Source organism: Engystomops pustulosus, chromosome 7 (assembly GCF_040894005.1).
Source record: "Engystomops pustulosus chromosome 7, aEngPut4.maternal, whole genome shotgun sequence".
NCBI classification, from domain to species: Eukaryota; Metazoa; Chordata; class Amphibia; order Anura; family Leptodactylidae; genus Engystomops; species Engystomops pustulosus.
In genome coordinates this window covers 25,860,803-25,932,891 of record NC_092417.1, presented here as the reverse complement: position 1 = coordinate 25,932,891, position 72,089 = coordinate 25,860,803, and the positions used below count along the sequence as shown (strand labels likewise).

At 41.2% G+C, this 72,089-nt stretch overlaps 3 protein-coding genes across 3 annotated transcripts; 1 reads left to right on the top strand and 2 right to left on the bottom strand.

The window, feature by feature from the left end:
• Positions 1-6,194: 6,194 nt before the first annotated feature.
• Positions 6,195-7,124, bottom strand: LOC140070138 (olfactory receptor 12D1-like). Its single transcript, XM_072116472.1, has one exon. It carries the CDS (start codon positions 7,122-7,124, stop codon positions 6,195-6,197), a length of 930 nt encoding a protein of 309 aa, XP_071972573.1.
• Positions 7,125-16,835: 9,711 nt separating this feature from the next.
• Positions 16,836-17,765, bottom strand: LOC140070137 (olfactory receptor 12D1-like). The gene has a single exon (XM_072116470.1). The coding sequence runs from the start codon at positions 17,763-17,765 to the stop codon at positions 16,836-16,838; it is 930 nt and encodes a 309-aa protein (XP_071972571.1).
• Positions 17,766-25,443: 7,678 nt separating this feature from the next.
• Positions 25,444-63,414, top strand: LOC140068710 (butyrophilin subfamily 2 member A2-like). The gene is made up of 10 exons (XM_072114105.1): positions 25,444-25,737; positions 31,383-31,456; positions 33,106-33,453; positions 35,176-35,451; positions 39,994-40,089; positions 41,201-41,224; positions 43,390-43,416; positions 44,026-44,137; positions 59,627-59,685; positions 62,314-63,414. Exons 1-10 carry the CDS (start codon positions 25,727-25,729, stop codon positions 62,958-62,960), a joined length of 1,674 nt encoding a protein of 557 aa, XP_071970206.1. The 5' UTR covers positions 25,444-25,726; the 3' UTR covers positions 62,961-63,414.
• Positions 63,415-72,089: the final 8,675 nt, after the last annotated feature.

Below are 72,089 nucleotides of genomic sequence, written 5' to 3'. Positions count from 1 at the left end.
AGCGCCCGAAGTCGAAAATAGCACTTTTTTGCCATTTTGAAAACATTAAAAATTATCAAAATGATACCACCCACAGCTCCATACACTGAAGTTCGCAAAAGTTATTGGCGCCAGAAGATGGCAAAAAAAAAAAAAAATGTACAGGAGGTTTTAATTTTTGTAAATGAAAACATTATAAAGCCTTTATAAATTTAGTATCACAGTGATCGTACCGACCCAAAGAATAAAATAAACATGTAATTTGTGGAGCACAAGGAAAGCCGTAAAATCCAAGCCCACAAGAAAACTGTGCAAATGCGTTTTTTTCCCCATTATCACTGTATTTGGATTTTTTTGGATCACTATGTAGTGCAATTTGTTACACAGAAAACAAGCTGCCCAAGAGCTCTTTAGGTGTAAAAATAAAAAAGTTATAGATTTTTGATGGTGAGGAGTGAGAAATGGAAATGAAAAAAGCAAAAAAGAGCCAGGATGTTAAGGGGTTAATATTATATTATATTTATTATTCTCAAATACTGGTGTTCTCTCTCCTCTTTCTCCATGCTCCATGGTAAATTTGGATAGAGCCACCAGTGAAGACACCAGCTCCCTTTCCAGTAATGGCTGCAGCCACAGTTGTCTATTCTCTGTCTTAGGCTTATAGCTGTAGAGAGAGCAGAAACCATTGAAGAATTGAGGACTTAGTTATTCAGTATCATCATAATTAGAGTGGCACCTTGCTAAAGAGCCAGCATGACCTCTTTATCGTCATCATTCTAATCTATTTGTCAATTCAGCTATTCTTTCTAGCTGTATGATTCATTTTTAATTACCAAGATACAGGATCTTAGCTACTTTTCAAATCGGTGGGGAACTGTTACCCATGGTCTTACCTATTGGGGGTCATTTACTAAGGGCCCAATTCGCGTTTTCCCGACGTGTTACCCGAATATTTCCGATTTGCGCCGATTTTCCCTGAATTGCCCCGGGATTTTGGCGCACGCGATCGGATTGTGGCGCATCGGCGCTGGTATGCACGCGACGGAAATCGGGGGGCGTGGCCGAATGGTAACCCGACGGATTCGGAAAAACCGCCGCATTAAAAAAAAAAAATTGGTCGCACGGGCCATACTCACATGCACCACGATGAAGATGATGAACTCCGGGGCATCTCGGTGGACCTCGGCGCAGCAGCGCCACCTGGTGGACATCGGGCACAGGACCTTCATGAATCGCCGGAAGACCCAAACGCTCTTCAGAGAAGCAGCCGCTTGAACGCGAATGGACCGGGTAAGTAAATGTGCCCCAATGTCTTTATCACAACCTTTCTTCTAAAAGTTAGAACAAAAAGCAAATAAAAAGAAGTTGTGCAAAATATTGTTTTATAAAATAAGAGAAAATATTTTAACACCATAAGAAATCTTCCTTTCCCCAAAAGTAATAATATAATGGACACATTTATTAAAGTGTTTGCGCCAGTTTTCTGTTTGACTTTGCACTGAAAAGAACATGCAAACTGCTTGTGCATGTATCTATGAAGTGTTTGCACAAGTTTTGTGGTGTGGCTACACTGGGGCTCATTTACTAAGGGTCCGAATCGGGTTTTCCAAATGTTACCGTTTTGCGCCGAATTGCCCCAGGTTTTTGGCGCACGTGATCGGATTGTTTCGCATCGGCGCCGGCTTGCATGCAAGGGAAATCGGGGGGCGTGGCCATCGAAAAACCCGACAGATTCGGAAAAATTGCGCTATTTAAAGAAAAGAGTCGCTTGCTTACATGCACCAGAAAGAGGAAGGTGAACTGCGGCGGACCTCGGCGCAGCAGCAACACCTGGTGGATATCGGGCGCACGACCTTAGTGATTCGCCGGTAGACATGAATCCTCGTCGGAGAACGCGCCGCTGGATCACGACAGGACCGAGTAAGTAAATGTGCCCCACTGTGTCTGATAAGACCCAAAAGTCTTCACACAAAGGGCGTTTTGGTGCTGATTCGGACTGGACGCCACATTTATTACTGCGACTCAACAGAATTGTATTGTACACTCAATCCGAAAGGTGGAGATAGTGAAAGAAGATAGTCCACATGTCCAGAGCCATGCAAGGGGCGCCAGATTCATGGAGAACGTGCACCACTATTCAATAATCTGCTGCACCCTACACATTAGTGAGGCAAACTGCACTACTGTAAAAAATGATGAAGAGGATATTGTGATGTTATACCCAAAATGTAAAGGGCAAAAAATGTTAGATATACATTTGTTTAAAAAGTTAGATCTACCCCCACAATAGTACTAGTTTTGTAATTTGATTTTTTCAGCTTTATTCAACATTTGTTAGATGTTCTACCGGGGGACTTGCAATAAGTTCATCTCTTTACCATACGTTGATATACATGTGCAGTGTATTATTACTGTGATATTTACACTGACGTCAGGCTTATTAGATGCAGCAGGAGCCAGGTTATTTTTAACAGCCATCTTCCTAGTGCTGATTCCCTGGTAAGTGGGTAAAAAAATATTCCCAATTTTAAGTGAATGACATAAAATAAATTCTAAAAAAAAAAAAAATGCAAAAATTGATTCTGAGAATTTATTTCATTCCTCTATCTAAAATCTTGCAGGGAGCAGTTGGTCATGGTCTGTCTATGGGGAAATTATATTTTTCCAACTTCTGGATTATGGTCCCAACAGTAGTTTTGAAATTCTTCTCTAACAAATGTCATCAGTATATTTTGAATCAATAAGGTATCAAAGGTCTTGTGCCAATTTAGTAATCATGAAATGTTTCTTTTGTGGCACCTTGGTAATGAGAAACCTTTTTATAGGCCATCAGTTGAACCAACTAATAATTATTTTCACAAATTGCTTTCTAATAATTGATTGATTTTAGCAGGTGTCATAACTTTCAATGTCTTTTTGCAACTCTCTTTCTTCACATTGTCAATACTTTTGTGCATCTAATCAATCAAGTTTCATTAGATGCCACAACGTGTCATGCACAAAATGACACCATACATAAATACAATAAAGAAAACGTAGAATACAATGGTTAATACAATGGTTAACTCTTGGAACTTGAAATAGTTAGTGTATCTTTACCACTTTTGCCATCGGGAGAAACGACTGCCAAAACAGCTCCTACTTGATTTTAAATTGTCTAAATTTACCACTAAAGGTGCTTATTTGACCACATATAAATGCAGAAAGGGGATGATTTCAGTTGCACATGATATGCCTTATATTTCTGAAACATTGCACGACCTGAAAACTGTTCCAAGCCATGTCCTTATTTTCAACCCACCTTTTTCATTAGTTTCTTATATAATTCTCTTTTTTTTATTAGGCCCATTCCAAAACAGATATCCCAAAAGAAAATTGCACTGGCTACCACAGTTTCATAAAACATCATCATCTAGCTACAACATAAAGACTATGGGGCTTGTTAAGGAGATTGCACTGGTTTCGGACGCCATCTTGACTACTGTCCGCCATCTTAGATACAGCAGACATGTTCGCTGACCACTGTCCAGTTAAATTCATAATTCAACCTTCAGGTTTTTTTATTTAAAGTCTGACTGTAAGGATTTCTCCTTGACACTTGCTCCTCCTTGTTCCCTAGCATTGTTTATGGTTCTGGAGTCCGCTTATCTCCTTCTCAGGAAATTAATATAAACAATATCTGTGTACAAGGTCTCTGAGAACTGAGCACAATTAATTAATTTTTTTTCCCAAAATGTGCTGATGACTAATAATAATAAGAGATTGACGTGTCTTGGTTTTATGTTAAAGTTTTATGAAAGGGTTAATTAGGACTCACCTTACAAAAGTCAAGAGGGCTGTTGGGGAACTGCATAAAAATCCCTATCAGGCTCGTTTACTAAGAGTCCGTGGACCAAACTATCGTCGGAATATCTGACGACTTCTGATGTGTGCCACATTTAGAAGGTTTTTGTGGAACACGTGATCAGATTTTTGCACCGGTGCCGGCTTTCATGCGACAGAAATCGGGGGGCGGCCGTTGGATTCAGACTAAAAGCGGGATTTAACATTCAAATTTGTGTTGCAAGTCAAGAACTTACATGCACCGGGAAGAAGAAGGTAAATTCCAGCGGACCTGATCGGGGAAGCGACCCATGCTGGATATCGGGCGCACGATCTTAGTGAATTGCGGTACAGTGCAGGATCATCAGGGAATGCATCTCAGGGATCACTACTAAAACAGGTAAGTAAATGTGCCCCTATATCTTCTCATAGAACACAACAAAAACAGACCTTTTACCTATTTTTTTTTTTATACCTTCTGTTTGTAGACATCTGTTGCTGATTTCTTTACCATCATGGAAAGATTGGGTTGTCACCAACATCTGGTGAAAATTTCGTGTTGATATCAACTTTAAAGGAAATCTACCATGAGGATGAAGGATTGTAAACCAAGCACACTGCCAAGCAGGTATGTGTCCCCTCTGGTAAGATCTTCTCTTTTAGATTATTATGTGCTTGTTTTATCATAAAGGCTTTAAAAATTATGCAAATGAGCCTGTGAGGCTCTGGGCACAATTATTAGCTATGTGGCCTGGAGCTTCTTGGGCCAATTTGCAAGATTTTAAAATCCTTTAAAAAAATTAAAAATAGGGTATACGAAGTTTAAAGAAGAGGGAATCCTGCAAGAGGGGGCACACGCATGACTGTAAGTGTGCTTGGTTTACAATCCTTCATCCTGGTGTTATATTTCCTTTAAAAATGAATTTATTTTGGAAATTGTAAGCACTTATTTAATAAAATAATTAGAAATGACTATTAATTTAAAATCATTTATTTATATAGTATATAAATATTATAATACTATAAAAAACCAAATTAGCACGTGTAATGCTTAGTTTATACATCAATAGTTTTATAGTTCTGCTTTACTTTTTTGAAATAAAAATAACAGAAAAAAAATTCTGGTAGCAAAATGAATAAGTTCCCATATACCTGGATGTATGGAAGGGTCTCATCAGTTATGCTTCAATTTTTATTTCAGGAAAAATATAACGTAGGCTGCAATATTTTACTAGACCTAAGAAACTTTGCATGAGGGGGTTTTGCAGCTAAAAGTATGATTTTTATAAAAATTCTGTTCTGATAAACATGACTGAAGGGCCAAAGCCGTAAACGACAATCTATTTGAGCAAAAGTAATGCTTTCATCTTATATCAGGATTTTTATCAACAATGAAGGAACATAATCGAAATCTATAGTTGAAATATAAACCTCACCAAAGCATTACATTCATTTTTTGAATTATAAAATAAAAATTAGGGATGAACGATCCTGCTTAGGTTGTGGTTCATCAAGTTCTGGCGAACCCAAACAATCAGTTCAGGCATAGGTACCCAAATCCAAAACCCTCACTGTTAGCACCAGCTATGGTGGGTGTTACTCTTTCAATGCCACCAGCAAGGTGCCAGCCAGTGACATTTAAATGCCGGCAAGATGTGTTTGCTAGGATCGTCCCTTTCTGTGAGGTCATTGGGAATCAATGATCCCATGGAAATATAAAAGGTTAGTGCCCGCAAATGTTGCCAGCATCATTACTGGCTAAAGTCCGGTTTTGGGAACCTGAACCTGCAATGTTCGGTGTAGCCCTGTTAGGGGCTACTCATCCCTAATAAAAATATGTACAAGAAATATAAAAAAGAGATTGCCCTCCCATAGAATAGTAATCCCACAGTAAATATAAGATGACCCACTAGTACCTGTCACCTGAGATAAGTAGGTAATTAATTAATTAAAGCCTGTAGTAATGGAAGCAGCACAGCATCCTAGTTTCTGGAACACAGAATGTCCAGTGTAGCAGATCATCAATGAGGAGAAAAACCGGACTGGATGCGCCAATCCAGTAGGTAGATTTTGGATTATTATTGGAAAAAAACCAAGGGTAGTGTAAAAGCCAAGAGTAACACATCTCTACATTTTTTTGCACACTTAAGTGTTATATTTTATACTATTTGGCTTATTTATATAATTTTTCCTAATCTTTTCTCAACTATTTGATGTGTGAATCTTTAGGGTCGAAGAAGAGGGAGGTACTCCCTCGAAATGTGTTACCTTTGACTTTTACACTACTCCAGGTTTTTACCAATAAAAATCCTAAATCTACCTATTGAATTGGGATCTAATAAAAACTTGAGTATTTTGTGGATTTTAATTTTCTTTTATATTTATTTATTTGCCTAATGAGAAATTTTAAGCAACTTCTTCAGAGCTTTGCTCATGTCTTTGTTTCTTAATGTATAAATGATTGGGTTAAATGCCGGGGTTATAGCTGAGAACATAATGGCCGCTGCTCTGTCTTGGTCTAAAGAATCTTTTGTAGAAGGACGCATGTAGATAAAAAGTGCCGTTCCATACTGGAGAGTAACCACGGTAAAATGACCGCTACATGTGGACAGTGCCCGTCGTCTTCCTTGTGAGGTTTTTATTTTAAGAAGATATTTGCTAATAAAGATGTAGGAAAGAATAATTAACATTAATGTTACAGAAGTTAGCGTTCCGGTAACTCGAACAAGCAACTTTAAATTAAAGGATACGTCTGTACAGGCCAAATTAACCACAGGTTTAACATCACAGTAAAAATGTTGCACTACATTTGGCCCACAGTATGGAAGCTTTGCAGTCATTATAGAATGTATCAATGCATGAAAAAACCCAACCACCCAAGAACATGCGGCTAAACCACAACAGACGTCGAAGCTCATGATGGTCGTGTATCTTAAAGGTTGTGCAATGGCAACAAATCTATCATAGGACATGACTGTAAACAGTATTGCTTCTGTACTACCAAAGAAATGGAAGCAATGGATTTGTAGAATGCAGCCATAAAAAGAGATCATCTTATTTTGGGACATCAGATCTGTAAGCATCTTCGGAACAACCACGGAGGAGTAACAAATGTCAAGGAAAGCCACGTTGTACAAGAAGAAATACATGGGTGTGTGGAGAGAGGCATCAGTAACAGAAATGATCATGATAGTCAGATTTGCTACCAAGGTTATAATATATAATATCAGAAAGATGAAGAAAATTAGAAGCTGTAGATCATCTTTATTTCCCAGACCAGACAAGACAAAGTCAGTCACTGAGGTGGAATTGTCTTTGTTCATTATACGTATTTTATCAGTAAGCCAGCAGGATTGTATATTTAATATAACAATTGTAGAATTAAAAGGCTATTCAAGTAACATTATAATATTTCTACTGCACAAGGAATATCTGCTAGATTGGGTTCTGAGATATGCTGTCTGAGTGTTGTAGAACGTCTACTCTGCATTTCATTATCTTTGTGTCACTAGGGAAGAAAAGAAAAGGGACCACGTTTATCTCCACCAATATTATATAGTTAAATAAGCATTTGCTTAATGTAGAGTTGACTATTGTTCTATTCAATGAAAATGGGTTACGTCCAATTGGTTAGGCTGAACCCAACGAAAAAACTACTGGTCCGCTCAACTCTATTCCTGGGTTTTGTGAAGGACATGACCTGTCCACTTGCTGACATCATAGTGTGTGCGCTGCCATCACGCAGGGACCCATCGCTGCTGATTCACACACTTTGATGTCAGCAAACAGCTGATATCATAATGTGTGTGCGCTGCCATCACGCATTGACATATCGCTGCTGGTGCACACAGTATGATGTCAGCAAGCAGCTGAAGTCATAATGTGTGTGCGGGCTGCGCTCAAGGACCTGTGCTCGGCCGCCAACAGCAATCAAGAGTATATACAGCATATTTATTTTATAATTTTTACATATTTTAGGAAGGTTAGTAAAAGCTAAAATTGGACTTTATTTCCCATTCTAAACTGAAAATATGAAATGACAGAAAAAAAAGATGCAAATGTAGTCTATGTTGGCAGATCGGTTTCTGTAGCATTCTGACGGACATGAACATGAGATGTTTGAACAAAAGGAGCACATTTTAAATGATTCTATATACTAAGAGTGTATGTGATTTTTTTTTTATTAATAGGATTGTCTGGAGGTTGGGAAGCATTGGCTGCTTTTTACCAAATACAGTGCCACACCTAACCATAGTTTTGCTGCTTTTGCTGCTCAGCTTTCAAGATATAAACGGTACATGAATGCAATACTACCCATGATCAGGAGAATAGCTGTTTTTGGAAGATATCAGCCATGTTTTTTACTCTCTGGACAATCTAATTAAGACCTTTGTAGGTTCCATCTTTGAAAATTGTTTGTGCTTAGTACTTAAGATCAAGTTTTTTAAGACATCCTCTAAAAATAAAATGGTTCTAATTGGGGGCTAGATCCTGAAAACCATGAACCCTAATTCTGAAACCACTAACCTTGCACTTCCTACTTACTCAAAAAATGAACAATCTAGTTGGTGGCCAGTAGCTGGTTGAAAATCCCTTCCTGCACCAAAGTACAAATCACAGAGACATAGACAAAAGAGCACAGATCAGAATAGTTATCAGAGCCACGTCACAGCAAAGAGGAAAAACAAAGTACAAAATCACAAAACTGTAGAGAGGTCTAAACAAGAGCAACAAACTGGGATTTCAGGAACAAGTAAAGTATAGAGCAGTGGTTCTTAACCTTGTTTGAGGTACCGAACCAACCAGTTTCATATGCACATTCACCGAACCCTACTTTACTGTGTGTGTCTTGACCTCCATGGCAGAGGCTCCGCCGTACCCCTTAGACCAACTCACCGAACCCCTAGGGTTCAATAGAATCCCAGTTAAGGACCACAGGAATAGAGCCTGCTAAGAAGAACTCTATAACCAGCAACCTTAGGAAAAGTGAACTTAGAACCCCGGCTTGAATATTGATTAGGCCAGAACTCAGATATCAAGGAAAAAAAGGGCGCAGGTGAGATGCTTTCAACCACAGCAGGTTCACAAATGATGAGCCAGAGCTAAAGATGCAGGAAAGTGAGTGTGGTGTTTACTTAATCCGAACAGCATAACCAGCTAAACCTGTCTTTATACTAAAGTAATTATGAAAGGCAGAAAGGTACAATCAGCGCCTCCTCAGCCACATTCCATGGACAGCGGATGAGGCCAACAAGGATGTTACAATGGTATTATACATGTGTATAGGACAGAAGTTTAACCCTAAAGTTCTGCAAAAGAAAACAAATCATGTTATGTTCCTTTTAGAGTTACTGTACTGTAATAACACAGAATTTCTACTGTACTTCTTCATTATATGAAGCAGCAGGTTGAGCTTATGTTCTATATGATTTTGCTTCATTCTCTAAATTTACAGAGTTGGTACAGTAAATAATATTCTAGTACAAAAATATTTTGTTTAGAGAAAATTCTACCCAGGATTCCAATAGCAAGGAAGGTTAATAGTACATTGGAGCTGTTTTAAGGGTGAATTGGAGGTGTGCATGGGTGGTGAGTCTGGAATTGAATAGTAGATGGAACAAAGATCAGGTTGGGATAATTTTTCAAAGTGAGAAACAATCACATCTACTTGACTTGCACACAGTACTTACCCATCTCACCCTGTAAACCGAAGGAAATTTTGATAATTTTTACACTAACTTCATATTTAAATGTACAAAAAATCCTGACAAATAAACAAATGCAACATAAAAGATGCTAAACTTCCCATAATGCAAACATGCAAAGAAAAGTGTACGTGATGGACCCTCACAGATTGACATTGCACCTGGTTATGTCAGATAAATGTGTAATGAATTAACATTTCTATCCCTTCTTATTCTGCACTGTGTGTCTTAGAGTATTTGGAGTCTGAGTTTAACATACAGGTTGGAATGACAGAGTTTTACATTATTGTATTTGCCATTATTATGTATTGTAATGATGTGCATTAATAAAGACTCACATTTTTTAGGTAAAGTTTGGTATCAGAATTTTGGAGAATACACAAATCCTTTGAATGTTTAGTATTTTTAGTGAAAAAATGGTGTATCTTGCTTTTATCTATTTATCCATAAGTTCATTCTTAACCAAAATAAATAAATCGTGACTGCAAACCTTTGTATAATCCTTGTGTTTTCTAGTTACAATATTGATATTTTAATCTTCTTGTTAAATTATCAGTCTTAGGACACTAAAATTCGGTACATCTTAAAATAATCTGACTGGGAAAGAATACTCATCCCTTCCAGATTGCAATATATATTGGGTTCAAAGATTTGTTTTTCTATGTAGTAATTACCATTAAGTGCCCTTGTGAATATGGTCCACAAAGGAATTCTGCAATTGAACCAGCAATGGGGGGGGGGGGGGAAATAAATAAATAAATGATTTAATAGTAATGTCACACCAAAAATATTATATAAACGATACAAAAATATAGATACCGTATTTTCCGGACTATAAGGCGCACATAAAAGCCTTCGATTTCCTTGGAAATCCAAAGTGCGCCTTATAGTCCGGTGCGCCCTATAGGAGGACAGCGGACATAGGTCCCCGCTACCGGAGACAGCAGATCTCCAGCGGGAACCGCAGACCATGCGGCACGAACAACTTCTGCCGCGTCGGTCTGCAGTTCTCGCTGGAGATCTGCTGTCTCCGGTAGCGGGGACCTATGTAAGTATGGTCCGCTGCCCACCTCCACCTCCCCCTCACCTTCCCCGCTCACCTTCCCCGCGTCACCGCGTTTCGTCGGGTCTCGTCTTCGGGTCGCGACGCTTCTGTTCTCGTCGGGTATCCGCTCCGCCCCCGGACCTCCTTAACGCCCCCGGACCCTGCGCCTTATAGTCCGATGCGCCTTATATATGGAATCATTACATATATAAGGCGCATCGGACTGATGCGCCTTATATTCCGGTGCGCCTAATGGCCCGGAAAATACGGTATGTGATCTGAAACTAGTTACTAGTTATGAAATCAGATTTGACCCAAACTTTCCAAAAGTTTGAAGTTAGTTTATCCAAACTTTATGGAATTTGTTTCGAGGAAATTGCAAAAATGCCAGCCATCTTTTTAGACCACAGCGAAGTATCATGAATGGTGATGAGTGGGTCAGAACCATGGAATTTATGTTCATGTTCCTGTTCAGGGAAAACATGGCAAGCTGTTTGGTTGATCACAGCCTCTTAGTAACCACAGTCTTTTGTGGGCGTTAGTGTGATTGGCCAAACGAGACATGTGCTGTATAAGAGCAATTATTTTAGATTTCCATCTGTCCCTATTTACAGCAGCCTCCTCTCCCTATCTAAGTGCCCTAAAAAGGGCAATCATTGGTATTTGAGAAGTTTCTGATTGTATGACTGACCCTATGAGGAGCAACATCTCTCTAGCTCTATCTCCTGTCTGTAATGGCATCCTCCTGTCTGTAATGGCATCCTTGATCTGTGATGCAGCAGAGTAGATGTTAACTGTTTCATGATGTTTTAATAAACACTGTAGTGTGAATACTAATTAAAGCTTGAAAGCTTTTTGGCTTTCCTGCAGCTTAGTTTCAGTTCATTGAGAGTAAACGTGCTGTGACTAACATCTTTTAGCACTAATCACATTGCTCTCTGTGTTGTTCAGTTCTCTTATTTGTGGCCCATTAATTGTCAGTGCCATGGCTCTGAGATCAAATAAATACCCTGCTCAAGTTTCTTTGGGAGCTGGCTATAGAGTTTTTTTCTTAGCTCCATACCATTCCTGTGATTCTGATCTTTGTTTTCCCGGCTTGTGTTCAGACTACTCTTCTGTCTTACCCTCTTTGTTGTGACCTGGTGACTATTGTTGTCTGTTGTTGTTGTCTTGCACTCCTTGCTTTGCACTTTGTCCCAGGGAGGGGTCATCTTCTAATTGTCTATTCACTGCCTAGTGTGGGCCAGGCAACAGATGTGTCCCACTGTCTCACTCTGTGTATTTAGCCTATTCACAGACCCTGCGTGACATTTGCTAGTTGCATTAGTTGAGTAAGTTCAATTGTTCTAATGCAAACTTTTAGTATACCCCACTATTAGAAACTGTGGTAAGTGTATAGTGTTTAATACTATTTCCTCTGTGAATGTTGGAGCTCTTTATGGTACTGAAGGCAAAAGATCAGAAAAGCAGATGTTTCTGAAAAAAATTGTATAATGGCAAAGAATGGCCCAATTTTAAAAACCTTACGGAATTCAGCAAGTAGTATTGTGGGCATTTAAACCCAACAGGTTAAATGGCTGGTACACAGTAAAAATTGCATACTATAAAAAGTCATCTCTCCAGTTACTATTACATGGAAATATGAGCATTTTTGCCACACTGGTGTTTTTAAAAATGAATGCAAAATGTCTGGTAAAAAATGAAAATTGCAATTCTTCTTTTACACATACCGAAATGTTTTCAAAATGTCATGCCCATTTCATTAAAATGTAAGAAAGCTGCTCTAAATTTATACATGGGGCAGATTTACTTATCCGTCCTTGTGCGATCCCAGAGGTGCGCTCCCTGACTCCAATGCACGGCTGTCGCGATTCACTATGAGCGTGCACCCGATTTCCTGCATGTGTCGCTTCCCTGGTCAGGTCCACTGGAGTTCACCATCTTCCTCCTGGTGCATGTAATTGCATGGCTTGCGAGACAAATTTAAATGTTAAATCCCGCGCTTAGTCCAAATCCGTTAGATCGTCTGCCGGCCCGCCCCTCGATTTCTTTCACGTGAAAGCCGGCAAGATTGCGACACAATCTGATCACGTGTGACACAATCCCCAGCGCGATTCCTGAAAAGTTGGGAAACCCGATGAAATGCGGCCGCAGGACCCTTGGTAAATAAGCCCCAATGGGATTCTCAATTTTAAAAACACACAGGACACACATTGATTTATTTTTAGTGATGAGCGAACCTGAACATTAGAACCCCCGCCAATTTTCACCTGCGGTAGTAGCTGATACTGGTTGTGGGTGTTAGCTCTTTAAATGTAGCCAGCAAAGTCCCGGGTGGCAATTTAATAAATAGCCGCAAAGGCAGTATCAATTTTCAGAAAAATGTGGTGTGCATGCGCCATATGCCTTTAAAAGCTGCCTTCGGATTTTTTTCCAGGAGGATTTAAAGAATTAATGTCCAGAAATGTTATTGGGAAACTAGGAGAGTTGAGCCAAATATGGACCCAAGCGTCCGGACTGATGTTTGGGGCCAGATTGTTGACCCAAAATCACAAAGTTCAGGACAAACCTGGGCTTTGCAGTTCAGGTCCACTAAACACTTCTTTTATATTTGCTTAAAGGGCACCTGTCATCAGGTGTCTGCCACTAGTCCTGTCACCTGTTGGAGCAGCTCACATGGATCCCATCCCTGCCTTTATCTAGTTATTTCATACATTAATCATGATAAAATCATCTATTCTTTATCATGTAAATGAGGCTGGTCGGTCACATGATCAGAGGCAGTGATGTCACACCTGTTACCCCTCCCCTCTCCTCCCCCTGCTCATGTCTGTGTGTAATGTATAGTAAAGCATGGCTAGTATCTGCTGACATGCTGCATCCTCCTAATATACAGGTGAGAGACACAGACATCAGCTACACATGAATCTGACATGTTCTGCTATAACATGGCTGCCTGGAGCTGCTGTATCTCTCCTATACACACACACATGCACACACAGGCTGCAGGGGACGTGGCCACCAGCACCAGGAAGCACATCATTATACAGCCTCACACCATTGTACAGGCTGTCAGTCATGCACTGGGGGTGTGGCTGTGCCTCCCACTCATGAATAAGGTGGACAGCTTGAATATGCTAATGCTTCATTGGACATTTCACAGGGCATTTGCATACAGCTTTAGGACCTCATTGCTTAGGTTTACAGGCATGTAGAGGGACAATGAAGGGATAGAGGCAATGCTCTCTAATGGCAGTTTATGAAAATATATTTAGTTTAGGGGGGTTATTTTGCATGACGGGCTCTCTTTAAAGCAGACCTGTCACTAGATTTTTACTCTCACAAGTGCTCCCCATTTCACCTGAAATTGTCTGCCACAGAGGCACTGTGACTGTTTTTCCGATGCAAATGACTAGCCAAAAAGTCAATTCTGAAGAGAAAATCCATGCTTTCTCCAGGCTGCCAGTGAGCCAAGCCTTCTTTTATTGTTGACACCTCAGTATTTCTTCAGATCTCAGCATGAGTATATAGAAAGTCCACTTCCTGTCCTTACCAGGATGCTGTCCCTCTTAGTGCATGGTCATTTTCTTTCTGCACACTATTACATATCCTTCCCAAAGTCACATACAGACTCCAGGCTTCCATGGGGATGGATCTTGATCGACACTCCTAGTGATGTCAGGGAGCGACAATACAACCCAAGATGGTGGTGCCACCAGCACTTACCACCCAGCAGTGGCTAAGCCGGAGGCAAGTCAATGGTTAAAAAACGATTGCCTGTGTCAGCAGTAAACACCCACCATTTATAAAGAGGGCTCAGCCTGTACATCCTTAGCATATTACAGCATACATGTATGTCGTCATGCAATAAGATGTTAAGGTCTATGAAGAATTTTTTTAGGCATATTCTGCTTGTGGAATGGATAAGCTGTGACATCATCTATTGTCAGTAGTGATGTAATTATAGGTCAGTGTTATCTATATAGAGGTCATTCTACAGGGAGGGGGTGGAGATAAGCTGTGACATCATCTATTGTCAGTAGTGATGTAATGATGGGTCAGTGTTATCTATAAAGATGTCATTGTACAGGGAGGAGGAGATAAGCTGTGACATCATCTATTGTCAGTAGTGATGTAATGATGGGTCAGAGTTATCTATATAGAGGTCATTGTACAGGGAGGGAGAGGAGATAAGCTGTGACATCATCTATTGTCAGTAGTGATGTAATTATAGGTCAGTGTTATCTATATAGAGGTCATTCTACAGGGAGGGGGATGAGATAATCTGTGACATTATCTATTGTCAGAAGTGATGTAATGATTGGTCAGTGTTATCTATATAGCGGTCATTGTACAGGGAGGGGGAGGAGATAAGCTGTGATATCATCTATTGTCAGTAGTGATGTAATGATGGGTCAGTGTTATCTATATAGAGGTCATTGTACGGGGAGGGGGGAGGAGATAAGCTGTGACATAATCTATTGTCAGTAGTGTTGTAATGCTGCGTCAGTATTATCTATATAGAGATCCTTGTGTAGAGGCAAGATAAGCTGTGACATTATCAACTGTCTTTTTTGATGTATTGATGGGTCAGTAATTTTTTTTTTCATCTTTTAAAAACTACAAGTAAGTATGGGTGTAAATTACTAAGCAAAGACTGAAGTTATAAAGGGCCACTGGACAGTCAAGCTATTAAAATATCCTCTCTGGAGTTATCAACACAGTTCATAATCCAGTTGGGAAATTTAGCATTGTAAAAAAAATAATTAAAATATTTTTTGAGGTAACTAGAGTTTGTCACCTGATTCTGGGTATTTTTGAGCTGGTGGTTCTGAAAATACCATCCATTTCTCTCAAGCAGCTCTACTTTATGGGATGTTGAGCATTTCTATCAAGATGTAAGTACACAGTAAGAACGGTACCATGGACGATGGGATACACATATGTGTATTACTGTTGAAACATCCAGCTCGAATGTTCAAGAACACCTCATTGTAGGGAATCCAAGAACCAAGGTTTCAGCACCCTGATGGAAAATATCGAGTTCACAGTTACAAAATATGACATTCGAAGGGGTATACCTGCGCTGGCTGAAAAGCGTATCCAGCGCAGGTATACCCCTTTGATTCTCCTTCTTTTAGTAAATAGCGGTGGAGAGGCACACCGCTGATACCAGCGACGGCAACCGTTCCAACTATACCTGTAGCGTGTGCCAGTGTGATCCCCAACACACTCCCTGTATCAAAATATGACATTCATCTTCAAAATTTCTTTAGCACAATAATGAGTGACCACTAGTTTGAGCAGTTTATACTTTGTGAGGTGGCAATACCAGATCTCTTAAAGTAGAGCTGATAGGGGAAAACATGTTATTTTTAAAATACGGGCCTCAAACATACTTAAAAACAGTTGCAAACTTTTAATGCACCAAAATGAGTGTTCTCCAGTGCAATCTTTTTGGATATTTTTATCCTTTGAACTAGACTCCTTTACCCAGTAAGGTGTAATATTAAGTGAACAGCATAAAATATACACACTGTAACATTGTTACCTCCAATCTCCAAATTTAGGAATAGTCCCTTTCTGTTATGTCTCTACGGAAGGTCAATCAACATCAAAGCATGACCATATACAACCTCCTAAGATAAATGGGAAAAACTAGTGTTGTGAACAGCCTTTAAGAAGTATTACATCTAAAAAGGGGAGTCACAACTCAATATAAGCCTACATGTTTTTAAGTGATGTATGAAATTCAGAATTTTGTGTGGCCAACCAATTAAGCAATGTGGTAGAAGAATCTGAGAAATCTGTAAGTTCTCTGTGGTGCTTCCCCAATGCGAAAGGATAATCACAAGATAAATAAAGTGTCTCAAAAAAAGCACATACTTTCACATCGGAATCATGGGTTGTACCTTCCAAAAGGCTAGCAGGGCCTCAGGGTGGCCCATCTATAGGAAAGATGAAACATAATCAGAAGTATAGTAAGCCACTATAAATAATGCATATGGAGAGACCACCCAGTTGGGCCTATGGTATACCACATCAAACACTGGTTCTAGGGGTCGTCCAAGCCCCAGTCATAGAGGCAAGCCAACCGGTCCGGTTCAATAGTAGAGATATACGTAAAAAGTTTTGGGTTATCATTTTCTCAAGTGGCTGTCCCTGTCAACAAAAAAATTTGCCAATACCATTTTACATCTGCAACAAATATGGCACAAGGAAATCCGCTGATATGTTGTTGGTGGCGATGATCATGTGTTTCTTATGCTATTTTGCAATTTGTTTCAGTTAGATCTTTTAAACAAATTCTTGAAAGCTTTCTTCATATCTTTATTTCTTAATGTATATATAATTGGGTTTAAAGCTGGAGTTATGACGGTGAAGATAATGGCAGCTGCTCGGTCTTGATCCAAAGAGTCTTTTCTGGTGGGCAGAGCGTAGGTGAAAATAGATGTTCCATATTGGAGAGTCACCACGGCAAAATGAGCGCTACATGTAGACAGTGCACGTCTTCTTCCCTGTGATGTTTTTATTTTGAAAAGATATCTACTAATAAAAATGTAGGAGAGGATAGTCAACAATAAGGTTGTTGTAGCTAGTGTTCCAGCAACCCTAAGAAGAAGCTTCGAATTAAGAGATACATCGGTACAGGCCAAGGCAAGCAAAGGTTTAACATCACAAAAGAAATGTCTGACTATATTCGGTCCACAAAACGGAAGTCTTGCAGTCATTATGGTGTGTAACGAGGCATGGGAAAATCCAATAATCCAGGATACTGAGGATAAACTAACATAGGCTTTTGTATTCATGATGGCTGTGTATCTCAAAGGATGTGCAATGGCCACATATCTATCATAGGACATGACTGAAAACAATGTGACTTCAGTAGTACCAAAGAAATGGAAGAAAAGTACTTGCAACATACAACCATAATATGAAATGATCTTCTTCTGTGACACAAGATCAACAAGCATTTTGGGCACAACCACTGATGAGAAACAGATGTCAAGGAAAGCCAGGTTCCTCAAGAAGAAATACATGGGTGTTTGGAGAGAAGCATCACAAGTAGTGATCGTCAAAATAAACAAATTTGCTGTCAGGTTTATTATATATAATAACAAAAAACATAAGAAAATGACTACTTGAAGATCTACTTGAACTTTTAGGCCAGTCAAGACAAAGTTAGTAACTGGGGTGGAATTTTTAGAGTTCATGGTATCTGTTATATCTGGAAGCTAACATAGTTAAACAAACACAGTCAATATGTTTTATAGACAGAGTTTATTTATAAAACAAATTCTATGTTATAAAAAAATAATCAGAAAATTATTGAAAGAATAAAAATTATATGAGTCAATAAATGGGCACTAAGGATTCTGCTGCGGCTTAGTAAAAGCCAGCAGGAGATATTTCTAAAAAAAAAAACCTTCAGGAGATGTTCTTATTCGGAGTGAATATTCTTGTGATTTATCAGAAATAAAAAATAAAAAAATATTACATTTTTGTTGTTCTTTTAACATAATATTCATATTTTGAGGAGAATTCATCAGTGTGTCACTGGTTCCTTTACTCGAGACCATGTCCCTTAATTTGAGGCCCCCTTTGTCAGACAGGCCAGTAAAGTAAAAAAAAAACTAATGGTCAAAATGCCTTCATAAATATGTACCAAGTACAACCATATATACTCATGTATAAGCTGAGATTTTCAGCACAATTTTTGTGCTGATAAAGCCCCACTTGGCTTATACTCGGTGTTTAAAAACAAAAATGTAGTACTCACCCTCCGGCTCTGACTCCCGGCGTCCTCTTCTCCCCCAGCAGCCCTTAAGGTTCCTGACCGGGCCGGCAGATGCATATCTATGCCATCTGCCAGCACAGAAACCATGACGTAGCAGTGTAGCTGCCTGCTGACGTCATAGTTCTGTGCCGGCAGATCGCATAGACGTGCATCTGCCAGCCTGGCTGGGAAACCGAGGACATGTTGTGGGGAGAAGAGGACACCAGGGGACAACGCCGGAGGATGACTATTAACTTTATTTTATTTTAGGGAGTACTCATCTGGCCATTACATGAAGGGGGGCGCTCGGCTCGTCATTACATGAATGGGGGCACTTGACTGACCATTGGCCATTACATGAATGGGGCACTTTGATGGGTATTATACTAATATACCAATGGGGGTATTCTGCTGCTCATTTTATTAACTGGAGGGGCTGCTGTGCACATTTCATTTATAAGGGGACACTACTGGACAGTTTATTGATGAAGAGAGACTACAGGACATTTTATTAGAGAATAAGGGCTGCATATTTCACCATAGGCTTATACTCGAGTCAATACATTTATCCAGTTTTCTATGGTAAAATTAGGGGCTTATACTCAGGTAGGCTTATACTTAAATATATACGGTAAACGCTTTTTCAGACCCACCACTACAAAAAAATAATAAAACTTGACCGAAATTGTAAACTTTATAAAAAATACAGGTGAAAAAACAGAACTATCTTTGAAAAAACAAAAAGTCTTTTTAGACTTACCTTGTGAATGATTTGGCAGGTATTTAATGTATTTCTTAAAATTTTGCAGCCAATTCAATTTGTTTCCTATCTTCTCTTTTTTGAGTTTATTAATAGGAGATAACAATGAGTTATCCAGGGTCAGTTTTGAGTCTAGAAATCATATAGTTTATACCTTTAGACATTTCTACATCCAGGCATTCCTAAAGATAAGAAATAAATGATAGCACAGTTACTATTCCAGTAATATTAGATATAAATAACATCAGAGTGAACTTTGGATGAATGATAAAAGCGATGAGTAAATGATTGATCACGGGATGTGACCTTTGGTTATCAGGAGTTACAGTAAGTGTAGTTTCACTTTTGTAATCTGCTTAGATCTTTGCATTAGTGGAATTTATCTCTATTGCTCAGGTTTATAATAATAATAATAATAATAATAATAATAAATCTTTATTTATACAGGAGGTCCCCTACTTAAGAACACTCAGCTTACAGTTACAAATGGACCTCTGGATCTTGGTAAGTTACTGCACTTTCGCCCTAGGCTACAATAATCAGCTATAACAGTTATCACAGGTGTCTGTAATGAAGCTTTATTGTTACTTCGGGTTCTTATGAAAACCCAACATTTGAAAATCCAATAGTCACAGAGACTGAGATTACAATTATAAAATATACAGTTCTGACTTAAATACAAATTCAACTTAAGAACAAACCTGCAGAACCTTTCTTGTATGTAACCCGGGGACTGCCTGTATAGTGCAATCAAATTCTGCAGCACTTTACAAATCCGGTTCGGCCCAGACACATAAGTACTTTGAATTGACTCTGATTCTACAAACATACTGTACATGTAAAAAATAAACGGGTTGTCAGAGAGTTTGAAATATTTAATTTCCTGAAATAAATCACATGAAATAATTCACATTTTTAATGGTGGATATGGTGACGCTACGTGGGTCCTTACTTGGGTTTGGTAACATAAGCTGCAACAATGAAATTCTGTACACTCATGTGGATGCTGAAAATACAAAAAAAAATCTGGGGTATTTAGTATCTAGTGCTGGTACAGTGGAAATTGAAGTTCAATATTTAATTTTATTATTATTATTATTATTATTATTATTATTATTATTATTTTTACTGCAGATCATTATGATAAACTTTTGGAGCTCTCTATAAGATTAGGCACTTCTAAGGCCTCTTGCACATGTCTATGATCTTGCCTGGACTGGATGTATAGCACACAGTCGGATTTAGAAGGGAGGGGGAGTGAGCACTCTTCACCACTCCCCTCTCCATTGCAAGCCAAATAGCCAGGTCATGGTTATTGAAACATTTTGTGATCATCCCAACGTGACTGGGTTTGATAGACCTCTATGGGAGTCATGATATGGCCACAATTTATGAGGCTGTATCATGGGGCCCCATATGGTGTTGAGCATGAGGCCTTACCCTGCGATATACCTGTGGCTAAGGCCATGCCTGCAGCCAATAAACCATCCTACTAAGGGCAAACCCAGTATCTTTAACCTGTTAGCAGACCTTGAGTGAGCCGGCAAGGGGAAAACAATGCCTGATTTTGCCTGCAACTGCTGGATGGTCAAGAGGACGGGTGAAGATAATAGAACAAGGTGCCACAGTCATTCAGTCCAAAGTCAGAAAAGAATATCAAAGGAAGTACCAAATTAGAAACTCAAGAGAATGGTCAGCGCTCTTGTTAGCTCCTGCCTACCATGCTCACAGGGATGGACACTGACTCTGTAATATAATATAAAAAATGTAAGAGATTCCCTTCAATTTTTAATCATTTCTAGATCTTCCAAGATCTGTAGATACAAAGCTGCAGACAGTAATAGGAATTGGCTCTGGAGAGCTGTGTAGTCATATATATGTGTATGTCATTAGTAGCCACCTAGCTGTGATTTATATTCTTAGGATTGCAGCTGGACTGGGGGCAAGTCCACAAGCTGCTGTGCTCTTCGATCTCTGCTTTCAAGCTAGTCACCAATCCATACTCTACTGTAATGTATAAACAAAAGCCATCTACTGATCTGAGGTTGGGCTGTGTTCATTGAAGACTTGAGTGTGCCAGAGTGCTTCAGGTCCAGCTACAATCCTGAAATATAAATGTAGTCCTGCTGCTACTAACAAATCTGTATCATACCACAATTCACCAAGGCCAATACCTAACACTGCCTGCAGCTTTGTATGGTCAAGACTGCTGACATATTTCATTTAAACACTTATAGAACATGTTCCCAACGAAAGGATAATATGCGCATGAAAAAGTAGGTAAACAGTTTTTGATCTGAAAAATATCTATGTTCCAATACATAACTTTGTACAACCTACATTAAAATTCCATGTAAACAGGGTCAAAATTCAAATGCCATTTCTAATAAATCCATTACAGAATAGTATAATAAGGTTATTCTTATATGTTTTGGTTAAAAACAAAGGACTGTTTAATTTTACCCCACCCTTGAGGCTATTTTTCTTACATGCATGAAATCTGGAAAATATTACCTTCTTTATTATAAAGCATTTGGTGAGCAATATTTATACAGTAGTCAGTAGAATATTGTCCACGGGGTAATTATAATTTTGAACCCCAATGGATACGCTCAACTTGGGTGTTCAGCAATTACTTCTATTAGATAAAATTATCTTCATTAGATAATATTATCTAGATAAAAGTATCTGCAAGAACATTTTATAAGTAGAAAAAAATTGAAAATAAAAAAGCCCCCGCACTGTCAAGAATGTGCCCTGTCAGAGAAAATAAAAAAATGACAAACTGCATAAAAAAGTATTTATTGCAAACACAGAAACACCAAAAAACAGCATTTGCCAATTTTTTTTTTCCAGATTTTCTACATCAAAAGGGTTTTTTAGTTATACTAGAAAGCCCATGGGAGACAAATATCTTCTATTCCAGATGTGCTAAATGGTGCAAATGGTTATCTTTTCAAATTGTCTAAAATTTGCAACATTTTTCGGTGCAAGAAAACTCCATCCTCCATACAAGAAAATACTGTATATACTTGAGTATAAGCCGACCCGAGTATTAGCCGAGACCCCTAATTTTACCACAAAAAACTGGGAAAACCTATTGACTCGAGTATAAGCCGAGGGTGGGAAAAGCATTGGTCACAGACCCCCCAGTATATAGCCAGCCAGCCCCCAGTAGTATACAGCCCAGCCTGCCCCCAGTAGTATACAGCCCAGCCTGCCCCCAGTAGTATACAGCCCAGCCTGCCCCCAGTAGTATACAGCCCAGCCTGCCCCCAGTAGTATACAGCCCAGCCTGCCCCTAGTAGTATACAGCCCAGCCTGCCCCCAGTAGTATACAGCCCAGCCTGCCCCCAGTAGTATACAGCACAGCCTGCCCCCAGTAGTATACAACACAGCCTTCCCCCAGTAGTATACAGCACAGCCTGCCCCAGTAGTATACAGCACAGTCTGCCCCCAGTAGTATACAGCACAGCCTGCCCACAGTAGTATACAGCACAGCCTGCCCCCAGTAGTATACAGCACAGCCTGCCCCCAGTAGTATACAGCACAGCCTGCCCCCAGTAGTATAGAGCCGTGCACCCAGTAGTATACAGCCGTGCCCCCAGTAGTATACAGCCGTGCCCCCAGTAGTATACAGCCGTGCCCCCAGCAGAATAAAAAAATAAAGTTTTATACTCCCTGACGCGCCGCTGCTGACGTCATACTAGGCGCCGCCCGCGAGAAGAGCATGGCGGCGCCCAGCACGCTGAAGGAAGAAGAACAGCCGGGAAGCCAGAAGAGGAGCCCCGATGACATGGGGGGAGCAGCGCTGCGCATCGGGACCACCGGAGGGTGAGTATATAAGTTTATTATTTTTTTAGTCAATTTTAGTCAGTATTGACTCGTGTATAAGCCGAGGGGACGTTTTTCAGCACATTTTTTGTGCTGAAAAACTCGGCTTATACACGAGTATATACGGTAGTAGGATTGATAAATTACCAAAGAAGCAGAAGGAAAAAAGACAAAGAGAAGATAAATGACCCCCAATGTGTAGCAGAAGCTAGGACAAGGTAAAAAATAAATAAAAGCTACTTACCGTATATACTCAAGTATAATTTTTGGGCTGAAAATTCGTCACTCGGATTATATTCGGATATTTAAAAAATAAAAAATATACTGAGTACTCACCACTCCAATGCCGCGGCAGCGCCTTTTCATTCTGCATGTGTACCGGCGCCAGGTCCATAACAGCTCTGTGGGCAGCGCCTCTTCTTTCTTCATGTCAGCTGCAGGTCCGCAACAGCTGTCACGGACCTCGTCCTGGAGCACGTGAGGAAAGAGGAGGCACTGACCACGGAGCTGTCGTGGACGTGGACCCGGCGCCTGCGCACATGAAGATAGAAGGTGAGCAGCTCAGGGCATCGGAATGGTGAGTGTTATTTTTTTACGGGCAAACTATACCCTACATGGGGCTGGCTATATACTTTAAGGGGCTGGCAAGCTATATACTTCAAGTATCTGGCAGGCTATATACTTCAAGGGGCTGGCAGGCTATATACTAATGGGGGGCTGGCTATATACTACAAGGGGCTGTCAGGTTGTATACTACAGGGGGCTGGCAGGCTATATATTGACTTATACAATAGGTTTTACCAGTTTTTGGTGGTAAAATTAGGTACCTCAGCTAATACTTGGGGCGGCTTATACTTGAGTATATACAGTACCTTTGTGGTATCTTATCTCCTACAGCATGACTCTATGATATGTTATTTACAACCATAACTTGGGTTTCGGTGATCATGTGACTACAGAGGCCAATCACATGATCCAGTGACTGCAGATGATGTGTCCTTGGATTGAGCTTGTTCTCATTCCTTATCTTTATCTTTCTTCCCATTAGGCCCAGACCTTCAAGACTTTTATTCTGGCCACATCTGTCTTTGTGGGGTTTGCCACAACGATATCTTGTGTTCCTTAGTTTCCTTCCTTGTTCCCTGCATCCCTATCCACTAACAGTGTCATTTTTCTGCTGCTTCTTCTATTTTTCCCTGCTCTGTATTATGCCCCCATTCTGGCCCCACATGGTAAACAGTAAACCTCCAAACGTTATATAATTATCACCCAAATATGCCTGCTACATGGTATAATGCTATATATTCTGGCTCCAGAACAGTATATTTCCCCCATTGTGCCCCCACCACATATAATATTGCCCTATCCCTCTCTCCTTTGCCCCCATTGATGGATTGGACAATTTTTCCTCATTATAGAATATCTGAAAGGAACACTCCAGTCAAAGCTAACTCACTAAATTATACATGAAACTGAAGGACTCATTCTCATTGTATTCCTAGAACATTGCCAAGAGTCCTGCTCTTCCGTCCAGGCCCTGCACAGGGTATAATTAAATGAATCAGCTACAACTGGAGTGTTCCTTTAAGCTATGCGTCTATAACATCTCAGTGTAAGCACTAATTGAAATTAAAAGTAATTAGCATAAAAACCACATTTTCACAAATACAGCTTCAGACAGGTTCCCCTAGAACCGTATTAACTAACTGACACCTTTCCATTAGCTTAAAAAAGTTTTCTTCACATTACCATAAATCAACTTTATTTTATATTACCTGGCATCAGAGGGTATGTGGCCTACTCAGCTTCCCCTCACACCTACTCCTCCCCATGTCCCATGTCTCCTGTTAGCATGTCTAGTGACTAGGGTGACATCATCATATCATGCATATATATGATCACATAGCAGTATCATGGCATGATCACAGCATTTCATGTGATCAGATACATACATGGGGTAGACTGTGCAAATGCTGCAACTAGCAGCAGTTCTATAACACTCAGGAAATAGAAGGCAGGATAATGCAAGTAAATCATGAATATGCAGGGCTTGGAGGTGAGTTGCGTATACGTTTACAAATAGATTTTGAAACATTGCATTGCAGTAAAGGAACCATTTAGGGATAGGGAAATATATAGACAACACATGTTATGTAGCATAAAAATCCATAAATCTTTATTCAAATATGCAATTTCCTTTTTTTCCTTGTTGTATATTTGAATAAAGATTTATTGATTTTTATGCTACATAACACGCGTTGTCTATATATTTCTCATGAATTTTTTCATGTTTGTAGCATCATTTTGGATCTCCCTGATGGGATAGGATTCCATTTTCTAGTTCTCCATTTAGGGATAAGGGCTACACTTTTTAATGATTGCTTTGAAAGAAGCATTTATTTTGGTTGGGTTCATTTGCATGACAGGATCAATAAAGTTGCATTGTATTGTATCTCTTTAATATACTCAATAACTGACACGGGACGACCAAAGTCTAACTTAACTCCACACCTTCCTTTCAGATAAACATGTTTACTGAGTTTTCTTCCCTCGCTTGGTTACTTGATGCTGATCTTTGGACTATTGCTTGGATTCTTCACTTTGCTTCTTTTCCTGTCTCATGCATCTATTATGTACATTTCATCGTTATACCTCTCTATTGGGACACTTGTCCACTATGGATTGCATATGAAAAAGATTTTTGCTATTTCTAGATAACATGGGCAACTGGAATTCTAATCTTCGACTCTTCTAAACAGAAAAGACCAATCAGTATTTTAGTTTCTTTTTTCCCAAAACAGACAATGAACTACAAGTAAGTATAAAAACATCTACGACTTCTGGGTGTCTATTTATACATATTGTAATACTGTATGTGACTCATTTTAAAGCTTTAAAATGTGGACAATTAGCCATCAATTATATAATGCCCTGGTTTATTTATGTATAAGACCACGTCTGATAAAAGACAATTGCTGAATGTAAAATAATAACTTGGGGGTGGAGACACATCATTTTTCTTGTTTTGTTTTACCCCTTTTTTCACCAGTTATTTATAATATAATGTAGTATAATAAAACAACCATATAGTACATATATAGACAAAGATGCAAACGAAGTCCAGCTTCAAACAGGGTCCACGTTTAGGTAAAATCGTAGAGTTTTATTCGACAACTTTAAAACAGGTCATGGCACAATATGTGAACATGGACATACTTTCAGGGTAGAGAGGAGACCAAGTTATAGCCTACGCATTTCCAGAAACACTTTCCTTATTCATGAGCCATGGACCCTGTTTGAAGCTGGACTTCGTTTGCATCTTTGTCTACTTACACTTGGAGCTGAGGTCAGTCAGTGCTCACTTCATCCACGGAAAGAAATTATGTCCTAAAAAGTCCAGGTGACTATTTTTTCTCTATTTTTTATACTACATAGTACAATATGTTTTTCTAGCAACAGGGCATTTAGCCCAGTTACAGGTTTTTGTTGTAACTTTAACATAACCTGCACCATACGTTAACATAAACCTACTTATCCGGTTTTTATTTATTTATCTTCTATTCCAGATGTGTTGAAAGTCGCAAATGCCATTAATGAATTCCAATCCCCAAAAACTCCAGATGAAACTATACTTAAGGAAAACTTAGACAAGGGATATAAGTGACTTGAGACATTTGTGCAACATTTTTGAGACATTTAGATCTGAAGAAAAGAACATTTAACACAAAATAAAAGTGAGATTGATAAATTACCTAAGTAGCAGACTGAAAAAAGACTGGCAAAAAATAGCCAATACTAACAGAGATAGAATAAATGACCCCCATAGACTTCCATTTCCTTCCATGATCTGCATTAGAGATGAGCGAGTATACTCGTCCGAGCTTGATGCTCGTTCGAGTATTAAGGTACTCGAAACGGCTCGTTGTTCGGACGAGTATTTCCCCTGCTCGAGATCGAGCATTTAATTAAAAAAACACAGTGAAGAACAATGAAGAATAGAATAAAAACAGTGAACACAGGATCATTTAAGTGAAAAAGACAGTGAAGAACACAGTGAAGAATAGATTACAGATGTTCGGCACATCTGTTTACTTGTCGGAAGATACGCGTGGAATGGCAGCAGGGAGACATCAAGCAGCAGGGAGACATCAAGCAGCACGGGGAGACATCGGGCAGCGGGGAGACATCGGGCAGCACGGGGGAGACATCGGGCAGCACGGGGGAGACATCGGGCAGCACGGGGAGACATCGGGCAGCACGTGGCAGACATCGGGCAGCACGGGGGAGACATCGGGCAGCACGGGGGAGACATCGGGCAGCACGGGGGAGACATCGGCCAGCACGGGGGAGACATCGGCCAGCACGGGGGAGACATCGGGCAGCACGGGGAGACATCGGGCAGCACGGGGGAGACATCGGGCAGCACGGGGAGACATCGGGCAGCACGGGGGAGACATCGGACAGCACGGGGGAGACATCGGGCAGCACGGGGAGACATCGGGCAGCACGGGGAGACTTCAGTGGAAGAAGAGGAGCGATCCCGGGACAGCGTATCACCCCGACAAGTAAGCAGATGTGCCGAACATCTGTAATCTATTCTTCACTGTGTTTTTCACTGCGTTTTTCACTTAAATGATCCTGTGTTCACTGTTTTTATTCTATTCTTCACTGTTCTTCACATCTGTTAACTTGTCGGGAGATAATATACGCGCGGAACAGTGAAGAATAGATTGCAGATGTTTGCATACATCTGTTAACTTATCAGAAGACATTCTTTTTCAATTAAATAACACATTTTATTCCTGAACCATGGTCCCTTTGAAAAATGCTCGGGTCTCCCATTGACTTCAATGGGGCTCGTTATTCGAGACGAGCACTCGAGCATCTGGAAAAGTTCGTCTCGAATAACGAGCACCCGAGCATTTTAGTGCTCGCTCATCTCTAATCTGCATCCTCGGACAACACATCAGTGAAATTACAAGCTAATGTAAACACACCCATAGAAATCAACGGCTTTGTGAGGCATCCATGGAAATCACTGAATCACAGAGCCCTAAGGTTGTACGCAGTGGGGTAGATTTATCAACATGATGCTTAGTTTCTTATACTGCTTTTGGAGTCTTTTTTTGTCTTTAAAAAGTCTCACAAATTAGTACAATAAACCAGACTAGGAAGTGATGCTATCCCCTCAGTGTTTTACATAATAAATGATAACAAGGTAGATCTTTTATGAGGTATCCTTCATCTGAGATTCAATTGACTTATTTGAAGAACTTTAAGATTTTATTTATTTATGTTTTAAAGGGGAACCATTGGAAAGGGCGGTACTTTCTTTTTCTCATTTCTCTGTGTGTCATCAAGTGTTGGGGTCTGTAAAGGGGCAGAAGCAACTTCATACCAGTTGACTACCAGAGGGAGTCCAGGAGCACCTGACACCAAATGATGTCCAGATATTCCGGCACAAATTGGCCAACATTAAAGGGGTTGTCTGGGATAACATTTTTTAAATGGGTCTCAGATGGTGTTATACCAATTAACTTACACTTACCTGTTGTCCATTGCCATCCCTCCTATTACCACTGACCACTGATGGTATATGTCACATCAACAGAAAGATCCCGAAACAGATTGTAGCCAATAGAAATTTGTTGTGATGCTATTGCTCAACAACACCAGAAAGAGGAAACAAGCCAAAATGTAGAAATCATAAAATAACACTTTATTAGATCAATTAAAATAAATCCATTTGAAAGGACAACATACACAAAAAAGTCCACCAATGGTCAATAACTAAATATACATAATAAATAAATCACAGTAATCTGTATAGAGGTATAAAAGGTCTAAGCCACAGAATAAGTCAAGGTATTTGCTTACAAATAAGTATAGCAAAATAATTAGACGAATAATAGAGGACAAGGGACACATCCACAGATATGTGCAGACTAAGGGTGGACACCACCTGACACATGTTTCACATTGCTTCATCATGGATATACCAACATATGCCAGTGGTAATCGAAGGCAACATGGTGGACCAAAGGTTAGTAAAAGGGCCCAGATTTACTAACCCGCCCCCCCCGGGGCAAGTTTCTGTCAGACTTTGCAGGTTCTCCTATGTGCAAACCCCTTGTACTGGTATTTGAGAAGTGTCCAAGACACCTTTGTGGCCCGACTACACTAAACCCGGCGCAACACAAAATTCTGCATTGAAATGGGCTTGCTTTTGTGTGTGTGTGACACAATGCTACTATTGTTTGATTCTTATTTTACTTTACTTTATTGTATCTTTATAATGTATGTACAAGTAATATCAAATAGATAGAAGGGTTGGACCAAAATCTTTATAAGGTTGTTGAATATGTTATAACTAGAGATGAGCGAGTATACTCGTCCGAGCTTTATGCTCGTTCGAGTATTAAGGTACTCGAAACGGCTCGTTGCTCGGACGAGTATTTCCCCTGCTCGAGATCGAGCATTTAATTAAAAAAACACAGTGAAGAACAATGAAGAATAGAATAAAAACAGTGAACACAGTGAACACAGGATCATTTAAGTGAAAAAGACAGTGAAGAACACAGTGAAGAATAGATTACAGATGTTCGGCACATCTGTTTACTTGTCGGAAGATACGCGCGGAACGGCAGCAGGGAGACATCAAGCAGCAGGGAGACATCAAGCAGCACGGGGAGACATCGAACAGCGGGGAGACATCGGGCAGCACGGGGGAGACATCGGGCAGCACGGGGGAGACATCGGGCAGCACGGGGAGACATCGGGCAGCACGGGGAGACTTCAGTGGAAGAAGAGGAGCGATCCCGGGACAGCGTATCACCCCGACAAGTAAGCAGATGTGCCGAACATCTGTAATCTATTCTTCACTGTGTTTTTCACTGCATTTTTCACTTAAATGATCCTGTGTTCACTGTTTTTATTCTATTCTTCACTGTTCTTCACATCTGTTAACTTGTCGGGAGATAATATACGCACGGAACAGTGAAGAATAGATTGCAGATGTTTGCATACATCTGATCACTTATCAGAAGACATTCTTTTTCAATTAAATAACACATTTTATTTCTGAACCATGGTCCCTTTGAAAAATGCTCGGGTCTCCCATTGACTTCAATGGGGCTCATTATTCGAGACGAGCACTCGAGCATCTGGAAAAGTTCGTCTCGAATAACGAGCACCCAAGCATTTTAGTGCTCGCACATCTCTAGTTATAACAGTAAAACTGTTGTTCCGATGTGGTAGGTGTGTCACTACCAGTAAGGACCTCCCCTTAGTGGACCCACTGGATGGTATAGGATGGACTAACACTCGCTCCCCTGCCCTCCAGAAAGCGAGAGGGGTAACATGGGATGTGATTGATGGATTGTCTGGTACACACCCCATGTAGGGGTGGACCAAAATCTTTATAAGGCTGTTCAATATTTTACAACTGTAAAACTGTTGTTCCAATAAGGTGGATGTGTCCCTACCAGCGAGGACTGCCCTTATCCATCCCTATCCATTGCAGGGTAAGGGAGGGACTAACACTTGTTCCTCTGCCCTTCGGAAAGTGAGAAGTGTAACATGGAATGGGATTAGTGTTTCGTCTAGTACACAACCCCATGTAGGGGTGGACCAAAATCTTTGTAAAGGCTTAAACGTATTGTAACACATACTAATTCATATTAAATCAAGAGACATTTACATTTGGAAACATAAGTTAGGTTTGTGAACAAAATTAAAATGACATAGGGAAAATTTATTTGTAAATAAAGTGGATTGAATACCTATTTGAATAACAGTAAGATCAGTAATAACTTGATGACCTTCCGTGCACCGGACCACAATACTGACTCTTAATTACTAAATCACCATACTTAGAGCGGATTCACGCGACCGTAGGACGTATACATCCCCCACAGGCTGGCAATGGCTGTACGGCGCGGTACGGAGACATCTCCTATCTTTTCCTGTAATATGGAACAGTGCGCCATATATCTCTATGGAGAGGGGTGGGGGAGAGCAGCGCTCAACACCTCCTCCTCTCCCATGTGCTGACCTGTGTCCACCATGCTACCGCACAATGGGCACACTTGTGTGTGAATTCGCCCTTGGGCTGAATTCACACAACTGTAGGGGGGCGTATATACAGCCACCGGCAATGGCCGTGCGGCACAATACCGCTTTGTATACTGTTCCATACCCGGGTAAAGATAGGACATGTCCTATCTTTACCCATAATATGGCACTGTCTGATCCATAGATCTCTATGGAGATGGGCGTGGGGAGCAGTGGTCACCCCCTCCTCCTCTCTCGTGAAATCGCCCTTACACTGTCATGTGTTCCCCTAAATTCCTGTGTATAAAATAATAAGGGGTCTAAGGAAATGGGTAGCAGTATTTTTTAATGAGTATAAATAAAGTTCATAGATTTCTTGTAATATTTAATTCTCTTTTCATTTTTCAGAGGTATTACATTGAATCTAATAACATATTTCCTCATTTGGTTAGACATCATTCATGTAAACATTTCAAGAGCAGGTAACTTTCTTTTGTCATTTTATTTTATTTATATAGAAAATAATTGTTTTGTAATTTCTGTCTTTCTATAGTAAAATAAGCCTTAACCTATGTACAAGCGTATCATCAGAGCAAGTTCACAATATGGACAAATATCCTATCCTAGAGCACATGCTTAAGGAACATGTCTAGGAACCAGGGTTCTTGCAGAATAATAGATTATTAAAGTGTAAATTTAGTGTCATGGACAAAGTTTACCGGCTGATAAAAGCATGAGAGATTAGAAAGGATGGATCTTCGGAGTTGCAGGCAACTTTATTCTAAAACAGCAAGGCTATCAATGTGAAATTACCGGCAATCCATTTGCTGCATGATGCCTCCCTACTACTGCTACTGTAGGAACCACAAGCAGAACTGTTAGGTTAAGATGGAGTATAAGGCAAAGGAGTGGATCCCCCCCCTGCACTTCCTGCTGCTGCTAGATGACACAGGCAGAGGGAAGGGGGGGTGTTCTGCTCATTGTAACAACGAGTGAAAAGATGGCAATGAGGGGCTTAGTTAACACCCCCTGAGCCCTTCAGGCTCATTAGCATAATTTTAAAAGTTGATCTTTAAAAGCAAAGAGACCATGGATGACAAATATAAGAAGATTCCCACAGTTATGGTGTCTGGGTCTATGAGTAAGTGTCCCTGATTTATCAGGATGGATTTTGATGGTAGATTTTCTTTAAAGGGAACCTGTCTCCACATTTTTCACAAATACAGCTAGTGGCAGGTTCCTATAGAGCCATAGTAACTATCTGATCCTCTAAAATCCCCATAATATCAGAGTTATAAATGTGCCGGGTATTTAGGGATCTTTAGGGCGAGGGTGGCCTAAAGTCATGTACCACATAAAAAATTGCAGCATGCCTGCAGGAACTTCTATTCCTTTCCATGTAGACTGCTGTGATTCCATGTGATATGATATGCTGTGATTTCATGAGATATATGCTTGGTGTAAAGTTTGGTAATGTTAGAAGGCTAAAGGACCTGTGATGATGTCACCCTGGTCACATGACATAACCGCTGCATGAAGAGAAAGCATGGGGAGGAGCTGCTGGATTCAGCCCGAGGAGACCACACCCACATCTCTCTATAGACATCTTTGAATACCAAGTAAAATTATAAAGTTGAATACATGGGCATTTGAGAGGAACAATTTTTTAGCTAAAAGAAGGGTGTCAGTTAGTTACTAGGGCTCTATGGGAACCTGCCACTGGCTGTACTTGTGAAAAATGTTATAACAGGTTCCCTTTAAACTATTGCGGACGTGCACACTGCCATTTTGGAAAGGGTTGTTGCCTTGATGACTTTATAAAGGAAAGATGATCCTCTACAAAATTGTGGGGGTCTGTGCCACTGGAAAGTTAGTGCTGGCGCTAGTGATTGATGCCAACACGATTAGGGAGGGGGTTGAGCCAAACCCAGCCCTGGCCCCAAACTTTTTATGAAGGGTTGGGTCAAGAGTATCCGAACCCACAAATTTCAGTACAAACCTGAACATAATTTTGATCTTATCATTACTATGGCTAATAGGTTATGTTTTCCTTAAGATAACACCAAACTATATTTATATACTGATGGTATATTATATTTCTGGTATAAGTCGTTCTATTTTTCCATTCTAGCCCAGTTCACAGTTTACAGCTCATCGTCCTCTATGATTGTGAATATTGGAAAAGATGCAATTCTTAGTTGTTACCTGGAGCCTGAGATGAGTGCTGTGGACATGGAGATTAGGTGGATCAGGGCTGATGATGGTTCCATCGTTTATAAATATCGCAAAGGCGTGGAAGAGACGCCGGATGTAAACAACAAGTATTACAGACGGACAGAAATGATTAAGGATGGGATCGAAAGGGGAAATGTATCTATGAAGATACGTGACGTTCAGGTCTCTGATAAAGGATTATATACCTGCTACTACCAGAGTGACTACATGTTTGATGAAGCCAGGATAGAAATACTGCCACAAGGTTAGTAAAACAAAAAGTCATCTTTTAATAAGTATGTACAATGATAGCTTAGTAAACATACAATTGAACAAACTAAAATAGGGTAGAAAATGTAAGAAATGGATCCTGTAATAATGACTAAATGCCAAAAAAATATTGCTCTAGGTGGGACATAAAAAGAGGGTTGTATGCCAAGCAGCACATCACACCTTATATCATTGTTAATGCAATCATATGCTGGCAACTATTTCCATATAAGATATGGTAGTGTAGATGGGACAAGCTAAAATGCACAAGTACATGCACAAAAGTATATTCAACATAGTAAATAGTTTTACCAGGGAGAAATTTCCAAGTCATTAGTAAAATAAGAATGGCTTACCCATGTAATTGATCAATGCTGCCTGGTATGACAATGGCTCCGACGTATGTTTCGGCTGGTTTAGACCCCCAGAGGAAGGCTACAAACCAGCCGAAACATACGTCGGGACTGTTGTCGTCCAGGGCAGCGGTGATCAATAACATGGAGCTTACAGTCAATAAATATAGAGCTTACAGTCTATGACAATGATGGCGAACCTTTTGGAGACAGAGTGCCCAAGCTACAACCAAAACCCACTTGTATGTCGCAAAGTGCCAACATGACAGTTTAAGCAGTAACTTATTGATCCCTGTTGTATCACAGATTTTAATCGTATTGGTGTCCTGAGTTCACCAATACAATAGAAGGTTGATGGAGAAATTTGAATTGTAGCTTCCCTCCAGGGTCTCCTGAAGAGGAAGAATCACGCGAACCAGAGCAGGAGCTTAAATGATAATCCATCTCTATCCACACCTTCTTGCTCCTTCTGTAGTCCTGGCAGCCAAGGATGTCGCTTTAAAATGGCGCTGAGCATGGCATGTCCTGAGCTGCATTGGACCACAGGGGAAAGCCTCGAGTCCTATCTAGCAAACTCTGTGTTGGGGTGAAGTCCTGGGTGCCCACAGAAAGGGCTCTGAGTGCCACCTCTGGCACCCGTGCCATAGGTTCGCCACCACTGGTCTATGAGGATGAAATGCACGGCGAAATATATACCATGTACTACATTTTGCCATGTTCGCACCAGCTGCTCGGTTCTTTATGGAGATGGGAGGGGTGAACAGTGCTCACGTAGTGTGAATGAACCCTTAAACTGTAATGAGGTCACAATTTAAGGCAGTCAACAATCAAGGCTGCTTACATTTAGAAATGCATTATCACTGGCAGCCAAGACTGTCTGCAATCCTCAGAACATATTTGCCCTTACCTGCTCCACTGGAACTTTCTGGTTTGCCCATCCTAAAAGCCAATACAAATAGACTTCTATCAGACTTTTGAAAGCCAGAAGTCCTGCTGTTATGGAACAGGTCATTGGGAAATACCATCGCCCGTTTGGATGATAGTGGTGGGTAAATGTATTCTTGACACCAACCATTTAAGATGAGTTGGTATGTCCTTTATTATATAGGAACTAGAGGCTCGGTATTGTTGGGGCGGCAAATGGACCTGGAGATGTTTAATTACAAAAAGCCCTGATATTTGGACTTACATAATTTGGACGTAAGTCAACTAGCAGACAAGTTCTAGATCAGACTTAGCAGACCCAACTATTAACTAAAATCTGGTGTAGAATTAATGTTAAAATGTTAAAGTACAATTTGATTGTATTTTATCTAATATATAATATAATGTGCACAATATCTTTATTTTTGGTTTCATTGAAGCAATTGGGAAGAGTCCATCTCTGTTAATTGAGACTGAAGCCCCTAACTTCAAGGTATCATGTTCATCATCTGGGTGGTATCCCAAACCTGTTGGACAATGGCTTAGTGGTGACAAGCAAAGTATGACAATGCTGCGTAAATCAATAGCGGAGACTGAGGATGGATTGTACAACATTACCATATCAAGCATTTTTACAAAAGAATCTCAAGGGATAACCTGTGCCATACAAAATACATATTCAGAGTGTCAGAGACAAGTATCCATTCATTTATCAGGTAAGGCAATTTCTTGAAGTGTTGACATTAACTATACCATGTTATTTGGTTATTATTAAGAGGTCTAGGCTTTCATTACAGTGCAGCTCAACCTTCAACAAACTCTGCTGGAATTACCGTATATACCGCTGACCTACAGCGCTGCTCCCCCCATGTCCACGCGGGTCCTTCTTCTGGCTCCCACGGCCGTTTTCTGTCTTCACTAACTTCGTCATACTAGGCGCCGTCCAGGGGAGTACAATGGCGGCGCCCGGCACGAAGTTAGTGAAGAAAGAAGATGGGTCCCGACGCCAGAAGAGTTCATGGGGGAGCAGCGCTGCAGGTCGGGGCCACCGGAGGGTGAGTATATAAGTTAATTATTTTCTTTTAATGCTGGGCTGGCTGTATATGACTGGGGGCAGTGCTGTATACTACTGGGGGCAGGCTGTATACTATTGGGAGCAGGCTGTATACTACTGGGGGCAGTGCTGTATACTACTGGGGGCAATGCTGCATACTACTGGGGGCTGTGCTGTATACTACTGGGGGTTGTGCTGTATACTACTAGGGGCAGTGCTGTATACTACTGGGGGCAGTGCTGTATACTACTGGGGGCTGTGCTGTATATTAATGGGGGCAGTGCTGTATACTACTGGGGGCAGTGCTGTATACTACTGGGGGCTGTGCTGTATACTACTGGGGGCAGTGCTGTATACTACTGGGGGCTGTGCTGTATACTACTGGGGACAGTGCTGTATACTGCTGGGGGCAGTGCTGTATACTACTGGGGGCAGTGCTGTATACTACTGGGGCAGTGCTGTATACTACTGGGGGCAGTGCTGTATACTACTGGGGGCAAGCTGTATACTACTGGGGGCAGGCTGTATACTACTGGGGGCAGGCTGTATAATACTGGGGGCAGGCTGTATACATACTGGGGGGGTCTGTGATTAATGCATTTCCCACCCTCGGCTTATACTCGAGTCAATAGGTTTTCCCAGTTTTTGATGGTAAAATTAGGGACTTGGCTTATACTCGGGTCGGCTTATACTCGAGTATATACGGTAGTTGTCCAGTATGTGTAGATGAGGAGTAACACTGTTTCTGGACTTTATATGAGTCCATCATGTGGACCCGCTTACATGATTGTTTCCACGCACTGCACTTATCGATATGCAACTTATCATAGGAACTTGCCTGCTCTACCAGTGATTCCATAACATCTCTATAGCTTCCTCTTTCTTAAAGGGAGTGCACATTGCCAAAGAGTCTTTATAGTAAAACTGGCTTTTTCCAAAATTGGATGAAAGCTTTCATACTAGGCAGTAGATGCAGTTGTGGATTATAATATAGGTAGTTTGGATTTTAGCCCAGAACCTGAGCTATCTAGCGGACCCATGCCTACCCAAACCACCAAACAAATTTCATACTGAGAAGGACCGTCACCCATGAAATCCTTGTACATATGTTCCTGCTCTCAATACACTTGCACACAAGAGCCATTTCAGTTAATTTTTAAGGGCCTCCAAAGGTCTTGAAACCGCAGATGGAAAGCATCAGAAGGGACTCATGCTCCATTCCCCAATTCCTCCAATCTTGATTCTAGTACCAGATGTAGGAAGTGATTCTGGACTTGTAGGGGTTATAATATTCATACAGTCCAGGGAGAGTCTGAAGCACAGAGGAGCTCTGGTAAAACCCATATCAGCCCTTCTAGTGCCCTGGTTTATCATGATGGATTTTGATGGCAGATTTCCTTTAAATTTATGCAAAAAAGCATAGATTTTTTTTTAAAAAATGAGTGTATGCTGAAAAGGTGTCAGTATGCCAAAAATGATTATTTCACATGAGAAACTATTGCATAGATTTATCAGAAGTATCTGTGAGGAAAACTTTTCTAGTTGCCAATGGAAACCAATCAGAGCTCAGCTTTAATTATATAAGTGGCTGTTGGGATAATGAAAGCTGAGCTCTGAATGGTCGCCATGGGAAAAAGAACAGTTCTCCACACAGACACTTCTGATCAATGTCCCCCTACAAAGCTAGCACAAGTTTTTTTTTACATTTTTTTTACATTTTCAATAAAAAATAACTGGACATTAAACAGTAGACTATAGCACCATATTTGTGACAAATAGGCAACAAGCAAAAAATATGGACAGGTCCTAGTAGCAATAAGCATCCCTTTAATCAGGAGACATGTTTAAGTCACATGTTTTCCAGCAAAGACTATAGATGTATTGCAGACATAAAACCTTACACATGCACATAACCACCCTTTGTGTCCAATGGCACTGGCAGATTTCTCAGAAGCGAATCATTACAGGGGGGGGGGGCAGAGAGGTAGTTTCTATCTGTTGCTCTGGTGAACATTGGTTAATCATTTATTATCCAGCCTGTAAATACAGCAAGGGGTCCAAACCCAGGAGATCCCCATGTACCAGCACACACCTTATTTGCCTTGATTCAGTCTTGTAGAAGAACATTTACAGCTGAGGCCTAGTAGCATACAGAAGCCAGGGACTCAAGTAGCAGGCTGTGCCCAGAAAGATCCCACTTACTCTCAGAGCTGCCCTATTTTACATGGATAGAAAGCATTAGAAGACTTCTGAAACCTGCAATTAATTGCCACAGTCTCTACTATAGGAGGACACTGTCACAGCAGGAGGCGAGAGCTACACCACACCGTGCATAACAATCCAGTGTTAATAAAACTAAAACTTCATCTAAGTGACATCTCTAAGAAAAAAAACTGGGCATTGCTCAATCACAGCACTTGCATTACTGTGTGCACAGCCCTTCTAGGAACAGGATTTCTAGGAAAACCTCCTAAATTAAAGCTGTACTTTTAAAGAGACAGTTAGCTCACTCACCCCCTGACTCATGTTCATCTCTGCCCGCTCAACCCAAGTGTGGCCAGAGGATTTCAAAAAGATGCAGGATATCTGTTACATTAAAATACCCTGTAACTTATTATTCCTCCTGGCAATAACAAACAGCCTTCTACTTAGCTACCAAAAAGCAAACAACAGGTTAGCGACTCAATGCTGAACGATGCTGCCTTACCTTCTGCCACCTGGCCCATCAGGTTAGCGGTCCTCTGCACTGTCATGTAGCAAAGTGGACTATACTCTTTATCTCCCGGATGACTGCACTAATGCCACACAACTAAAAATTTCATTGGGTGGGCGTTTGGAACATCAATTAGCTGAATATTGGGGATTTATTTTCCTACAATATACTTCCCTCTTAAGTGAAAGTCATCAAAGGAGAGAAACAGAACAGTGTTTATAATCTACCAAAGAGGCTCTGCTAACATTTGGAGAAATGACAACCTCAGTCATTCAAAACTGTCAATCCTACTTCATAAGCTTATTAACCTACATAGAAGACCAAGACAATGGGGTTGCTGAAAAAACCTACACTTCCACAACATCCCTGAAACTGTGGACCTAGCCAACACTCTATCCAGTTGTGCACTCCTCCTCCCTTTACTGTTCACAGATTAAGCTGCAGGTTTTACATTTGAATGGCCTCACATAGCGCTTAGACCAAAACCTAAGGATAACGAGCCTCCAGGAGACATATGGGCACATTTACTTACCCGTCCTTTCATGATCCCCGAGGTGCGTTGTCCAACGAGGATTCGGCACTTCCCCGCTCAGGTCCGCCGGAGTTCACCATCTTCTTCACAGTGCATTTAAGTGCATGGCTTGAGACACAATTTTGAATGTTAAATCCTGCGCTTAGTCCAAATCAGTCGGGTTGTCCAACGGCCACGTCCCCCGATTTGTGTGACATGAAAGTCGGCGATTGTGTGCGATTGCATGCGCCAAATACCCCAGTTAAATGTGCCTCAAAATGGAAAAAGTCGGGAAACCCGATGAAAATACGGTCCGCGGACCCTTATTAAATGTGCCCCGTTATTTTCAAGGTCCTCAATCGAGATCTCATTCTGCACTTAAGGAGCTAAAATCAAATATGGTGACTCCGGTATCTCCATCTACCAAGATATCTCACCAGTTACCTTGTTTAAGTCACAAGGTATTTGCATACTTCCCAGAATTCCCTAGTGAAGCATCTATGGCTTTAAGTCTCCACATGCCTTTAAGTTGGCCTTTATTGGCAATCTCTCCATAAGGAGAACACCTACTGTCTGACCCGAGTTCTGCTGCGGATTCATGAAAGTGGCTTTGGCCCTTGATAAATCTGCTACCAGTGTCTTATGCTCTGTGAGTTGTTTGCAACAGTTGCATGAAAAGTCGCAAGAAAAGATATTGAAAGATGCAACATAGATCAGGGTAGGAACTGGTATCAATTTGGGCCAAAATGAAAAGTTGCAAATTCCTGAATGGACAAATCAATGCAAATAAGGAATTGGGGCAAAGTCAACGTGACATATCACTATCCTACGTTCATTTGGCGCAATGGAAAGTCATAAAACATTTTTACCACAACAGTGCCAACATAACGGCAGACATCGACAGAAGAAACCAATGATAAATGACCCCAATGTTTTTAACTATATGATTGTTTGATTGGTTTTATGTTTATGTATCGTAGAGTCTCTATTCCCTGTGAGTAACGCTGGACATATCGCTGCACATGTTATTCTATCTGTGATAATTCTGGGCTTCGTCATTGTATATATACTCAACGGTAAGAAATCAAAATTTGTGCATCAATGATTCTTAGGTGATTCTCAAATAAATCTGTTTTATATTATTACTATCAAGAAAAAGTGTCATTGATTTAGACGAAGATCATACAAGTTTAAGGCATCTTTCTTTGATTATGAAAAGTATTTTTTTTTCAACCCTAACCAACATGTGACATAATAGTATGTCACATTTCGGCTGTGGGTGTATGGAAATATATATTTTTTAAAGGATATCTTGTTTATCATGTTGGATCAAAATCAAACATGATAAACCAGGGACACTTACTCATAAATCCAGACACCGTGACTGTGGTAATCTTATATTTGGTATCCATGGCCTCCTTCCTTCTAAAATTAATTGTGCTTATGTGCCAGAAGGGCTCTTGGGGGTGTGACCAAAGCCCCTCCATTCTGTAGCTTCACAGTTTTTTACACTGTGCTGGAGCACTTTCTCCCTCACACAGTGTGCTGAAATTTCCTCTGCTGCAGTAAGATTATATCAGGCTGAGGGAGGGGGGGGAAGTGCTAAGGGAGCAGAAGGGGGGGAGTCAGTGTAATAGCCTGTGAAGCTACAGCAGGGAGCAGGGTATCCCCTCAGAGATCTTCTGGCTCATGAGCTTAATGAAAAGTTGATTTTAGAATGATGGAGGCCATGGATAACAAATATATGAAGATTATCACAGTCATGGTGCCTGGATCTTTGAGTAAGTGTCCCTGGTTTATCATTTTTGATGGTAGATTTCCATTAATGTCCTTATTGTCTTCTGTTTTTCAACATTGTGGCCTACTTCCATTTTTTTTGACTGAAGCAATAAAGCTAAGTCTCCAGGACTGAGGCGATTCCAAAAACAGACCTTACATGGCTGATTTTCATACGCATCTGACCTTAGTCGACCTGCACACAATCGGGGCAAAAATTGGTCTGGAATAACGGACAATTTCCTTTTTATTCACTGCTAATTTGTCTCGCATCCATTTTATATGGAGCCTCATAAATTTATGATTAGTTTGTGAAAAACTGTTCTGACTAACATATTTTGAAAGCAAAAAAAAATTATGTATATTTTACTTATAAAATCAGAATCCGTAAATATGTGTTTTGTTTTTCAGAAAGGAGAAAGAGAAAAAAGAAAGGTAATTTTTAATATTTCGTTTTTATTAAAAAACACAAAGTGATTTTAAAGTAATTTGCAGATAAAAGACAAACAAAACAACTATTTCTAAATTCTGTATCCAGCTTTTATAAGATTAGGGGCAAAGGGAGAAAAAACAGGGCTACCAGTACACACGCCACCAATTAGTTGAGTGTGCCAGGCACAATGAATCGGTAAAGCTTGGTAAAAAGTAGATTTGTTCAGGGATTGGGGCTATGGGTTGCAATCCCAAAGTGGTATCTTCACCAGGCCAAGTAGTGTGTGGCTGAAATTCAATCCAGCCTGCTGCTGTAATTGACCTGATGAAGATGCCACTTTGGTGTTGAAATGCGCCGCCTCAATCCATCAATAAATGCACTTTTTGCCCAGCTACACCAATCCATCTTGTCTTGTACACTCAACTATATAGTGTCCTATCTACTGGTTGCCCTGTTTTTTCTCTCTTTACCACTTCCATTGCCTCACTGGGTAACTTTCCCAACCAAGGGCCAGACACTGCAACCTCCAAATTACCCTCCAAACTGACACCCAGCTCTAACACCCACAAGCGCTCTAACATCCTACATGACTAAGCAACGACATGCGAACAAAAAATTACAAATACTTGTAAAATAAATAAAATGAAATGAAATAATGTAAAAGTCCCATTTTCCCATTGAAATATCTAATAAAGTGTAAAAAAACGTAAATACACTCAACCCCCCCCCCCACCCCCCACGTATTTGATATCTCCATAAAATCTGTACAATAATTTGCAACCATTATTGGACCCTCATGGTGAATGTCATAACAAAAAAAATACATTTACATAAAATGTTCTAAAAAGTGATCAAAAGATATGTGCTAGAACCATACCACACAATAAATGGCCAAAAAAATTGTAAAAAGACTTGTAGACTTTTTTTCCTGCATCTTGATACAGTTAATAAAATCTCAACAATAATCTACAGATGGACCAAAATGAAGTGCATCTGATCCCGCAAAACACAAGCCCTCATATGTCTACATTTCCCCAAATTGTCAAATTTCGTGTACAATATAGCAATTTCCCTTCATACCACCTGTCATGTGCCCATACAGAAATTTACACATCATCCTTTTTTATCCAATACTTCCATCCAATTTTTTTTTTTTAATCAGAATTTAGTTATAGTATACTGTATAAATCTATAATTCGAAATCATCTCACTTACTTTACTAGTGTTATATACTCCTTTCCAATCATTCAGGAAATGTTAGTTATGAAGAAATTTGGGAGGATTCACTATCTCCCTGGAAAGAAGAGAATTTTAAACTTTGAAAATGGAGAATTTTTCCAACTTTTAGCCAAATTTAGTTTTTTTAATAACTAAATGTAAAACATATCATCCACATTTTTCAACTAACATGAAGTGCTATGTGTTAAGAGAAAACAAAATGGCTTCCAAAGTTATAGCCACTTTTAGTGACATATAGCCTAGCTATACCATAAAAACTTCAGTATAAGCCAACCTGAGTACAAGCCAAGGCACCTAATTTTACCACCAAAAACTGTGAAAACCTATTGACTCAAGTATAAGCCTAGGGTAGGAAATGCATTGGTGCCCAGTAGTGTATAGCTAACACCCAGTAGTATATAGCCAGTCAGCACCCAGTAGTAAATAGCTAGACCCTGTAGTATATAGCCAGCCAACCCCCTGTTGTATACAGTAGTATACAGTAGTATAAAGCCAGCCAAGCCCCCTTTAATATATAGCCTGCCAGCCCCATTTAGTATATATCTAGCCAGCCAGCCCCATTTAGTATATATCCTTCCAGCCAGCCCCGTGTAGTATATAGCCTGGCAGCCCCCAGTATGGCCAGCACATAAAAAATAAACTGAGTACTCACCATTCTGACGCCCCGGTGGCTCCTTTTCTTTCTTTACTGAGCTGTCTATGACCTGGAGCTGGCATCGGCGCATATAGAGGAAGAAGAGGAGCTGCCCAGGGCGTTGGAATGGTGATTACTCCATATAACTTTTTTTATATACCTGAGTATAAGCCGACTGGGATATTTTCAATTCAGCTTATACTCGAGTATACACAGTACACTACATTATTATTTTGATGAAACAATAAATGTATACTTTGTGTTTCATAAACAAATGTGTTTTATCTTTTCTAGAATTTAAGCAAGCTATAAAACACACAGGTAAGTAAATTTTAAAAAAGCAGTAAATCACAACTTGTATTTTTTTCCAACAATTCAATAGCTCTTGAAATGTAGGACAACTTTGCGTATTATCTTGAATACCATAAGTATAAGTCTACTCTCTTGTAAGCCAGGAATGCATTTTTCTTAAAGCTCCCTGGTTGGGAGCCATTCCTCAAAAATCTTTTAGAAAACATGCTAATTTGTCTGAAGTGCTTTGTGGGGTGATAATAGAGCCTCTAAGTGGTCCGGCTCATAATCTACACTCCCTACAACATTGTAAAGATGAAGTTGTCTGAGTGCTAGATCTAATGGGCAGTTGTGGGATCTAGCGATTGGGAGCAGAGTGAAGGAAATTGGGACAAAGCTGAAGTTTGGCAGGGGATGGCTGATTATTAATTGGAGCACCAAAAAACACTTCAGATTATTTGTTTTTTTGGGGTGAATCCCAAATGGGGAGCTTTAAGAAATAGACATGCCTGGATTAATTAGTGAATACCTACAACCCTTGGTTTGGGGGAGCGTGGGTGTATTCACATGAAAGATTCCCTTTTAAGGAGTTGTCATATTGGATTATTGGATCTATAAACGTTCCGTTCAATTTTTCAGCTGATGTCAGACTCGATCCGGATACCGCTCATCCCGATTTGAAAGTATCAGATGACCTTAAGTGTTTATCAAGAGCAGAAGAGAGGCAAGATGTTCCAGACAATGAGAAAAGGTTTGATACACGACTGTATGTTCATGGAAAAGACGTTCTTTCTAATAACGGCGCCTATTGGAAGGTGAATGTAAAGGATGCCAACCATTGGACGATTGGGGTGGCTAAACAAAATATAAACAGGAAAGGAAAGTTGAACCTTTCGACACGTGAAGGATATTGGGTGCTCGAGTTAAATGATGGGAGATACCAGGTTTATACAGATCAACCTAAAATGAAGAAAAACGTAAAGGGTGTTTGTAATATCGGTATATATGTGCACTCCAAGAAATGTCAAATTGACTTTTATGATGCTGATAAAAGCCAATTAATCCATTCATTTAATAAGAATTTGGAAAAAAACATTTCATTATATCCATTTTTCTCAGTTTGGACACAAGGTGAAAAAATCCACGTGTGTTCGCAGGGTTGTCCCCACTGTGCGCAAACACATTCAGATGAAGAAGCTCCAATGTTATTGGGGATTTCTTAATGGTGAATATGAAGAACTGATAGGTTTGACAGATTTGACTTGAAGTTGTAAAGACATCAGACCTAGAAGCAGTTGACCTCATGCTGTGTGTGGTGGCTGGAAGCCTTCAAAGTGGGCGTGGCTCCAATTCACTTTAATGCCTACTTACCCTATGTTGGTTGTGTTTGCAAAATATTTGTCATTTTTGTAAACACATTAACAGTAACAACAAAAAATAACTGGCATATTACTAACTTTTTGTAATGCATATGGGAAATGTAAATATGTTTTTTTTATTACAATATTAACCCCTTCAGGACTCAGGACACAGCCCCGTTTTTCAAATATGTGTCACTATAAGTGGTTATAACTTTGGAATGTTTTAACTTATCCAGTAGAATTTAAGATTATGACAAGTAGAATTTAAGATTTAGGTGGGGGGGGGGGAATGGTTTGGCAATGTGTTTCAGGTTCTGCCAGTTTCTAGCTGGAAAACACTTGTCTTTTGATGCGCCAGATTTATCACTGTCATGATGAATTCTGGTACAGTATTAGACTGTCGGTTCCTACTTTAGACCTACTTTCAGTTGGTCTAAACTATGCGCCAGAATTTTGGGCGGACTGACAAATTTCCGCAAGCTACGCCCCTTTCTTGTGAGGTCACGCCTCATTTTTTCCAAATACTTAAATTTTGGCCAAAAAATTCAACATTCACAATGGATTAAGTAACAAAAAGCTCCACAGCTCTCCTGAGTATATGAATACCCAGAATGTGGTGGTAAACTGCTGGTAATACAATGGAAGTAGCACCATGCAGAGCAGATTAGCATTGTCACATTGTACAAGTCAAATACATATATATTTGCTCCCACCCCTGATAGCCTTCCGATCCATCAGTAGGCTTTGGCCTTCTGGTAAATCCAGGGCAGCTGGTTGTGCTGGCAGGAAAATTCCACACAAGGACTGTACGGGCAGTGGTGATGCCCCCTTCATGTGCCTTCATGTCCACTTGGCATGGAGGTGGCATAAGGAGGGATATAAGTGCAATTTCTGTTCTGCAGGAATCCCACCTATTTCACTGCTTGAATGTCAGATTTCAGACATAAAATCCCTGATAAATGTGACCCCACTATGTGACTTGTCTCCAACACCACAAGGTTAATTTTTCATGAACAGGGCATTGTATGGTGCCAGCCATAGATTATGATGGAATCACTACGTAGCCAAAAATGACCCTAGTATTCTTCTAATTTATTACAATTCCTTACTTACTTTTAGAGGACACAAAACAGCCATTAACTGAAAACAAACTGCGTGTGTATGTACCGGTGTCTTAGCCTCCTTTGTAAGCTGCAGTTGAACTCAGTGGAAATTTGCTGATCTTCTCCTCACTTCTCATAGAGTCTGCCCACTGTTGCCATTTCCCCTAATTTCTGGAGGTGCACACATTGACTGAACCAGGGTGAAGGGGTGAATCATGATGAAAAGAGATTTTCCAGCTCTACATATAGGGGCAGATTTACTTACCCGGTCCATTCGCGATCCAGCGGCGCGTTCTCTGCGCTGGATTCGGGTCCGGCTGGGATTTATGAAGGTAGTTCCTCTGCCGTCCACCAGGTGGCGCTGCTGCACTGAAAAGCATCTGAATGCGCCGGAATACACCGAGCTGGACCAAGTGAAGGTAAGCGCGTCCCAAGCAACACATTTTCTGTTTTTAAATGCGGCGTTTTTTCCGAATACGTCGGGTTTTCGTTCGGCCACGCCCCCCGATTTCCGTTGCGCGCATGCCGGTGCCGATGCGCCACAATCCGATCGCGTGCACCAAAATCCCGGGGCAATACAGGGGAACTCGGCGCAAATCGGAAATATTCGGGTACCACGTCGGGAAAACACGAATCGGGCCCTTAGTAAATGACCCCCATAATGTACTGTAGATCTCAGGCATGTAAACAAAGATGGGTGCCGGCTCTGGATATACAGGCAGTCCACGACTTACAGACAATCCCTAGTTACAGACAGACCTCTCTGCCCACTGTGATCTCTGGTGAAGCTCTCTGGATTCTTTACTTTAGTCTCAGTGCTGCATGGCAGCAAATTGAAAATCAAAACAACGAAAAATGTGTGCCTGGAGTTACAATTATAAAACATACCAGTTACGCCTTATTTACAAATTCAGCTTAAGAAGAAACTATCTTATACACAATCCAGGGACTACCCATATTAGAAAAGTACATTGCAGGACTTCTTGATGAAATAAGGAACATTCAGAGATTATGTACAAGTTAGTAAAGTCACATGGGTTTCTTAAAGGAATGACCAACCCTTTCAATAGAATTCTGTATTAAGTTGCAGTGTTTGGCTTAAGACTGGTAGCATTGTGACTGCATTCATATGCCTGCAAGACGGCCTTAACTAGAAAAGTCTCCATAAGGAGAGCTCTTACTCCCTGACCCTAGTCAAAAGCTTTTCAGTCTGCTACACCAGTTCCCTACATTGTACTGAAGAGATGAAACCAGGTCAAAACAGTACTGTCTACTATTAGGAATCTGTTCATCCTGGAATAGATATACTGGTTTGGCTTTTCCTGAAAGTCATGCTTGTTGGTAAAGGGCCAGCTTACAAAGTTTGCTCTCCCTTGTCCCACCTGGTGGAGCATCAATGGCTTTAAGTCTCCACACATCTGCAAGGTGGCCTTAATTGGCAAAGTCTCCATAATGAGAGCACTTACTTCCTGTCCCCAGTAAAAAGTATCTCACTCAGCCAAACCAGTTCCATACACTGCCATGAAGAAATGCAACCCTTCCTCTAGGTCACACTTATAAGGGCGCTGCCTTATAAGCAAGCTAAAGAGACGTGCTTTTCCTTGTCCCATCCTGGAAAACTTAGTTGCATATTCTTCATTACCACATGGATTGCAACTGATAATACTTCCTCTTTCTACTTTCTTCAATACAGTATTTCTTGGTCCTGGGCCATGGAGCCCTAATGGTAAGCATTGTCGCTGTTCTACCACTTAACGTATAATATGCAGGTTTGATAAATCTTTCTCCATTATACAGTGATATTTTATGATAGGTATCACCCATATGATGGATTTGCTTCCTCAGTCCTTCTAATGTGACATTTTCTAGAGTAGAATTTGTTACAGCTTTACGTTTTCTGGCATCCATGGTCATTTGTTAGATAGACTTTTTGTAGGTTTTGAACTTTACCAGAGCTTTTTTAACATCTTTGTTTCTCAGGCTATATATGAGCGGGTTCAGCATTGGGATGATGGCCGTGTACAACACAGACAAAGGTTTGTCCTGGTCCAGTAAATACTTTGATGAAGGTCTCATGTGCATAGCCAGGACTGATCCATAAAACAGAATGACGACAGTTAAGTGTGATGCACATGTGGAGAAGGCCTTGTGTCTTCCAGCTGATGTGGTAATTTTTAGGATATTGGATATGATAAAAACATATGAGATCAGTGTAAGCAAAAAGGCCGGAAGTGCAACCACAGAGCCAACTACATAAGTCATGATTTCGATGAAGAACTTATCAATGCAGGATAAGCTTAAAAACACTGACAAGTCGCAGTAAAAATGGTCCAATATACGTGGCTTGCATAAAGGTAGCTGTGATATGACTAATGTATGGGCTAATGGATCCAAAAATCCCACCACCCAAGAAGCCGATGCCAGAAGTGAACACACCTTCTTGTTCATTAAAATGAAATAATGTAATGGCTTGCAAATGGCCACATATCGGTCATAAGACATAGCAGTCAAAGAAACAAATTCAGTACAAGCCAATGACATAAAAACGTAGAGTTGCGTGATGCAACCTGCAAAGGAGATCACTCTTGGACCAGTTAGCAGGATGAAGAGAAGCTGAGGTTGAGTAACAGAAGAGAAACACATATCAAGAAAGGACAAATTACTTATGAAGAAGTACATGGGATTGTGCAGTTCAGGGCTGATGCAGATAACTATTATTATAACCAGATTAGCAAAAACAGTAAGAAAATATATAAGGAAGAACACTACAAAAAGAGACATCTGGAGATCAGGAACCTCTGGAAATCCAAGAAGCAGTAGTTCTGTGTCATGACTGTTGTTCATTCTGTAATACTGCATATAGTATAACAAACCTGGAGTAAGTCACTAGAAAAAAAATTAAATAATGTTTGACTCTTACAAGTTATATTGGATAACTTGTTATGTACAGCACTACAGAATATGTCTTACCCAAATTAATATTATCTTCCATTCTTTCCCAGATTTTACTTTGAAATATCTACTGAATTCCATATTGCTAACAATGCAGACAAAACACACTGAGTTTTTCTGATTACATACAAACTGTAGAAGCTCAGAGGAGGTGAATTACAACATCTAGTTCTGTACAAAATATCTTTGAGCCTGTTGCAAAATTGCAGAAACCAGTTTTTGAAAATGAAGATAACAAGCTCATCCAAGTAACACAGTAAACACTACTGTTTATACTCAAGTATAAGCACACCCAAATATAAGCCAAGGAACCTAATTTTACCACAAAAAAATATTCCCCCACTAATGAAATCTCCAGAAACCTCCTTCAGTAATAAAATGTCCAGCAGCGTCCCCCAGTAATGAAATGCCCAGCAGCCTCCCCCACTAATGAAATGTCCAGCAGCCTCCCCCAGTAATTAAATTCCCAACAGTCCACCCAGTAATGAAATACCCAGCAGCCCGCGCCAGTAATGAAATACCCAGCAGCCTCTGCCAGTAATGAAATGCCCAGCAGCTTCCCCCAGTAATCAAATGCCCAGGAACTTCCTTCCCCCAGTATTGAAATACCTAGCAGTCCCCCAAGTAATGTAATGCACAGCAGCCTACTCCAGTAATGAAATTCCCAGCAGTCCCCCCCAGTAAGGAAATGCCCAGCAGCCTCCTGCAGTAATGAAATGTCCAGCGGCCTCCTGCAGTAATGTAATGTCCAGCAGCCTCCCCTGTAATGAAATGTCCAGCAAGCAATTTTATACAGAAATTTCCAACATGCAAATCTAGAAAATATAGAACATTGAAAAAAATAAAATTATATTCAATTTCCTTCTCTGTGCTGATGCTGAACATACATGTTCCTGCAATTCATTGTTTATATCGAGTCATTGTTCAAGTTTGTAGCAAAGATCAAGCATTGACAAACTGACTCTACAGAAGCTCCCAATTTATGGATGTTCTCATTAGTTACACTCTCAGTAGTTTTCAATGTTATTAGTCACCTGGGGGGAGAGGAGTCTCAGCGGTGCAGTCCCTCTTGGCCTTATTTACCTTTATGTTAACTCTTTTCCACATAGAATATATACAGTAACAAAATATTAGTAAATAATGTAACGGCCAAACCAATTATTTTTGGCTAAACAGTGGACATATATTGGATACTCATTTAAAGGGGGTCATGCCAGTGCCGCTCCTGCTTCATAGTTGAGTGAAGTTTCATACATTCTTCATGTGACCCGTTTTCAGCTCAGGCCCAGCACACAGGGAATGTGGCTGAGCTGCAATACAAAACACAGTTGCTGTACAATGTATGGCACTACGCCTTGGTTAGATTTATCATATATTAAAGTAAAAACTGTGATCACGTATTTTTATATAAATATAACTTTAAGTAAAACTATGGAAATTGGCAAAGGATCTTGGTTACCCATGATTTTCTAGACCACATTCATTGGCGTGTTGGAGGTATTATAAAAGCCTTAGATGCTAATATATAATATTTCCAAGTATAAGAGCACCATCCAAAGGATTAGGTGGGTTACTACACCAAGGGTTACTACACCTTAAAAAGATGGCGTCGCATGGGCGCCGCCATCTTGACGTGGATCGTCGCCCGCCATGACGTCATCGGGGAGAGGAGCCCTTGGGGGTCATTTACTAAGGGCCTGATTCGTTTTTTCCCGACGGGTTACCCGAACAATTCCGATTTGCGCCGATTTCCCCTGAATTGCCCCTGGGATTTTGGCGCACGCGATCGGATTGTGGCGCATCAGCGCCGGCATGCGCACAACGGAAATCGGGGGCGTGGCCGAACGCAAATCCGATGTATTCGTTAAAACCGACGCATTTAAAAACGGAAAATGTGTCGCGGAGCTTGCACTTACCTTCACTCAGCCGGCCTCGGTGTATTCAAGTGCGTTCCGATGCTCTTCAGCGCAGCAGCGCCACCTGGTGGACGGCGGAGGAACTGCCATAGTGAATCCCGGCCGGACCCGAATCCACCGCAGAGAAGGTGCCGCTGGATCGCGAATGGGCCGGGTAAGTAAATCTGCCCCATTGTAATGAATGGGGAGGAAAACCACATATACTACCATACTTTTTTATGGCAGTATATGATAGGATCATACAGACACCCTAGGGTTAAACTAAAAAAAAGTTTAAAAACAAAATTATAATAGAAAAAAATAAAAATTTAAATCACCCCCCTTTCCCTAAAACTGATATAAATATAAATAAACAGTAAAAATCATAAACACATTAGGTATCGCCGCGTCCAAAAATGCCCGATCTATCAAAATATAATAAGGGTTTTTCACTGCGTTTTACCCCGTGGCGGAAAATAGCACCCAAAGTCGAAAATGGCACTTTTTTAACAATTTGAAAAATATAAAAAAAATCAATAAAAAGTGATCAAAAATTGCACAGTCCTAAAATTTATACCAATGAAAACACCATCAAAAGTCTCAAAAAATGACACCAACCACAGCTCCGTACACTGAAGTATGAAAAAGTTATTGGCGCCAGAAGATTGCATCATTTAAAAAAAAAATTGTACAGGAGGTTTTAATATTTGTAAATGTATGAAAACCTATACAAATTTGTTATCCCCATAATCGCACCGACCCAAAGTATAAAGTAGACATGTTATTTGGGGTGCACAGTGAAAGCTGTAAAATCCAAGCCCACAAGAAAATGTTGCAAATGCGGTTTTTCATCATTTTCACAGCATTTGGATTTTTTTTCCGCTTCCCAGTACACGGCATGGAATATTAAATACCGTCACTATAAAGTAAAATTTGTTATGCAAAAAATAATGTGGAAAAATAAAAAAGTTATAGATTTTTGAAGGTGGGGAGTGAAAAATGCAAGTGAAAAAACTAAAAAGGGCCAAGTCGTTAAGGGGTTAGGAGAAGCTTGACATGGCATGGTACAGCAGGAGATTATTTCTATCCCCGTGACATCCCTGCAACTTAATAGCCAGTTTGGAAATGTTTGGTTCCCCCTTATATTTTTATATAAATAAATTGGCTAAGAAAAATGACACATAGAAGTAAGCACAATGGTAGGGCACAGGAGCAAGCGCAAGAGAGGAATACAAGAGTGAGCACATGGGGGGGGGGTACAAAGAAGTGAGCAAAGAGGGTGACACGGGACCAACCAGTGCGGATCATAGTATCACATTATATAAGGTTGTAAAAAGATGCAAATCCATCAAGTCCAACCTTTAAGAATAAAATATCTAACCCACTCTTGAACATGTACAAGGAGTCCATCATAAAAACCTCCTGCGACAGAGAATTCCATAGTCTCATTGCTCTTAAGATAAAGAATCACTTTCTATGGTGATGGTAGAACCACCTCTCCTCTAGGTATAGAGGATGCCCCCTGTCTATAGTGATGGTAGAACCGCCTCTCTTCTAGATGTAGAGGTCTCCCCTTTCTATGGTGATGGTAGAACATCCTCTCCTCTTGGTGTAGAGGATGCCCCCTTTCTATGGTGATGGTTGAACCTCCTCTCCTCTAGGTGTAGAGGATGTCCCCTGTCAATGGTGATGGTAGAACCTCCTCTCCTCTAGGCGTTTAGGATTCCCCCTGTCTATGGTGATGGTAGAATCGCCTCTCCTCTAGGTGTAGAGGATGTCCCCCTGTCTATGGTGATGGTAGAACCTCCTCTCCTCTAGGTGTAGAGGATGTGCCCTGTCTATGGTGATGGTAGAACCTCCTCTCCTCTAGGTGTAGAGGATGCCCCCTGTCTATGGTGATGGTAGAACTGCCTCTCCTCTAGGTGTAGAGGATGCCCCTGTCTATGGTGATGGTAGAACCTCCTCTCCTCTAGGTGTAGAGGATGTGCCCTGTCTATGGTGATGGTAGAACCTCCTCTCCTCTAGGCGTTTAGGATTCCCCCTGTCTATGGTGATGGTAGAATCGCCTCTCCTCTAGGTGTAGAGGATGTCCCCCTGTCTATGGTGATGGTAGAACCTGCTCTCCTCTAGGTGTAGAGGATGTGCCCTGTCTATGGTGATGGTAGAACCTCCTCTCCTCTAGGTGTAGAGGATGTCCCCTGTCTATGGTGATGGTAGAATCGCCTCTCCTCTAGGTGTAGAGGATGTCCCCTGTCTATGGTGATGGTAGAATCGCCTCTCCTCTAGGTGTAGAGGATGTCCCCTAGTCCTGGTTACAAGCGTAGTTATAAAAAGATCTTTGGAGAGATCCTTGTACTGCCTGTTCAGGTATTTGTACATTGTAATGAGGTCTCCCATCAGTCGTCTTTTTTCTAAACTGAATAATCCCAAATTTTGTAATCTGTCATTGTATTCTAATCCCCCCCATTCCCCTAGCAATCTTAGTTGCGTTCTAGTTCTTCTATGATCTTTTTAAACACTGGTGCCCAAACTGTACACAGTACACAAGGGCAAAACTATGTCCTTATCATGTGAATCTGTTCCTCTCTTGATCCCATAATTTTATTTGCTCTATTAAAGGGCACCTACCACCACGATTCTACCTATAGGTAGATCGGGTGGTAGGTGGATGAATGGGACGTGAGGAGAGCCCTTTTTTGGGCTAATCCTCACGTCCCGGCTATCTTTAAGAAAACTTTAATAGGGGGATATGTAAATTTTTTTAAGCGGCTACTGGGGCATGAAGTAGCCGGACATGAGGCTACATGTCGCGGCTACTCCACGCCCCAGTAGCCTCTTTTCTCCGCCTACCATTGCATCTTCGGCGCGCAGCTCCTCGTAGCTGCGCACCCTCTTCCAAATACCCGGCGTTCTGCACAAGTGCAGAACGCAGGCCTGAGGCCAGAGCTACTGCGCATGCGCAGATGCCGGGTACTCGGACGAGGATGTGCAGCTACGAGGAGCTGTGCCAGAAGATGAAATGGTAGGAGGAGAAAAGAAGCTACTGGGGCGTGAAGTAGCCGCGATGTGTAGCCTCATGTCCGGCTACTCCACGCCCCAGTAGCCGCTTAAAAAAATTTACATATGCCCCGATTAAAGTTTTCTTAACCCCTTCCCTGTGCGCGCCGAGCCCTCTCCATAGCCGGTAAGTCTTTGCTGCATATTGCAGCAAAGGCATACCAGTAACACCCGCGATCGGTGCTAGCACCGATTGCGGGTGTTTTCACCTCGATTGCCGTCGGCGTCACGGGGATCGGCGATCCGTCGCCATGGTAGCCTCGGGTGTTCCGAATACCCGAGGCAACTTCGTTTTAACCCATGCATTACAATGTGCTAATTACAGTAGTATGGCAGTATATGATAGAATCAATCAGAAAACCTAGGGTTAGAGTACCCTAGGGAGTCTGAAAAATAGTAAAAGTAAAAAAAATTTTAAAAAAAATATATATAATAAAAAACCTAAAAATTCAAATCACCCCCCTTTCCCTAGAACTGATATAAATATAAATAAACAGTAAAAATCATAAACACATTAGGTATCGCCGCATCCGAAAATGCCTGATCTATCAAAATATAATAACAGTTTTTCACTGCGTTTAACCCCGTAACGGAAAATAGCGTCCAAAGTCGAAAATGGCATTTTTTTGCCATTTTGAAAAATATTTAAAAAATCATAAAAAGTGATCAAAAGGTCGCACAGTCCCAAAAATTATAGCAATGAAAACGCCCTCAAAATTCGCAAAAAATGACACTACCCACAGCTCCGTACATTAAAGTATGAAAAAGTTATTGGCACCAAAAGATGGCAAAATAAAAAAAAATATTTTGTACACGAGGTTTTAATTTTTTTAAACTATGAAAACATTATAAAACCTATACAAATTTGGTATCCACGTGATCGTACCGACCCAAAGAATAAAGTAGACATGTCATTTGGGACACAGAGGGAAAGCTGTAAAATCCAAGCCCACAAGAAAACGTCGCAAATGGGGTTTTTCACCACTTTCACTGCATTTGGAATTTTTTTCCCGCTTCCCAGTACATGCCATGGAATATTAAATAGCGTCACTATGAAGTGCAATTTTTTACACAGAAAATAAGCCATAACATAGCTCTTTATGTGGAAAAATTAAAAAGTTATCGATTTTTGAAGTTGGTGAGTGAAAAATGGAAGTGAAAAAACTAAAAAAGGCCAAGTCGTTAAGGGGTTAAAGATAGCCGGGACGTGAATATTAGCCCAAAAAAGGGCTATCTTCACGTCCCATTCATCCACCTACCACCTTTCTAGGTAGAATCGTGGTGGTAGGTTCCCTTTAACAACTGCCTGTCAATGGTCACTAAAATAAAGTTTACCATTCACCAATACCAATGGCCAAGTGCATTGCATTTATCTTCATTAAACCTCACCAGGCATTTCTTAGTCCATTGCTCCAGCTTCCACAAATCCCTATGTAATGCTATGATATCAACCTCTGCATTAATTACTTTACAGAGCTTAGTATCATCTGCAAATATTCAAACTATACATTGTGAACCCTCTACAAGGTCAGTAGTAAAAATATTAAAAAGAATAGAATCATACTGAGTTATGCTTTTTTTTCAGCAAGGATTGATAAAATATAGACTAAAAATTATATTAAAAAAATCTAGCACAAAACAAACCTACTTACGTGAAAAAAAATTGTGTGTACAGTAATAGCACATTGCATAAACACAAGGTTCTGAAGGCCAAAACAGTCTGGGTCCATAAGGGGTTAAGGATGAAAGAGCAGATAAAATCTTATCTATATACAGGTGAGTGCAACTTTATTTTTTCAGCTGCAAGGATATTTCTGGTAAACGTGATTGCAACATTTTGCAAATATGGGCCAACTGTAGGTCTAAAGTATATAAGGTGTGGATACTAACTTTAAATCATAAGCTCTAGAAGAAGTTTAAGGGGTACAGGAAAAAAAAAGACATTAACCTGGACAAAATGAGGTAAACTGCAGGGCACAGTGTTATAGTGTGATACTGTTTTCATATATTTATAGAACTTTTTGTGCTATGGGATAAAGTGCAATTGCTTTATGGCAATTTGAATAGGTCATTTTATGATATTACTTATTTTGATTATATTGGACACAGAAATCATAACATATATTAAGGAATATTGTTTTGAATAATATTAAGTATATTATGGATTACTATATTATATGTTATCATATTTTGACTTTATGAGAGACTTCTATAATTATATATATATATATACATATACAGACGGTCCCCTACTTAAGAACACCTGACTTACATACGACCCCTAGTTACAAACGGACCTCTGGATTTTTGTAATTTACTGTACTTTAGCCCTAGACTACAATAAACAGCTTTAACAGTTATCAATGGTGCCTGTAATTAAGATTTATTATTACTCCTGGTTCTTATGACAATCCAACATTTTTAAAATCCAATTGTCACAGAGACCAAAAAAATTTTGACTGGGGGTTACAATAATAAAGCATACTGTTCCGTCTTACATACAAACTCAACTTAAGAACAAACCTACAGAACCTATCTTGTATATAACCCGGGGACTGCCTGTATATATATATATATATATATATATATACAAGATAGTCCTACTTTTATATTATATTTTCTCACACAGTTTATATATTTCTGCATATTGCTATGTCAATACTAATTAAAAAATTAAATACATTTTAAATACTTTAATGTCTAAAAAATATGGTGGAACCAACAATTTTTACTGCCACACACTTTGAGTATCTCTTTAATATTGTAATTGTGTTATTTTCATATTGTTAATGATAAGTACAGTAGACGCGATGGTTGGTCCTCAATGTGGAAATGAGAACCTTTCATCTAGTATGTGATTTTATTTTATGCTGATTTAAAAAAAATGCCATTATCAGCATTTTGAATCATTTTAGTAGGTTATATAAGTTTATTCATGTTACCTGGCTCCCTGCCAGCGGCATGAGGTGGGTCCCTTGGGAGGGAGGGGGCAGCTGTAGCCTGTGTCAGTCTCCTCTCTTCCTTACTCATGTAGCTCCCTTACCCTCCCCACTTCCTAACATGCACATTGAGCAGGGAAGGAGTGGGGAATGGTGTGGTGTAGAGGGAGAATACATGAGGAGACACAGGCGCACTGAGGCTGCAGCTGCCCCTCCCTGGGACTCACCACATGATGTGTGCAAGTAACCACATAATGTACATGAAAGATATATAAAGTATTGAAATGATTCAGAATCAGGCATTTTTAACCACTTACCGAAGCATTGGATGCGGGTGAATAGAGAGGGCTCACTGGACGAGTCCTCTCCATAGCCAGTAAGTGTTGGCTGCACAGGTGTTAACACAGGTGTAAACCAGTCCAGCAAAGCTGCAGGCGGCTTCATAAAGTGAAGATTGCCGCTTCCCCCGTTGACATTATCCGGGGGTGGCGATCAGTTGCCATGACAGCCTCTGGTCTTCTGTCTCGTTTTAACCTTTTCATTACAATGTGAGATTCGCACATTGCAAAGAATGAAGAAGAAAATCCCCATATACTGCCATGCTGTAGTATAGCAGTAAATGGTAGGATCAATCAGACAACCTAGGGTTGTACCCTAGGTGGTCTGAAAACTAGTAAAAAAATAAATAAAAAGGTTAAAAAATATTATATGAAAAAAACCCTAAAATTTAAAATTACCCCCCTTTCCCTAGAAGTCATATAATATAAATAAACTGTAAAAATAATAAACAAGTTAATGTCACGGTCTCGGGGAATAGTCCCTTGGGACAAAAGTCTTGTGGACTCCCTGGACCACCGCGGGAGATAAAGATGGCAGGACCATGGGAAGGCAGGACCTCGGAAGGACGGCTGGCAGGACCTCGGAAGGACGGCTGGCAGGACCTCGGAAGGACGGCTGGCAGGACCTCGGAAAGGACGGCTGGCAGGACCTCAGAAGGACAGCTGGCAGGACCTCGGATGGACGGCTGGCTGGACCTTGGATGGACGGCTGGCAGGACCTCAGATGGACGGCTGGCAGGACCTCAGAAGACCACTAGGATACTGGACTGCCACAAGATAAACGGACCGCTGCAGGAAACCAGACTGCCAAAGGATAACCGGACAGTCACAGGATAACCGGACCACCACAGGATTACAGGACCACCACAGGATTACAGGACCGCCACAGGAGTACAGGGCAGCCACAGGAGTACAGGACCGCCACAGGAGTACGGGACCTCCACAGGAGTACCGGAACACGGGAACACCACAGGAACACGGGAACACCACAGGAACACAGAGGCGTCTGGAAACGCTCAGGAAGGCTTTCACTCCAGTAGAATGACCTGAAGTTCTGGCAGGGGATGCTGGGCGTTGCAAGGCTATATAGCAGAGCCGGGATGCCAGCGGTAATAAGGAGGACGCTGAACCCTTTAAATTCTTGAAGAGGCGAGCGTGCGTGCCTTAGTGAGCAGGAACACGTGCAGCCTTGGCCAGAAGCAGGAGCGCCGCCTCGACGGGACCGAGACGGCACCGAAGGAGCCAGGAACCGGTGAGGTGAGTACAGGCGAGGAGGAGCAGGGCAGCACAGCGGAGCACGGGTGCACCCACTGCCTGATCTATCTAATATAATTACGTTTATTCACTGCGTTTAACTTGGTAACGGAAAATAGCACTTTTTTGCCATTTTGAAAAATATAAAAAAATTCAATAAAAAGTGATCAAAAGGCTTTACAGTCCTAAAAATGGTAGCATTGAAAACTTCATTAAAATTTGAAAAAAATTACACTACTCACAGCTCTGTACAACAAAAGGTTATTAGCGTCAGAAGATGGCAAAAAAAAAAATTTTTGTGCAGGAGGTTTTAATTTTTGTAAATGTATGAGAACATCACAAAACCTATACAAATTTGGTATCCCTGCATTAGAAGCATTAAAGCACTAGAAGCTAAAAAAAATAGCAGATCCTGCCAGAGTGGACACACACCAGCATGTAAGTGTGTTTGGTTTACAATCCCTGATTTCCTTTAAATCTATGGGGGTCATTTACTAAGGGCCCGATTCGCGTTTTCCCGACGTGTTACCCGAATATTTCCGATTTACGCCGATTTTCCCTGTATTGCCCCGGGTTTTTGGCGCACATGATCGGATTTTGCCGCATCGGTGCCGGCATGCACGCGACAGAAATCGGGGGGCGTGGCCGAACGAAAACCCGGCGGATTCGGAAAAACCGCCGCATTTTTTTTTAAAAATGTGTCGCGAAAATTACACTCACCTTCATTAAGTATTGGCTGGTGAATTTCAGGGCATTACAGCGCGCCTCCTGGGAACTTCAGCGCAGCAGCGCCACCTGGTGGACGGCGGAGGAACTACCTTAGTGAATCCCGGCCGGACCCGAATCCCCCGCAGAGAAAGCGCCGCTGGATCGCGAATGGACCGGGTAAGTAAATCTGCCCCTATGACTTTAACCCTTTGCCACCTTTGCCACCATGGGGAACGTCATAGTGTAATTGTACTCAACGTCATGAAGATCGCAGTGGCGATCATTTCAATATGCATTTTAATTTTTCACTCCCCACCTTCAAAAAGCTATAACTTTTTTTATTTTCCACAATCAAATTCAATATCAAATCCAATATGGCGGCATTGGGATTTAACTGCCTCCAGAGGCTTTGCCAGAGGCATTTGTAGGGTTGACACCCACGATCGGTGCCGGGTGGTACCGGTGGGTGTTTGCTGCAATATGTAGCAAATCTCCACCATGTATGGAGAGTGATATGTCACACACCACATATACAGTACAGATATGTCACACATCGGTAAGGAGTTAAATATTTATACATCAATTCAACTGTTTAATAATCAGATAAATAATTATAGAAATGTTACTTCTTAGGTGGATGATGTTACTCGCCCTGGCATTGGTGGTACTCATGAGATCTCAAGCACAACAAGGTACAGTATAGTCTATAGCCCCGGGTTTTTGGCGCACGTGATCGGATTGTGGCGCAACGGTGCCGGCATGCTCGTGACGGAAATAGGGTGGCATGGCCCGACGGATTTGGAAAAACCGCCGTATTTAAAACAAAAAAAGTGTCGCTTGATACGCGCTTACCTGCACCCAGCATAGCTTGGTGAACTCCGACGGACTTCAGCGCAGCAGCGACACCTGGTGGACATCGGGCGCACTACCTTAGTGAATCGCCGGAAGACCCGAATCCTCCACATATAATGCACCATTGGATCGCAAATGGACCGGGTAAGTAAATCTGCCCCAGTGTCTTATCTTAATTTTTGCTTCCGAAGGGGCACTCGGTCTTATTTTCATGGGACGTCTTATTTTTCCATGAACACATTTATTGTTGATCAAAGAAAATCAACATTAAAATTAAATGTAAATATTTAAATTCTGTAGTCATGCCATCACAAACCGAAGCATAACCAGTCAAACTCTGAACCATCAAGAATTTCCTGTGACTCTGTTTCCATGTACAACTATCTATAGTATATTACATGATAAGGTAACAAAAAGTAAGCTCACCTGGACACAGGGGATGTGAGTCATGGATTGCACCGAGCCCGGATAAACCTTTGCCAGAGGATGACGAAAAAAACATGGTAAAACCGTCCTGGGATTGGACTACATCTGCAATGTGTTCTTCACACATATTGTTCTTCACATACTATTGCGAAGAACACCGTTCGGCATGCGTGTCTTTGGATAAGTTAGCAGATGTACGGAACATCTGCAATGTGTTCTTCACTGTGTTCTTTCAATATGTTCTTCACTGTGTTCTTTCAATATGTTCTTCACTGTGTTCTTCACTTAAATGATCCTGTGTTCACTGTTTTCATTGTATTCTTCACTGTTCTTCACTGTGTTTCGTTAATTAAATGCTCGATCTCGAGCCGACGAGATACTCGTCCTAGCAACGAGCCGTTTTGAGTACCCTAATACTCGAACGAGCATCAAGCTCAGACGAGAATACTCGCTCATCTCTAATAACCATCACTCAGAAAACTGGGTATTACACTTTTATTTAGTTTTTAGTGTGCCACCCCAGCACCTGAATAGCTAGACCCCTGCATCTCTCAATCCAGAGCTGAGACCAGCACTGAACTCCAGAATGAACCACCCAGCTTTCTTGGGACCAGATACTGAAAGATAATTGTAGTTGTGACTCTCAAGCTCAGAAGCCTGAAACAGGTCCCATTAAGACTTCTATCAAGTATTTTAGTTTGCAGACAGGTGATGTAACCCCAAACTTTAACAAGCTAAATAAACAGGGTACAGAACTCTGCATTCAAGGTTTTTATATGGTATGCAAACAGCGTCAGCAGGAATGAACACCTTGGGGCAGATTTACTTACTGGATTCACGATCCAGCGGCGCGTTCTCTGCGCTGGATTCGGGTCTGGACGGGATTTATGAAGGTAGTTCCTCCGACGTCCACCAGGTGGCGCTGCTGCGCTGGAAAGCATCTCAACGTGCCGGAATACACCGAGCTGGACCAAGTGAAGGTAAGCGCTTCCCAAGCGACACATTTTCGGTTTTTAAATGCGGCGGTTTTTCCAAATATGTCGGGTTTTCGTTCGGCCACGCCCCACAATTTCCATCGCACGCATACCGGCGCCGATGCGCCACAATCCGATCGCGTGCGCCAAAATCCCGGGGCAATTCAGGTACAATCGGCGGAAATCGGAAATATTCGGGTAACACGTCGGGAAAACGCGAATCGGGCCCTTAGTAAATGACTCCCCTTGTCTTGAGTCTCTGGATCCTCCTTTAATTGATCAATTACACTGTCAACTCTAAAAGGTCCACACTTGTTTCACTAAAAAGTCCCTATAGCCTGCTAAGTCAATGCACACAGCTTCTTTCCCTATGATTGGTCATCAAGATAATGGTGGGAACAGCACGGTGCCAAGCAATTTTATCGGATTTGAGTTATCAGCATGTCAAGACATATGATGTGTCCCCTGGATTTCCATTTCTGCGTTCTGTTGCTTCTAAATCACCATTCTAGAAATTTGTTATCATAAATTGCTCTAAAATTTGAATTTGTGACTGGTGATGAGCAGAAACATTAAAATTTGCCAATTTGCCCGATTTTTAAAATCCTGTTCAAGAATGGGTTTTGGTTGCAAAGTCACTGGTGGATCAACAATCCTGGCAGGTTAGAGCCAGTGCGTGGTCATCGCCACTTAAAATGCTGCTGGAAATTATACCAGCATCCTATAAAGAGTTAATGCTTGCAATCGGTAAAAGCACCAATCACAGGCATTAACCGCAGGGGAGAGTAAAAGCGAACCTGGCCTTGGTCTCTATCCCAAACTTATAATGAAAGTCCTCAACATTATTTGTAACAAATCAACGTGCTAAACTTCGTATCAAATTCCACTTCATTGAAATCACTTTACTTATCTCTAACGACAATATTAACCAAAATAAAATTTTTCTGTAACTTAAAATGTTAAAAGTCAGTTGTGAGTTTGATGCAACTTTATCTTTGACTGTGTTTCGTTGTTTTTAAAATTACAATTTTATTGTCTAAAATGACTGTATATTTGCTTGTTGTACAGATATGGGGAACCAAGTCTTTCTTTTTCCAAGAGAAACCTCCACCGCACATGTGGTCTTAAAACCTGCAGTAAAGTCAGCACTTCAGAAGGTTTCTGTTTGCCTGAGGTCCTACACAGAAATTTCCCGCAAGCATGGTCTATTTTCCCTAGCCATGTCTAACCCATCGGTGCATAACGCATTTCTCATCTTCAGCTCACCACCAAATTATTATTATGTCTATATAAACGATGAATCAAACCAAATCATAACCGATCCAGAAGTTATAGAGTGGAAACATACATGTGTGACCTGGGACTCGACAAGTGGTATAATTCAACTTTGGGTCAATGGCAAACTGTACCCTAGGAAGGTGTCAAATAAAGGGTTTTCTATCAACACAAAAATCAGTATTATTGTTGGACAAGAGCAAGATGAATTTGGGGGAGGATTTAATAAGAGCGACAGCTTTGTAGGTGAACTAACTGATATTCATATGTGGGATTATGTCCTGTCACCAGGAGACATTCAGAAAGTGATGACCAATGATTATACTGGAAATGTAATAAACTGGAGATCTTTACATTTTGAGATAAAGGGAGATGCATTAATCCAACCAAAACTTCAATGTAACAAGCAATGGCACTACACGAAATATACTCAATGCTAAACAGAATAAATTCTAAAAAGAAAAGCTATTCTGTAAAGAAATAATGATTTGGTTGATATGTTGTAAAATTTTAAATATTTTTTATACATACGATCTTCAATTCCAATTTAATTCCAGATGATTTGTAAGCAAGTTAATAAAATGATTCACTTGAATACTGTACTTGTAATCTGGTAACTGGTGACTGCAAGAGTTCTGCCACTGCCCGGGGCTGCGTGATCCTCCTTCCGGGAGCCGTGTCCGTGCCTTCTGGCAGGACCCGGCTGTAACACAGTGAGCATGCGCAGTATACATCTGTATTACACTGTGTAAGGTGAAGAATAGCTTGAACAAGCGATCAGTGGATCGCTTGTTCAAGATTACCTGTAAAAGTCATAAAAAAGAGTTAAAAACATTTAATAAAAACATTTTTTAATAAAAAGAATTAATTAAATAAAGTTAAAGTCCCCTAAACACAAACATTCCCTATACATATGCAATAAAGTGAAAAAAACACAAAATCGCCAAAAAACCCCACATATTTGGTATTGTCGCGTTCGTAACAATCCGTACAATAACTTAGAAACATTATTTGACCCGCTCGGTGAACGCCGTAAAAACAAAACCCGAAAAACTCGCCAAAAATGTAAATTTTTCACAAAAATGTTCTAAAAAGTGATCAAAAAAGTTATGAGCGCCAAAATGGTATCAATTGAAAAGACAACTCAACACATAAAAAATAAGCCCTAAACTAGCTCTGTCAACCAAAAAATATTAAAGTTACGTCTCCGAAAAGATGGCGATGCAAAAACAAATGAGATTTCCTCTATATTAGTTTTTTCCAGTAAAATTGTAAAAATAAATGAAAAACTATATAAATGAGGTATCACCGTAATCGTAGTGACCTATAGAATAAAGATAATATAGTATTTTTAGTGTACGGTGTACGACCCCCAAAAAATAAAAAAAGAAAGAAAGGAAACCAAAATTGACAATTTACTTTTCATCCATACATTCAAGAATTAATAAAATCTCATCAATAAGCTAATGACCAACTAAAATGAAGTATTTGTAAAGTGCATCTCATGTCGCAAAAAATAAGCCCTTATATGTCCAAATTGCCAAAAAAATAAAGATTGTATAGCCAATAAAAAGTGACAATGCATACCGTATTTTCCGGGCCATTAGGCGCACTGGAATATAAGGCGCATTAGTCCGATGCGCCTTATATATGTAATAATTCCATATATAAGGCGCATCGGACTATAAGGCGCAGGGTCGGGGGCGTGGCGGAGGTCCGGGGGCGGAGCGGAGACCCGACGGGACGAGACGCGACGCCGAGACGAGACGCAGAACGCGGGGAAGGTGAGCGGGGAAGGTGAGGGGGAGGTAAAGAATAGCATACTTACATAGATCCCCGCTACCGGAGACAGCAGATCTCCAGCGGGAACTGCAGACCACGCGGCAGAAGTTGTTCGTGCCGCGTGGTCTGCAGTTCCCGCTGGAGATCTGCTGTCTCCGGTAGCGGGGACCTATGTAAGTAGGGTCCGCTGCCTCATATAGGGCGCACCGGACTATATGGCGCACTTTGGATTTCCAAGGAAATCCAAGGCTTTTAAGTGCGCCTTATAGTCCGGAAAATACGGTAATCTGCTCTGAATGGCGCAGCTTCCCTTCGATGCCCTGGCATGTGCCCATACACCAGGTTACCACCACATATGGGGGATTGTTATATGCGGGAAGGATTTGGTATCAAATTTTGTGGAGCGTTTTGGTATTTCATCCACTGAGAATTTATACATTTTTTGAAAAACACATTCATTTAGCCAAAAAAAATGTACTTTCAAAATTGTATCCGATTTTGTTTTAACCCCTGTAAAACAATTAAAGGGCTAACAAACTTCATAAAAGTTGTTTTACATACATTGAGGGGTGTAGTTTCTATAATGGGGTAATTTATGGGGTTTTACTTTTATTCAGGCCTCTCAAAGTGACTTCAAACCTGAGCAGGTCCCTCAATAGCAGGATTTTGTGGTTTTTATGAAAATGTGAAAAATCGCACCCAACGTTCAAAGGACCATAACATCCTACAAAAATCAGCGTATGCATAAAAAACCATGTCCACATAAAGTAGACATTCGGTTAATGTTAGTTTTTAAGTTTTTTTGCTGTTATGACTATGTATGGAAAAAGTAGAACATTTTGAAGTTTGAAAATCGAGAATTTTTCCAAATTTTCACCAAATATCTGATTTTCTCATAAATAAATGCAAAACATACCACCAAAATTTTTCAACTAACATGAAGTAGAATGGGTCACGAGAAAACAATTTTAAAATCACTTGGCTATGTTAAAGCTTTTCAAAGTTATAATCATTTATAGTGACACAGGGCAGATTTGAAAAAATGGGCCGTGTCAGGAAGGTGAAAAGTGGCTTCGGCGTTAAGGGGTTAAATGCCACCAATAGAAAGCTAAATTTGCTGCTCATAAATACAAACTCCCAAAGGTCTCTGTAAATGGAAAAATCCAAAAGCTTTGACTGTTTTGATGTGGGGAGCAAAAAATCTGGAATTCAAAATGTAAAAAGGCTTAAGCTGCAATAGGTTAATGATAATTTACATTAATTTTATACATCACGCTTTAGCAACTTATTTTAATACAAACGACAAGTAGGTAAGAAGAAATTTAAAATTGCCTGCCTCCCCTTTCCCCCGGATCAGTTATCTCCTTATAGTCTGTAGTTTGAAGCTTCTCTCTCCTCATGATGTGCTGACAGGAAATGATCAGTGTGAGCTCCGTGCAGGGGGCGGGGCTACAGGCACACAGCAGAGAGAGACAGAAATCTCAGCTCCACGCAGTCACATACAAATCCAAGATGGTGCCTGACCCTTAGTCAGAAGTTAAAGGGTCGTGTCTAGGGGCAACTGAAATTGTTTACAGCAGGACTGATAGAGACAGGTTGGACCTATATCTGTGAAATGCTGCATTTTTGTTAATAACAGTGAATTAGAGAATGTGTTATTTTGTTATCCTGCGTACATATAAGAAACTTCTCTTCGTGGGAATACCCCTTTAATATTAATGCAGAACCAAGAGCGAGGAATAACAATGCAGATTACAGAGCATACAAGAATAATGGAAAACCCAGAGCAGAAAGGAGACCTCAGAGTAATAGCTACCACTAGAGTAGACAATAAGAAGAAGAATAGAGAAAAGCAACAATGGGAACTGGAGTAGATATGAAGACAAGAAAAATACTTCTAAAAATATCTCCTTGCTCTATACTCAATATTCTTCTACAACGCAACACACTTTCATGGGTTCTGATTAGAGATGAGCGAGCACTAAAATGCTCGGGTACTCGTTATTCGAGACAAACTTTTCCCGATGCTCGAGTGCTCGTCTCGAATGACGAACCCCATTGAAGTCAATGGGAGACTCGAGCATTTTTCAAGGGGACCAAGGCTCTGCACAGGGAAGCTTGGCCAAACACCTGGGAACCTCAGAAAAGGATGGAAACACCACGGAAATGGACAGGAAACAGCAGGGGCAGCATGCATGGATGCCTCTGAGGCTGCTTAATCGCACCATTATGCCAAAATTATGGGCAACAGCATGGCCATGACAGAGTGACCGAATGAGGCTAGATAGCATCTAAAACATCCAATAATTGACCCTGACACTATAGGGGACGGCACGCAGAGGCAGCGGCAGCAGGCTAGAGAGTGTCATGGCGACATACCCTAAATGGACTCAGGTTTCTCCAAAGGAGGTGAGCAAGAAGCGCTGAAATGATTTCCTATGTGAACAAAAGGTTGACGGTATATTTATTCGATAACACAGCATGGTGGCGACATAGTGACCAAGTTCCATAACGTATCTGGTGAAACACCCGAAAAGTTAGCCTGACACAGCTCTTTTGATAAAGGGACGACATGGGGAGGCAGCCATGGAGACGACTTCCATGATTAAGAGTGACTACTGGGGCATCCATATTGCTTCTATGATTGAAACTTCAGGTCTCCAGCATGGTGACAGATGGGCCGAGTTCCACTATGTATCTGGTGAAACACCTGAAAATTCTGCCTGACACAGCTCGTTTGATAAGGGGACGATGTATGGAGGCAGTGAACTAGTAGTAGATTAAAGGTGCTGCAGTTAAAACTATGTTAGTTGGATCTTGGGATGGAGCTGGCGCTCCGCTGCCAGGCGAGCTTTCGCCAATCCAAGCCCCTGTCTCTAGGCTACTCCCCAAACAGCACTTCTAAGAACCTTTTGTATAAGATCAAGTGTAGTAGCGTTCTTATAAGTTTGGGATATGGCGGGTGAGGGGAATGTAAACAGATGCGAAAGAAGCGCTGAAATAATATCGGTAAATGATAAAAGTTTGGCAGTATATTTTGTGGATTACACAGCAGGGTGGCGACAAAGTTAACAAGTTTGATGTGGAATCCATGAAAACAACCCAAAATTCTGCCTGACACAGCTCGTTTGATAAGGGGACCATGTATGGAGGCAGCTATATGGACGACTTTTGGAGGCAGCTATGGCGATGACGTGTGGAGGTAGCAATGGAGACAACGTGTGGAGCCAGCTAAAAAGATGACATGTGGAGGCTGCTATGGAGACAAATTAATTTGGATAGTGCCTGTATGTGGCAGTCCAAAAAAGTTTTCAAACCAGAGGAGCAGGTAGGTGGTCCTCCAGAAAAATTAAATAGATTGAGTGCCTGTATGTGGCACTCCCAAAAAATGCTTAAAACAGAGGACTGGGTAGGTGGCCCTCCAGAAAAATTAAATACATAAAGTACTATAGCTACAGCCAGTTGGCCCTGGCAAAAAATAGCCAGTTTCCTCTGCTTTAGTGTACAAAGAGGAGGAGAAGGAGGACAATGAGGAGGAGGAGTGCATACATTATTCAGGTTGAGCTTCTTTCACCTGGTGAAGAAGGAAAATCTGGAGAAATCCAGGCTTTATTCATCTTGATAAGCGTCAGCCTGTCAGCGCTGTCAGTCGACAGGCGTGTACGCTTATCGGTGATGATGCCACCAGCTGCACTGAAAACCCGCTCAGACAACATGCTAGCGGCAGGGCAGGCAAGAACCTCCAAGGCGTACAGCGCCAGTTCGTGCCACATGTCCAGCTTTGAAACCCAGTAGTTGTAGGGAGCTGTGTGATCATTTAGGACGATGGTATGGTCAGCTACATACTCCCTCACCATCTTTCTGTAAAGATCAGCCCTACTCTGCCAAGACTGGGGACAGGTGACAGTGTCTTGCTGGGGTGACATAAAACTGGCAAAGGCCTTGAAAAGCGTACCCCTGCCAGTGCTGAACAAGCTGCCTGCTCGCCTACTCTCCCTCGCTACTTGTCCCGCAGAAGTACACCCTCTGCCGCTAACACTGTCAGAAGGGAAATACTGATTCAGCTTGTGCACCAGGGCCTGCTGGTATTCATGCATTCTCACACTCCTTTCCTCTCCAGGGATGAGAGTGGAAAGATTTTGCTTGTACCGTGGGTCCAGGAGAGTGAATACCTAGTAATCGGTGCTGGAATAAATTCTTTGAACGCGAGGGTCATGGGATAGGCAGCCTAGCATGAAATCTGCCATATGTGCCAGAGTCCCAACGCGCAAGAATTCACTCCCCTCACTGGCCTGACTGCCCATTTCCTCCTCCTCCAACTCCTCTTCTTCTGCCCATACACGCTGAACAGTGAAGGACTGAACAATGGTCCCCTCTTCTGTCTCGCCAACATTCTCCTCCTCTTCCTCCTCCTCCTCCTCCACCTTCTCCGATATGCGCTGAGAAACAGACCTAAGGGTGCTTTGGCTATCAACAAGGGAATCTTCTTCCCCCGTCTCTTGTGACGAGCGCAAAGCTTCCCACTTCATGCTGACCAGAGAGTTTTTCAACAGGCCAAGCAGCGGGATGGTGAGGCTGATGATGGCGACATTACCTTCAAAGGAGACAAAAACTGCACAATACAAAGATAGAAAAGTAGTAAACAAATATTGGTCAGAACTAGAGATGAGCGAGCACTAAAATGCTCGGGTACTCGTTATTCGAGACGAACTTTTCCCGATGCTCGAGTGCTCGTTTCGAGTAACGAGCCCCATTGAAGTCAATGGGAGACTCGAGCATTTTTCAAGGGGACCAAGGCTCTGCACAGGGAAGCTTGGCCAAACACCTGGGAACCTCAGAAAAGGATGGAAACACCACGGAAATGGACAGGAAACAGCAGGGGCAGCATGCATGGATGCCTCTGAGGCTGCTTAATCGCACCATTATGCCAAAATTATGGGCAACAGCATGGCCATGACAGAGTGACCGAATGAAGCTAGATAGCATCTAAAACATCCAATAATTGACCCTGACACTATAGGGACGGCATGCAGAGGCAGCGGCAGCAGCGGCAGGCTAGAGGGTGGCATGGCAACATACCCTAAATGGACTCAGGCTTCAAACCAATGGGTGGCAGAGAGGAACCAAAGGAGGTGAGCAAGAAGCGCTCAAATAATATCGGTACATGATAAAAGTTTGCCAGTATATTTTGTGGATTACACAGCAGGGTGGCGACAAAGTTAACATGGAAGCCATGAAAACAATCCAAAATTCTGCCTGACACAGCTCGTTTGATAAGGGGACCATGTATGGAGGCAGTGAACTAGTAGTAGATTAAAGGTGCTGCAGTTAAAACTATGTTAGTTGGATCTTGGCATGGAGCTGGTGCTCCGCTGCCAGGCGAGCTTTTGCCAATCCAAGCCCCTGTCTCTAGGCTACTCCCCAAACAGCACTTCTAAGAACCTTTTGTATAAGATCAAGTGTAGTAGCGTTCTTATAAGTTTGGGATATGGCGGGTGAGGGGAATGTAAACATCTGCGCAAGAAGCGCTGAAATAATATCCGTAAATGAAAAAAGTTTTCCAGTATATTTTGTGGCTTACACAGCACGGTGGCGACAAAGTTAACAAGTTTGATGCGGAATGCCCTGTAATAGCTCTTGGGCGGTGTGCCTTTTATCACCTAGGCTCAGCAGTTTGAGCACCGCCTGCTGTCTCTTAGCGACGGCACTGCTGCTGTGCCTAGAGCTACCGACTGATGGCGCCATGCCCACAGATGGTAATTCGGAGGAGGAGGAGGAGGTGGAGGAGGGGTGGGAGGAGGAGGAGGCATAGTAGGCCTGAAACACCTGGACCGAGGTAGGCCCCGCAATCCTCTGCGTCGGCAGTATATGACCAGCCCCAGGGTCAGACTCGGTCCCAGCCTGCACCAAGTTAAGTGTAGTAGCGTTCTTATAATTTTGGAATATGGCGGGTGAGGGGAATGTAAACAGATGCGCAAGAAGCGCTGAAATAATATCCGTAAATGGTAAAAGTTTGCCAGTATATTTTGAGGATTACACAGCAGGGTGGTGACAAAGTTAACAAGTTTGTTGTGGAAGCCATGAAAACAACCCAAAATTCTGCCTGACACAGCACGTTTGATAAGGCGGCCATGTATGGAGGCAGTGAACTAGTAGTAGATTAAAGGTGCTGCAGTTAAAACTATGTTAGTTGGTTCTTGGCATGGAGCTGGCGCTCCGCTGCCAGGCGAGCTTTCGCCAATCCAAGCCCCTGTCTCTAGGCTACTCCCCAAACAGCACTTCTAAGAACCTTTGAACCTTTTGTATAAGATCAAGTGTAGTAGCGTTCTTATAAGTTTAGGATATGGCGGGTGAGGGGAATGTAAACAGATGCGCAAGAAGCGCTGAAATAATATCCGTAAATGGTAAAAGTTTGCCAGTGTATTTTGTGGATAACACAGCAGGGTGGCGACAAAGTTAACAACTTTGATGTGGAATCCATGAAAACAACCCAAATTTCGGCCTGACACACCTCGTTTGATAAAGGGACGATGTATGGGGGCAGCTATATGGACGACTTTTGGAGGTAGCAATGGAGACAACGTGTGGAGGCTGCTATGGAGACAATTCAATTTGGATAGTGCCTGTATGTGGCAGTCCAAAAAAGTTTTCAAACCAGAGGAGCAGGTAGGTGGCCCTCCATAAAAATGGAATAGATTGAGTGCCTGTATGTGGCAGTCCAAAAAAGTTTTCAAACCAGAGGAGCAGGTAGGTGGCCCTCCATAAAAATGGAATAGATTGAGTGCCTGTATGTGGCAGTCCAAAAAAGTTTTCAAACCAGAGGAGCAGGTAGGTGGCCCTCCATAAAAATGGAATAGATTGAGTGTCTGTATGTGGCAGTCCAAAAAAGTTTTCAAACCAGAGGAGCAGGTAGGTGGCCCTCCATAAAAATGGAATAGATTGAGTGCCTGTATGTGGCAGTCCAAAAAAGTTTTCAAACCAGAGGAGCAGGTAGGTGGCCCTCCATAAAAATGGAATAGATTGAGAGCCTGTATGTGGCAGTCCAAAAAAGTTTTCAAACCAGAGGAGCAGGTAGGTGGCCCTCCATAAAAATGGAATAGATTGAGTGCCTGTATGTGGCAGTCCAAAAAAGTTTTCAAACCAGAGGAGCAGGTAGGTGGCCCTCCATAAAAATGGAATAGATTGAGTGCCTGTATGTGGCAGTCCAAAAAAGTTTTCAAACCAGAGGAGCAGGTAGGTGGCCCTCCATAAAAATGGAATAGATTGAGTGCCTGTATGTGGCAGTCCAAAAAAGTTTTCAAACCAGAGGAGCAGGTAGGTGGCCCTCCAGAAAAATTGAATAGATTGAGTGCCTGTATGTGGCACTCCCAAAAATTGTTTAAAACAGAGGACCGGGTCGGTGGCCCTCCATAAAAATTAAATGCATAAAGTACTATAGCTAGAGCCAGTGGGCCCTGTAAAAAAATAGCCAGTTTCCTCTGCTTTACTGTACAAAGAGGAGGAGAAGGAGGAAAATGAGGAGGAGGAGGAGTGGATAAATTATTCAGGTTGAGCTTCCTTCACCTGGTGGAGATTGGAAATTAGGAGAAATCCAGGCTTTATTCATCTTGATAAGCGTCAGCCTGTCAGCACTGTCAGTCGACAGGCGTGTACGCTTATCGGTGATGATGCCACCAGCTGCACTGAAAACCCGCTCGGACAAGACGCTAGCGGCAGGGCAGGCAAGAACCTCCAAGGCGTACAGCGCCAGTTCGTGCCACATGTCCAGCTTTGAAACCCAGTAGTTG

What these genes read in the sequence shown, in the direction of transcription:
- LOC140070138 (XM_072116472.1), bottom strand. Translation starts at nt 7,124, where the DNA reads ATGAACAAAGACAATTCCACCTCAGTGACTGACTTTGTCTTGTCTGGT.
- LOC140070137 (XM_072116470.1), bottom strand. Translation starts at nt 17,765, where the DNA reads ATGAACTCTAAAAATTCCACCCCAGTTACTAACTTTGTCTTGACTGGC.
- LOC140068710 (XM_072114105.1), top strand. An exon ending in AGTATCCATTCATTTATCAG is followed by an intron (nt 35,452 to 39,993) that starts GTAAGGCAATTT and finishes TATGTATCGTAG; the next exon opens with AGTCTCTATTCCCTGTGAGT. An exon ending in GAGAAAGAGAAAAAAGAAAG is followed by an intron (nt 41,225 to 43,389) that starts GTAATTTTTAAT and finishes TATCTTTTCTAG; the next exon opens with AATTTAAGCAAGCTATAAAA.